The 72089-nt window shown below is 36.5% G+C and overlaps 5 non-coding genes across 5 annotated transcripts; 3 read left to right on the top strand and 2 right to left on the bottom strand.

Moving 5' to 3' along the window:
* The first annotated feature begins 213 nt into the window (after positions 1-213).
* TRNAP-AGG (transfer RNA proline (anticodon AGG)) lies at positions 214-285 on the top strand. The gene has a single exon. It is a non-coding gene; the product is annotated as a tRNA-Pro (tRNA).
* Positions 286-8525: 8240 nt separating this feature from the next.
* TRNAA-UGC (transfer RNA alanine (anticodon UGC)) lies at positions 8526-8598 on the top strand. The gene has a single exon. It is a non-coding gene; the product is annotated as a tRNA-Ala (tRNA).
* A 4505-nt stretch (positions 8599-13103) lies between these two features.
* On the bottom strand, positions 13104-13176 carry TRNAQ-UUG (transfer RNA glutamine (anticodon UUG)). Its single transcript has one exon. It is a non-coding gene; the product is annotated as a tRNA-Gln (tRNA).
* Positions 13177-21577: 8401 nt separating this feature from the next.
* Positions 21578-21650, bottom strand: TRNAF-GAA (transfer RNA phenylalanine (anticodon GAA)). The gene has a single exon. It is a non-coding gene; the product is annotated as a tRNA-Phe (tRNA).
* A 25360-nt stretch (positions 21651-47010) lies between these two features.
* On the top strand, positions 47011-47082 carry TRNAP-UGG (transfer RNA proline (anticodon UGG)). The gene has a single exon. It is a non-coding gene; the product is annotated as a tRNA-Pro (tRNA).
* Positions 47083-72089: the final 25007 nt, after the last annotated feature.

Below are 72089 nucleotides of genomic sequence, written 5' to 3'. Positions count from 1 at the left end.
TGATTAGTTTGATTCATTTGTTGGGTTGTAGTTTATTCAATAACACTTGCATATTAGAACAATTCAACATTACATGCCTTACTTACAAGTAAAATACTAGACCATCAACTTTTTGTTTTATAGTCCAACAACCGCTCAAGAAAATAGATTTCAAACTTGAGAGAAAAAAAATATATTGAGTAGGAGTTAAAAATGTTGCATTTTTTTTAGAAAGGGCATTTGGTCTAGTGGTATGATTCTCGCTTAGGGTGCGAGAGGTCTCGAGTTCAATTCTTGAAATGCCCCTATGTTCATTTCTCAAAAGATGAGCCTTAGAGAAAGATAATGCTCTTATTAATATCATTTACTTGTGTACTCCACGATATATGTCTATAGTCCATAATAAGGGCATTTGGTCTAGTGGTATGATTCTTGCTTTGGGTGTAAGAGGTCTCGAGTTCGATTCTCAGAATGACCCTTCAAAAGATAAAAATGACAATTTTGAAAGGAAAAAAAAATAGTTTGGTCATCAATGGGGCCTAGCCCAAAGGAATGCGTGGCAATGACACAACTTCAACTTATATAAAAATTTCATATATTGAGGCACGGAAAATATATAGACTAGCAACTAAGAATTATAGATTTGCTATAAAGGCATGTGGTCTAAGTGGTATGATTATCCTTTTGGGTGTGAGAGGTCTCAAGTTCGATTCTCAAAATGCCCCCAACAATATTATATCAAAATGAATTATGCAAGATAATATGATTTAAAATGTGGTTTTTAAACATTGAACCAAGAAGATCGTCTCGAGCCGGACTTCGAAAAGAGTATTACACAAATTGGTCATCGAAAAGAGCATTACACAAATTACTTTTCAGTCAAATAGGTCATCTGTTGTCACAATCCTTTCTTTCTAGGAACTTTTCAGTCAAATAGGTCATCTCTTTCTAGGGACTTTTCAGTCAAATAGGTCATCTGTTGTCACAATCCTTTCTTTCTAGGAACTTTTCAGTCAAATAGGTCATCTCTTTCTAGGGACTTTTCAGTCAAATAGGTCATCTGTTGTCACAATCCTTTCTTTCTAGGAACTTTTCAGTCAAATAGGTCATCTCTTTCTAGGGACTTTTCAGTCAAATAGGTCATCTGTTGTCACAATCCTTTCTTTCTAGGAACTTTTCAGTCAAATAGGTCATCTGTTGTCACAATCCTTTCTTTCTAGGAACTTTTCAGTCAAATAGGTCATCTGTTGTCACAATCCTTTCTTTCTAGGAACTTTTCAGTCAAATAGGTCATTTGTTGTCACAATCCTTTCTTTCTAGGAACTTTTCAAGGTCATCTGTTGTCACAATCCTTTCTTTCTAGGAACTTTTCAGTCAAATAGGTCATCTTTTCAGTCAAATAGGTCATTTGTTGTCACAATCCTTTCTTTCTAGGAACTTTTCAGTCAAATAGGTCATCTGTTGTCACAATCCTTTCTTTCTAGGAACTTTTCAGTCAAATAGGTCTTTCTAGGAACTTTTCAGTCAAATAGGTCATCTGTTGTCACAATCCTTTCTTTCTAGGAACTTTTCAGTCAAATAGGTCATCTGTTGTCACAATCCTTTCTTTCTAGGAACTTTTCAGTCAAATAGGTCATCTGTTGTCACAATCCTTTCTTTCTAGGAACTTTTCAGTCAAATAGGTCATCTGTTGTCAAGATCCTTTCTTTCTAGGAACTTTTCAGTCAAATAGGTCATCTGTTGTCACAATCCTTTCTTTCTAGGAACTTTTCAGTCAAATAGGTCATCTGTTGTCACAATCCTTTCTTTCTAGGAACTTTTCAGTCAAATAGGCCATCTGTTGTCACAATCCTTTCTTTCTAGGAACTTTTCAGTCAAATAGGTCATCTGTTGTCACAATCCGAACTTTTCAGTCAAATAGGTCATCTGTTGTCACAATCCTTTCTTTCTAGGAACTTTTCAGTCAAATAGGTCATCTTTTCAGTCAAATAGGTCATTTGTTGTCACAATCCTTTCTTTCTAGGAACTTTTCAGTCAAATAGGTCATCTGTTGTCACAATTCTTTCTTTCTAGGAACTTTTCAGTTAAATAAGTCATCTGTTGTCACAATCCTTTCTTTCTAAGAACTTTTCAGTCAAATAGGTCATCTGTTGTCACAATCCTTTCTTTCTAGGAACTTTTCAGTCAAATAGGTCATCTGTCACAATTCGGTCATTTCTTTCTAGGAACTTTTCAGTCAAATAGGTCATCTGTTGTCACAATTCTTTCTTTCTAGGAACTTTTCAGTCAAATAGGTCATCTGGTCATCTGTTGTCACAATCCTTTCTTTCTAGGAACTTTTCAGTCAAATAGGTCATCTGTTGTCACAATTCTTTCTTTCTAGGAACTTTTCAGTCAAATAGGTCATCTGTTGTCACAATCCTTTGTTCTATTGTATTCTTTCTAGGAACTTTCACAATCTTTCTTTCTAGGAACTTTTCAGTCAAATAGGTCTTCTGTTGTCACAATCCTTTGTTCTATTGTCTGTTATCACAATCCTTTGTTCTATTGTATTCTTTCTAGGAACTTTTCAGTCAAATAGGTCATCTGTTGTCACAATCCTTTCTTTCTAGGAACTTTTCAGTCAAACAGGTCATCTGTTGTCACAATCCTTTCTTTCTAGGAACTTTTCAGTCAAATAGGTCAGCTGTCACAATTCGGTCATCTGTTGTCACAATCCTTTCTTTCTAGGAACTTTTCAGTCAAATAGGTCATCTGTTGTCACAATTCTTTCTTTCTAGGAACTTTTCAGTCAAATAGGTCATCTGGTCATCTGTTGTCACAATCCTTTCTTTCTAGGAACTTTTCAGTCAAATAGGTCATCTGTCACAATTCGGTCATCTGTTGTCACAATCCTTTCTTTCTAGGAACTTTTCAGTCAAATAGGTCATCTGTTGTCACAATCCTTTGTTCTATTGTATTCTTTCTAGGAACTTTCACAATCTTTCTTTCTAGTAACTTTTCAGTCAAATAGGTCATCTGTTGTCACAATCAGTTGTTCTATTGTCTGTTGTCACAATCCTTTGTTCTATTGTATTCTTTCTAGGAACTTTTCAGTCAAATAGGTCATCTGTTGTCACAATCCTTTGTTCTATTGTATTCTTTCTAGTAACTTTTCAGTCAAATAGGTCATCTGTTGTCACAATTCTTTGTTCTATTGTATTCTTTCTAGGAACTTTTCAATCAAATAGGTTATTTGTTGTCACAATCCTTTTAAGGAAGATGCGCCGAAATAACCGATGAAGAAGTTTCAGAGAGCCATAGGTTCAAATCCTGTCACCTTGATGTGTTATTCTCAGGGGCCGAAGTGCAAAGCCCCGTAGTCTATCCGTGGTCAGGAAAGTAGGCATATTGTCCACTGTCGTCACATAGGTCATCTGTCGTCACAATTCTTTTAAGAAAGATGCACCCAAATAACCGATGAAGAAGATTCAAAGAGCCATAGGTTCGAACCCTGTCACCTTGATGTGGTATTCTCAGGGGCCGAAGTGCAAAGCCCCATAGCCTATCCGTGGTCAAGAAGGCAGGCGAACTGCACACACTAAAAAAAAAAAAAAGATCTCATTTTCTATCACACGTAGAATTGTCATTCTTTTGTCTTTTGAAACCCCTTACCTTATCAGTCATCAGGCAGGTTTTTGGTATCATATATCGAGATAATTATTACGAAAAAGCTATTCCACTAGTGTGACTTAGATACCCTTTCTTTGTGGTATCGATCATGCTATTTGAATAGCCTGAAGTCATCATAGCCTCTCCACCGGTTCCGAAGACTCCTTCGGCATCAATGTGCTCCAATGAAAGAGATCAGACCCTTTCCTGAACTAGAACCGGGCACAAAATGCCGAGGAGAAAGTCGAAAGCGAGCTCTTTTCGCGTATACGCAATCTCGAAACCCAATTAGCTCAAGGACTGTCTCCTCAACCCTGGCAAGTATGAGTGCTTGGTAAGAGAGAATGTCGAATGAAAAAGACATTCGATTACGGCAACATTCGCAATTACCAAAGTGCACTAAACCTAGTAGAGATCTTCGACCTAATGATAATGGAACTTCAAGCCCATTTAATCAATCCACTTTGTACCTTATTGTTGACCGAATCGGTGCACGCCAGGCCTAAATTCTCTCTCAGTCACCCGGAGACGAAAGGAAGATCAAATCCGAAGTTTACGAATCGAAGAGAAAGTGGATCTGAGTTCTACACGCTTTCATTTTAAAAAGCTTCGCTTGCCTACGGTACTTTATTTAGGATGTGCAACAATACGGTCATCTCTCAGCCGTGTATAGAGAATTCCTTGATCATTTCCTTGGCAGATAACACAAATAAAATCGCTTCCCTGACCGCCCATCTTATGAGTCCATTCTTGTCTTGTTGGTTTGTTGTACTATTCTATACTTCTCTCGATTGATAGAAAGACGTTGGGAGCTGGGAGGGCCTATCGTGAGGGAACTTTCCTTTTCACGGTAGACAAAGGTAAAGCGGGAGCTGCATATGTCCACTGTGATCAAGGCAGAGCGACTCCATCTTTAAAAGATGTTGGTTTTATCAAAACTGTTAGATTCGCTTTCGTTAAAGAAAAAATAGGAGCTCTTGGTTTGGCCGATGTCGATTCGTATGGCCATGCGGACTCGACTCATGATGAGGATTCTGCTTTTCATACTGCTGCTATGAGCCGAAAGAGCTGGTAAGCTATCTCGCTAAATGAAAGAAAAAAGCACGTACGCGTTGACCTTGTTACAAGGGGCGGGGGCCAGCCAAAGAAGGTTAGTCGGACTAGGTTAAGACCCTGATCCGGTTCAGCTATGTTCTTCCACGCGAGAATGTATGCGTATCAGGATCCTCTTTAGGACCGGTTGCTTCCTCTTTTTGTTTATACGTTTGGAGAAACCTGCTAAGCCCGCCTTTCTTAACAGGTGTGATTCAATCTTTCAGCTCAAACTTTCCTATCGTCCGACGGAAAAGGTAGGAGTACGACTACCTTTTCCTTTTCTTTCTCGAGCCAAGGGATCATTCAGTTTCTACCAAAAAGATCACTATCTATTAGTTGCCGTAATCGAATGTATTTCTCATTTCACGTTAGCTCCTCCAAGAGTTTCCTGGTCCGTAGTAGATGAAACCTTGGACTTCTATCGGACTTATAGCATTGCCTGGTGAGCTCGCCGTTGAGGGTTGGCCTTACAGGAGATCGAGCAGCCTTTCTTTCCCTACCTGGTATGCTTTCCCGCTTATTGTGCAACTAGCCAACTAGCCAAAGAGAGAGGGAGAGGAATCATGTCAATCAATTTGTATGTGCAGTTTGTCCGTCCTGTACTTGCCTGCTTAGCTTTCTTAGCCAACATCTCCGGTTTCTCCCGAACCAAGAGGTCCTGCTTATCCATACCCAAAAGTCACACTTTCAGCCGAAAGACTGATTTTTTTTCATAAAGTCGGTTCATAGATCAAGAAAGAATGAAGCTGCTTACAAGGACAGTCATGCGATACGTCTTTTCATACTCGCCTTTTCTTTAACCCTACTATCAACCTAGTCATTCTCGCTTGTTGCTTTAAGGGGTCTCCCCACTGTAGATTACTTGGATTGGTTCTCGCGTCCTTGTGCCAAAAAGGATGGGCGAGTTTGGTTTGAATGTTCATCGATTGGGTGGATCCATATGCTCCGGGGGGGGGGGGGGGGGTGAGACGAGGTGTAGCGCAGTCTAGTCAGCGCATCTTTTTTAGGTATGTTGTCCGCTAAAGGTTTTAGGAAAGGGGGTACAAATTTTCTACATAGGTCATCTGTGGTCACAATCCTTTTAATTTGTGGTCACAATCCTTTTAATTTGTTGTCACAATCCTTTTAAGGAAGATGCTCCCAAATAATCGGTGAAAATTAGCCTTTAAAGAAGTTTCACAAAGCAAGAAGAGGCAGAACAGAGAATAGGAGTGAGTCGTGCAAGGAAGAAAGAACTAGTAGGTTTAATTTGGGTTCGTTTGAACTAAAAAATGAACCAAAATTTTTCAAACGAACCCAAATTTAAGACTCACTAGCCCAAAGTCCATATGTGGTAAAAAAAAAAAAACCTTCCGTGGCCCAACCCTTATTCGCAGTCCGCATCCAACAATTCCTTTTTCAACCTACACGTATGCTCCAGGCCAAACTCACGTAACTAGTCAGAAGATGTGGCCCACAACTGAACGGAAGACAAGTGTCACAATCGCACTCTTGCAGTAGTGAGACAATGATTATGTGACATTTGTTCTAATCCAATGAACAAGTCAACCATGCAAAATTTAGACTGAACGAACAATAGTAGTGTATGCTCAAATCACGTTTAGAAGAAATATTTTAGAAAACGTGAGCGAGGAAATACATTCAAAACAATTTCAAATAAAGCAATGTTATAAGCTAAAAGTGAAGAAACAACAACTGGTCACGTTCTCCTATAGTACATTTTGGGAGATTTTAGTCCTGATGGGTGTAGATATGATTTTGAGGACTAATCATACACCTCGTATTGGCACAACAATAATAGTAAAGGCCTATCTGAGATGAAAGCAAGTAAAACGTGTTTGGAATGAGCATGCCACCATGAAGCACAAATCGTTTACAGGAATAGCTGAGACATCTAACATGCAGCCAAAGGCAACATGCCTTGGCCAATCATGACCGCGACATCTGCCCTTACACAATTTGTCAATATCTCTATCAACCGGCTCTTCATAAACTCAACGTTGTAGGATGAGGCCGACTTTAGGTCTCGCGACGCGCTTCTAGCTGATCTCAGTATTGAGGAGTCTTTTCCAACCTACTAGGAGCTATTGAAAATCACTTCACGGTTTGTTAACTCTTCAAGTCTTCTCTGTTGGTGTCTTTCCTACTTTCTTCGCTTGAAACAATTTCTTCTTTGCATGACGTCATACGACCTGCTTTTACTTGATATTTTCTTGGTCGGAATAATAACATTTCAAGTTACTTACGTGGACAACAGGGTTAGTCTGTATCCATAGGAGCAATTGGATCCTATATGATGTCTTCCTTATCTTGTGGATAACTTCAACTAGTCCATAGAATTTTCGCACCAATCTTTGGTTCTTGTTGCTTTGAACTCAAAGTTGATCTAACCTTAACTTATCATAACTCTCTATTTGCTTTGAAATTATCGGGGAAAGTACAGGGATCAATACCTTGCATCTCCAATTGAATCGATTACTAAATATATTATTTCTTTTCAATTTTTTCTTATTTAGGACATACTGAGCCGGGATAGTTTTTCATTTTCAGATGACGAGATGTTTAGGACTTTGTGACATAAGAATTGTGGGGATATAGCTTAGATGGTAGAGCACTCGCTTTGCATGTGAGAGTTATGGGGATTGATACCCTGCATCTCTAGATTTTCTTCATTTTCACTATTATTGATGATGGAAAATTTAGGGTTTTATGATGCAAGAATTGTGGGGATGTAGCTTATGATGGGAAATTTAGAGTTTTATGATGCAAGAATTGTGGGGATGTAGCTTAGATGGTAGAGCTGATTTAGCATGCGAGAGGCAAAGGGATATCCCCATCTCCAAAAGAAACTATTTGTTATTAATATTTTACTTCTATTCAACCTTTCCTTATTTATGACATAATTAGCGGAGATATTTTTTCATTTTCACTCGAATTGATGATGGGACATTTAGGGTTTTTTGATATAAGTATTGTGGGAATGTAGCTTATATGGTAGATTGCTTGCTTAGCATGCGAGAGGTATGGGGATGGGATCGATACCCCATATCTCCAAAAGAAACTATTCGTTATTACTATTTTATTTCTATTCAATTTTTCCTTATTTATGACATAATGAATAGCGTTATTTTTTTTTTCCTTATTATTGATGACGAGATGTTTAGGATTTTGTGACATAAGAATTTTGAGGATATAGCTTAGATGGTAGAGTGTTTGCATCAAATGTGAGAAGTACTGGTATCGATACCATGCATCAACAAAGGAAACGATTACTAAATAAATTAGTTCTTTTAAATTTTTCCTTACTTACGACATAATGAGCGGTGATAGTTTTTCATTTTCAATATCATTGATGACGGGAAGTTTAGAGTTTTTTTTATGTAAAATCATGGGAATGTAGCATGCGAGAGATACGGGGATCGATACCTCGCATCTCCAAAAGAAACTATTTGTTATTACTATTTTATTTCTATTCAATATTTCTTTATTTATGACATAATGAGTAGCGATATTTTTTCATTTTCACTATTATTCATGATGAGAAGTTTAGGGTTTTGTGACGTAAAAATTGTGGAGATGTAGCTTAGATGGTAGAGCGCTCGCTTTGCATGCGAGTTGTACGGAGATTGATAACCCGCATCTCCAAAAGAAAGTATTTAATTTGTTATTATATTTTTTCATTTTCACAATTATCGATGCCTCGCATCACCAAACCAAACTATTTGTTAATATTTTGATATTTTTTTATTTTCACTATTATTGATGATGGGATATTTAAGGTTTTATGATGTAAAAATCAAGGGGATGTAGCTCAGATGGTAGAGCGCTCGCTTTGCATGCGAGAGGTACGGGGATCGATACCCTGCATCTCTAGAAATAAGACTATCTATTATTAAAAATATATTATTTCTTTTTCCTTATTCATGACATGTTGGGTAGCAATATTTCTTCATTTTCACTATTATTGATGACGGGAAATTTAGGGTTTTGTGATGTAATGATTGTGGGGATGTAGCTCAGATGGTAGAGCGCTCGCTTAGCATGCGAGAGGTACGGGGAACGATACCCCGCATCTCCAAGAGAGAGAAATTATTTTTTTAAGTATGAGTTAATTTAACATGTTATGTATAAGGTGGGTACGAGAGAAAAAGAAAAGATACTTATATTAAGGATTTATATCATTATGGCTATGCCATTTTTATAGATAAAAGAGAGTAATGTCCGAGAAGCACATATAGAGAGAGGACTCTTTGTAAGTAAAGAAAGCAATCTAGTAGTTATACTGCTACTATGGAGAGGGAATTTGAAGAATTCCAGTAGTTATACTGCTACTATGGAGAGGGAATTTGTTATTGTCATTTATAGCTTCTATCACAATAATATAAAATTTGGGGTCAAAGCCTATATGGGACTGAAAAGACCATTCACCACACGCTTGTAAATTAAATTATATCTACCACCTCTGAAATTTTCCACGGCAAACCTTCCAACAGCTTGCACTTCTTCATTATTGACATCCTTAATTGGAACTAGATTTAAGGCAAATCTTCTCCACGACTCACTTTGGAACACTTTTATAGATAGTTTCAACAAACTTACTTTGCTCGTGAATACTTTGGAGTTCAATATTTATAGTTGGAGAACGCTATTCAAATTGATATGGTCGAATCTTACAACAAAGTCTAATTGAGCCTCCCTCTATTAGGAGATAGCTTCGAATCAAATTCTTTAGTTTGGACAATGGTTGCATTGTTTTAGTCAAACAACCAAGACTAATGTATTACCAATAGTATAAACATTTTGTACGTGTATTTTCTTACATATTAACAATTGTATACAATAATAATTAAATTTATGAGTAGAAGTTTGGATGAAGTTTTATTAAATAGGTAATCATAAATTATATCTAAAAATATATAAGATTTTTTTTTTTCTTTTTATATACATTTAGGAGAACAAAACAAAGATTCAAAAAGATGTCATTCATGCCATGTTTTAATTTTTATTCTTTCTTATTTCTCAAAGATTAAAAAAAAATTAAAAAATTATCCTCTCATATTTACTAGACATAAATAAAAACAATACGAAAACTAGGACACCCATATGACAATGATACATTAATTAAAAACAATACGAAATTAATATTAACTTAATCAACAAAAATTTGTATTTTTTTAAAATTATAATCCAAATTAATAAAAAAATATCATTGAACTTTGCAATTTCTCTATAAAAAATATAATCATAATTATTAAAAATAAAATACCGTTGAATTTTCAAAAAAAAAAAAAAAAAAACTTCAAAACTACTCTTTAACTTTCAAAAGTGTTTAAAAAAAGATAGATGGGGAGAAAATTGAAGGTTATTTTAGGGGAAGGTTTTCAAAATCAGTATAAGATCCTCAAAACATAACAAGAAGTAATATCCTAGCTTAAGGTCGTGATTAAGAACCTACTAGTAGGCTACTTACTAAGTTTTACTCACTCCATGTTTATCATTTTTTTTCAAGTAACTAAGAGTTGGTCGTGGATGAGAGCGGACTTTGGAGTGTGGGCCATGGACTAAGCTATGTTTTTAATCTAGTATTTTTTGTTCTTCTTTTGAGTCTGCTTCTTATTTTGTGTTTGTAACGAGTATGTATATGTAACACCCCAAAAATGAAGGAAATTATCTCCCATAAGAATAAGTCACTCATGAAAGACCCAAAGGATAGAAAGGAAAAAAAATTAAAGGATTAAGCAAGAACAAAGGACTTAGTCAAGTCACTCGTGTACCCTAACAAGTGATTTCAAGGAGTTAAAGGCCTTTTGAAAAGGATTGGAAAGGAAAAAGTAAATCAAAAGGGCAAAAAAGTCATTTTATCAATTATCAAGAATCTTTCCGGATTTGTAATTCCTTATCTAGAAGGAATCTCAAGATCCAAAAAAAGGGAAAAATGATAAAAAAGTGATGAGAAATTTGTAGAAAAATTATGGATTTTTCAAGAAAAATAATAATAAAATATTCGAAAAGTGGAAAATTACCAAAATACTCCTGGAAGAATGGATAATTACAGAAATGCCACTCTAATTAGAATAAGAGCATCTACCGTGACCATCCGAGCAAAATCTTTTGAACTCAAATCTCAATCGTCGGATCTCCTAAAAAATTTGAATGATCTAGAACGATCACGCACGGATCATCACATCCAACGACTAGTTTTCAAAGCCAAGGTCGGTAAGGCTATGATCGGAGTTGATATCTCCAAAAAATTATCCAGAAAGTTCGATCTCTAAATAACGAAATTCTGGAGCTCTCAATGTCGGTTTAAGCTCCTCCTATAAAGTCTTAAGTAGGAGCAACAATACGAAATAAGAATCGAGAAAGGTCGATCCCCCAATCGAAGACAATAAACGTTTAGATTATGGGTCTCCTACTCTCAGATTTCTTCCAAATTCGAGAGCAATCCTCCACCATTTCTCTTCAAACTTATTCCTACCGTTTCTCAACAAGATTACCCACAAGTTCTATGAAGAAATAGAGTGCTGAAAGTGCCTAGAAACCATTCCCGCAATTCGATCAGCCATTGAAGAACTTCAAGAAAAACTTGAAAATCCAATCCGAGGATACATGATGATTCGTCGAGCAAGAATGATTCCAATCAGTTTCTGCACCTCCAAGGAATGCTTCCATAGAAGACCACGAAGAAAAATAACCTCGAGAGCGTGCCAAATTGAAGGAAATAGGTTTCGAAATTAAATTGGGGATAAGAGTCAAAATTCCTATCTACGATCTCTTTTCCTTCCATTAAGGATTCCTCTAGCTTGAGAGGAAGAAGTTGAGTAAACTTGATGAAGGAATCGAGAGCTGAAACGTCGTAGAATAAGCTACCCACGTGATGAAAATCTGGCATTTCGAGTGAGTTGCATACCGAGAACGATTTCTGGAAATTAAGGTCCTACACTCAAAGACGTTCCTCCAAACCAATTCCTTTAGCCTGAAGATAGGATATGGAAGAGGTTCAATGAAGAAATAGGGCCTTGAAACCCCTAGAATTGGCTACCCAATAAGAAATCCTTTGTTTTATCTCAAGCGATAAATCAGATTTTGGATGAACTTTGGTAGCGAATATCTTAGGCTACGATCCACGAGAAGTTATCAAATAAATCCCTCGCCCTTTCTTGTAACATCCATCTTTAAGTTTCACGAAGAAATGAGGAGAGAAACGCTGTAATATGGATGTACAGGCCGAGTTTCAGATGGCGGCGACGCGAAAAATGCGCATCTTCTTCCTATTGAGAGGAAGAAAACGATGATACGGCCAGTTCAACTGAACTGTCCAAGTCAACTCAAAATTTGACTTTTTCTCGAGTTTTCTCAGTAGATCTTATTTTATGAAATGTTGTATGAATCCTTATCCCGAGAGGTTTTATAAGGTAATGAAGTTTGGGAGTTATTAGAAAACTGTAGTTAGCGAAGCCAAGATATGGGAGAAAATGCTCATCACGATCCATATAACTTTACCTCCTAGGATAACTAAAGTGGTATCCCTGAAATAATAGATTCCCCAGATGTACCCTTGGTCTCTAATAGATACTACATGCACAATATCATGCTGGGCTATTCCTAAGAACTTATAAGTTCCAAGCTTGACCCAAGACGTTATGCATAAACCTAGGATCACCAAGAATCCAAGAAAACACCTAGGTTAATGCAAACATCATGCTTAAGAAGTTGCTAGGATCCATGCCTGAAGTAACCATTATCTCACTTCACGAAGTGTACCGCGAGGCCCTTATTCTCTTTAGGTGGGATGCTATGGTATATGTACCATGAGCAGGATTCCATGATGAACTTATTATCTCCCTCACCTAAATGAGATTCCCTGCACCACGATTTGCTAGCAGGATGCCACGATTATGACAACGCCACCTATGCACTCATGGGGAGAAAATTAAGAGTTACTTCGGAAGAGTTTTCATGGTTAAAATACGATGCATGACATGACAACCTCTAAGGTTTAGTTCCTAAAAACGAAACAAGAAGTCATATCCTAGCTCAAGGCTTAGACATGCTCCAAATTACCAACTATTTTCTGTAGGTCTATTTTATATGACATGAAAATAAATTCAATTCAAGTTGGTTGGAGGAAGTTCGGAACCTAAAACTCATGCTAGTTCTTATGGGTTCAAATGATTACGGAGGTCATGTTCATGAAGCCTTGGAAGGCATTGGAAGGCATGAAGCGGAGCAAGTTCGTAATAACTGAAGAAAGTTACACCTTATGCCTCAAGAAAATTTGTGTTTTCGCATCGAATGCTAGGTAACACCCTTTTGTTTTAAAATGTCTTGTGTTGTTGTTCCTTATTCTGTGTTTTCGCATCAAGGTCATTTCATAAAGGTCCTACTAGGAGTTGAATCTAGGTCGTTGGATTCAAAGTCCAAAGTGCTAACCACTGCACCATAGAATCCCTTATAAAAATTTATTTTGGAATGGTTTTCCTATTTTATGCAGATTCCACAATAAGAGAGATCCTATCACGAGTCAAACTCAAGTTATTGGATTCAAAGTTCTAGAGCTGTTTTATCTAACTCGTTGTGATCTTGATCACCTTTAGAGTGGTTGCAGAAGTATCCCTCCAATGTTGATTGAAGCTCTTGGAGAACATGTAATTTTATATATTTCTTATAGTTAATTTATATATTGTTGTATATTACAAACAAATTGAAATAATACTTTACATCCCAGTCTTTCTTTCTTCCGTGCAAAACTTAACATGAAAACTATATTATTTCATTATTCACTCGAGAAACAAGGGGTGAAAACTATATTATTTCAAACCCTCCATTATTGCTTCTACTTTGCGTGAAAATGCTTCCACTAAATCATGTTGCTAACTAGGTTGTTTGATTTGGTTCAATTCTTGGGTCCACTAGATTGAATCGACCTAGCTCAATTAAACTCTTGATAATATAAAAATCATAAGTTTCTTAAATTACCTTAACTTAAAAGTTTAACCCCTAATTTTTTTTAGAATGTTTAGCTTTGTTTCTAGTTGATCTCTAAATGCTTAGAAGTATCTAATAAGACTTCTATTCAAGGAACTTCTCTCTATAAAAGATGTAAGACTTCAGGTTTATTATTAAGGAATTTCAAATGCGTGATTTGATATATCATAGATGACAAAAATATTTATTTGTTTCAAATATCTTATGTTGACCATTCTTTTTTGTCAAGTATTTTGAATATTATCATTGTGAATTACTAATGGCATTAGATTGAATCTCATTAATAACAATATCCCAAAACTCAGGTTAAGATGACATCAAAATTAATACTTTAATTTCATCTTCAAAATTTATTTCCACTTGACTAGATTGACATGTAATCATAATAGTCACTCGTGCACAAATATTTACAACCTTAAAAGGTAGAAATTATAAGGAGTACAAGAGAAGAGTGCTTAAAATAGTTTCAAAATATAGAAAAAAAAAAATAGTAGGAATTGGTCAAAGTCAACATCCATTGATCACTTATGGCACAGCACAACACAGATGAGGGTAACATTTTTTTATTTCTATACTATATTAGGCCCTTTGGTTTATTGACCTTACAAGATGGAGACATGAAGTTTTCTATGTTTGAAATAAATTTGGTTTGATTGTTTTCGGGTTAGCATTGGTACCATCAAAACTTATTTATTTCTTTGAAATGTTCGAGTTTACAATTTACATGTTTTCATTTTTCTACTTTGTCTGCCTGCATTTAGAAATGAAGCAAAATTATTCTGAGGGTTTTAGGCAGATTGTTATAATTCTAATTAGTCTCGTTGTCACCCTTAAAACTACCCTATAGGTATAATTGACCTATTATCTGTTGGCTTTTTTTCCTTAATCTTTTGATGATAACAAACCTACCTTCAATTATTAACCGTTCTCAGTATTTTTGTCCACAGTGTAAGGTTGGGAACAACGATTTCAACGTCTTTTTTGGTTCACTCAAATTAGAGATAAAACGAAGAAGTTCCAGTCAAAACAAATACCCGACGTGATGATGTGGTGGCAAAATTGACACTATGGACCAATCAAATTCAAAACAAGATACCTGACGTGATGATATGGTGAAAAAATTGATGATGTGGTGACAAAATTGACATCATAGATTAGCGGCAAAATTGACATCATAGACCAATCGAAGTATGACATTTATAAATTTGGTAGAGTAACAAGGTGGAGTTTTCAATTACATTTATAAAAGTTTTCCATTACTTTTAAATTATAAAATCATTTCAATTACATTTATAAAAGTTTTCGGTTACCTTTTAAATGGCAAGAAATTATAAAGATTTCATTTACATTTATATATATATATATAATAAAATGAATTTAAAATATTTTTAATATTTATTTAAAATAATATATATATATAAAAATGAAACATGTGTCTATAATTTTTTATGATAAATTTAAAAATAAATAAATATTATTTTTTGTGTTGCACGTTTCGGTTCACGTTTTAGTGGTCCGTATCAATTCCTATTTTTACAACTTGATCACTATTTAAACTCATCACCTCTTAGTATTTTTCACAGCACAACACACAGAACATCTGTTTCCACTATCTAAATTTTTTTAAAAAAGCCTCCATTGTTGCTCCCTACAAAACTTCCAATTCTATTCTTTTTATCTTATTCCTGAGAGAGATGTCTATTATTTAAGAGTGTTGTGGTGTGTTTCTATAAGATTTCAGACAATTGTACTGGTTTGATCCTAAGCCGTTGAAAGGATTGAGTTTGCTCTTGAACTCGTAAAAAGAGCGGTATACCGGTTTGATCCTGAGCCGTGAAAAAGATTGAGTTTGCTCTTGAACTCGTAAAAAGAGCGGTGTACCGGTTTGATCCTGAGCCGTGGAAAGGATTGAGTTTTCTCTTGAACTCTTAAAAAGAGCGGTGTACCGGTTTGATCCTGAGTCGTGGAAAGGATTGAGTTTGCTCTTGCAGTCGTAAAAAGAGCGGTGTAGCGGTTGGGCTCTGATCCGAGGAAAGAGTCAGAAAGTTTTATTCAAAGTTTTATTCAAATTCCCACTATAAAACTATGGTGTTATATTTTCTAACCCTTTTCCAATTTAAGTTCTAAATTATTGTTAAGTTTTATTGCATGGTATCAAGTTTGATTGTTATTAAAAAAAAATTTAATAATTAGATTGTTGAAACCCTATTCACCCCTCTAGGGTTGTCATATCGATCCAACATTATCCTTCCACCAATAGGAGCAAAGGCAACGTTACTATGTGAAAGTTTCATGTCATTTATTCAACAATAAGGATGTTAGCATGCATTTGAAAATGAACCCATATTTAAAAAATTTAGATAAAATAGAAAAGAATTGTTATCTCAAAGACAATGATACTATGTGAAACTAGCCTCAAGATGCTTCCTTAACTCTTAGAGGCGGTAAACCAACGGTTCCTTCACCCAAGACCCATGGCCCAACTCCCAACATGGAAGGGATAATCTAGAGAATCATTCCAAGAACCCTAACGGATGGGTTACAAACTCACATTATCAAGCTCGACAACAAACAATGTCGCCGGCAAACTTAGGAAGACTACATTAAATTACGAATATATCAATGTAGGATTTTTAATTTACCGATTTTTAAAATGTTAAATTATGTGAAATTACTGGCAAAGAAGAATATTTTAGAGAGCTCTTCCTTTTTATTTAAGATTTTGATATTTAAGAAAAGAGAAAATGAATAAAAATAGAAGACATTTTATAGATTTAGGAGGAGTAAGTGAAAACAAAAAGGGAGTCATGACCCATTTTCGGTGGGTTCTCGAGGCACGGATTGCAAGTTAAAACAGGTTGAAAACAAAGTAAAATGTTTTCTCGAAATAAAAAAAGAATTAAAATATAATGAACATATATATTTACATTATATTCGAAATAGAGTTTATAGGTTCATAGTACAAAATAAGGGAAATGTTGAAAAAAATAATTTTAAAACATAAAAAATAGTTGGTGTGGTTTAATTAATTGTAAGTTTTTAACCATGTTCATAGTGGGTGCTTGGATACCACACTCTTTTCTTAATGTACATGGAATCGGTAATTATTCTTATTTCTTTTCCCTTTAGACACTCTGTGGTCGGGAGTAAATGCTCTACCACTGAGCTATGGACCCATTTTGCATGATTTCAACTTTAGTGACTCGTTCTACAGAGTGTCAATCCAAAAGTGTAAAAAGTGTCCGTCCAAAATAAAAGGGCCCAACCAAGTTCAAACGGGTGACCGGTCAAATTCTCTACCACTGAGCCATGGATCCATTTTGTAGGATTTTAACCTTAGTGACCCCGTAGACATAGTGTCGGTCCAAAAAGTGTAACAAATTTCTATCCTAGATAGAAGGGCCCAACTAGGTTCGAATTGGTGACCTCTTGATCTGCAATTAAATGCTCTAACATTGAGCTATGGTCCCATTTTGTATGATCTCAATCTTAGTGACCCCTTCTACAGATTATCGGTCCAAAAGTGACCCTACCGAATCGACTATGGACAAATTTTGTATAAATTAGTGGATTACCTATCGGGAATTAAACACAGGTCGTTAGATTCAAAGTCGAAAGTTCTAACCACTACACCATAGAACCACTCATTAAACTTTATTTTGGCAGCGATTTTGATAAACGTCAACAACGCTGGATTTTGCAAAGCTAGAGGTCGTAGTATGCTTACAGACTTTCACAAGGTGTTTTCAACTTCTTTTATAGGTAATTGAACTTTTGAGTCCATGCAAATGATTGGTTGGATTAGTATGAGTTTAAAAAGACAGAGGAGAGAAGAGAGACTTTGTTAGAAACTCACCCATAGGTAATCTCCCAAGATGTTTTCAACTTCTTTTATAGGTAGAATTTTAAAATCAAACCACAACAAAATTTACTTCTATCTAGCAAAATTATTTTTGTTTGAAACAAGATTATAGATAAATTTAAAATCCAAGAAAACGGATCTGAGTTTGATATTATTTGATTTTGGGTATGGACACAACTAGCTGATTTCTTTTGATTACATTAATGAATGTATGTAGATGTTTAAAGTGTTGATCTTAATGGTTTTAGAAAATATCAACACATCATCAATATAAACTATCGAAATTTTTTGAAAGGATTGAAAATATCATTCATAATCTTCTGAAATTCGGATGGAGCGTTTGTTACCCTAAATGACATGACGTTCCCCTCATATTTTCTAATTGGACATTAAATGCTATTTTATATTTGTCCTTTTAAGAAATTAGAATTTTCCGAAATCCCAATTTCATGTCGAATTTTATGAAAACATTTGACTCTAAATTCTTTTTATCAAATCATTTTTGTTTTGGATTGGATATCTTATTTATTCTAAAACCTTATTCAAAGGTTTGTAGTTAATTACTGGTATCAGAATTTCTGGTTTTTTTTCACCATGTTGTTAACCTAAAATGTCAGAAATGACCACCTGCTCTTTGGAGACCTTATCAGTTTCCTCTACAAAATATCACCTAAAATGTCACAGTATTTAGTGTTTGGTACTTTTTGACTTAACCCTACGGTTCTATTTACGGTGAACTTGTGATTATTTTTGTCAAATTATATATTTAAGATATAATATCTTATTTAAATAATATTAAAATGTGGTAGAATATCATAATATATGTTTAATTAATATGAATATCATTCAAATTTCAAATATATATTTTTATTTAATGTTTATGATACACATCAATTATTTTAATATTTAACATATCAAATACATTAATATGTTTTGATATTATACTTCAAGACTATAGGAACTTTCTCAGAGGACCTGAGAGTTACATCGGCCCACAATGCATCTCATGGACGATGCAAAACTATGGTGGCGCTTGAAGGTGAATTGTATGAAAAACTGGTCATGCACCAAAAAATTATGGGAAGACCATTGATGGAATTGAAGCAATCGACGCTCCCTTGTATGGGTTTCCAATCAAAGACCTAATGTTTGATGTTGACTCTTTTGAAGAAAGAGCCACGTGATCGAACAACAAGAAACGTGGCGGTATCTCTGAGAACTCTATCACACACATAAAAAAAACGTGTCGAAGACATTACACAGAAAATCTGGCTTTCATCGAGGAGACCCGAGTTTGATTCTCGACAATGAAATTTTATTTTCTTATTTCTTTTATTTTATAGTTTCATCTTTTGTCACTAATTATATTTAAACTTTACCTAGGTTTGAGAAGCACTATAATGGATGAGTTCAATAGTATCTTAAATTCAAAAGACTTTTATGAACTTGATTTCAGAGGCACTATAATGGTCAAGTTCAATAGTACCTTAGATTAAAAAGACTTTTATGAACTTTGAACCTTTAATAGTGTTATGTCATAGATATTTGGGTCAATTTCAACAAGTGAGGTTGAGGTCATTCAAATGGTTAATGTGATAATTCGGTCATTTTCAAGGTCTCTTTTGTTGAACTCCATCATGGCTGAGATGATTGAGATGAGCACCAGAGTGAGTTTGACAAGGAGAGTCGTAGAGAACCACACCCTAAGCCAAGCTCATGTTGGGCTTAACAAACTGAAAATCCAAAAACACAAACCCTTAAATGGGAACCAGGATGCAAAGGAATTAAAAAAACTTTATTTTTGACGTTGAACACTACTTGAAGGTTACAGGAACTTGCTCATAGGACCTAAGAGTTACGTTGGCCACAATGCATCTCATGGACGGTAGCGCTCGAAGGTGGATGATATAAAAAATGGGTCATGCACCATAAACTCATGGGAAGACCGTTGATGGAATCGATGCAATCGATGCTCCCCTTGATGGGTTGCCAATTAAATACCTGACGTTTGATGTTGACTCTTTTGAAGAAAAAGCCACACGATCGAACACCTCAAAATGTCATGGTAGCTCTAAGAACTCTATTATACGACCTGAGAGTTGAGGGCTACAGGAACTTTCTCATACGACCTGAGAGTTACATTAGCCACAATGCATCTCATGGACGATGCAAAACTATGGTAGTGCTCGAAGGTGAATGGTATAAAAAATGGGTCATGCACCATAAACTCATGGGAAGATCGTTGATGGAATCGATGCAATCGACGCTCCCCTGGATGGGTTGCCAATCAAAGACCTAACATTTGATATTGATTCTTTTGAAGAAAGAGCCACACAATCGAACAGCTCGAAACGTCGCGGTAGCCCTGAGAACTCTAATACACATAGGGAAGGACGTGTCGAAGAGTTAGACATTAAGCAAAAGATCATGCTAAAACTCATCAGCGATCGGACAAAATATTTCAGGACATCTACACCAAAAATCCATTGTCGTCCAGCAGTCAGGATATCTGGCTTTCACCCAAGAGACCCGGGTTTGATTCCCGGCAATGGAATGTTATTTTCTTATTTCATTTTATTTTACAGTTTCAATCTAGAACATAACACTCATAGGACCTAGGATGCTCAGGAATTAAAAAGCTTTATTTTTTACGTAGAACAATACTTGAAGGTTACTGTTACTTGCTCATAGGACCTAAGAGTTACGTTGGTCGCAATGCATCTCATGGACGATGCAAAACTATGGTGGCGCTCGAAGGTGAATGCTATAAAAAATCGGTCATGCACCATAAACTCATGGGAAGATTATTGATCCAATCGATGCAATCGACAATCCTTTGGATGGGTTGCCAATCAAAGACCTGATGTTTGATGTTTGATGTTTACCGTTTTGAAGAAAGAGCCACACGATCGAACAGCTCGAAACGTCGCGGTAATTCTGAGAACTCTATCACACACATGAAAGGACGTGTCGAAGAGTTAGACATTACCCAAAACATCATAGTAAAACTCTTGAGCGATTGGACAAAAGACTTTAGGACAACTACACCAAAAATTCATTGTTGTCCAACTGTTTGGATATTTGGCTTTCACCTAGGAGATTCTGGTTTGATTCTCTGAAATTGAATATTATTTTCTTATTTCTTTTTATTTTATAGTTTCATCTTTTGTCACCAATTATATTTAAACTTTACCTCATTTTGAGAGGCACTTTAATGGTCAAGTTCAATAGTATCTTAGATTAAAGACTTTTATGAACATCGTACCTATGTTAGTGTTATGTTCTAGATATTTGTTTCAATTTCAACAAGTGGGGTTGAGGTGATTCAAATGGTTAATGCGATAATCCGGCTATTTTCGAGGTCTCTCTTGTTGAACGCCATCATGGTTGAGATGAGCACCCGAGTGAGTTTGACAAGGAGACTCGAATTTAAACTTTACCTATGTTTGAGAGGCACTATAATGGTCAAGTTCAATGGTATTTTAGATTAAAAAGACTTTGTTAGTGTTACTTTGTACCTTTGTTAGTGTTATGTTATAGACATTTGGTCAAGTTCAACAAGTGGCGTTGAGGTGATTCAAATGGTTAATGTCACTTTATTTGATTCAAATTGTTAATGTGATAATCCAGTTGAATAGTTACAGGTGCGGTGAACGTGGAGATTAAACACGTGACCTTCTGAGCTATCCCTGCTAACATTAAAAATAAAAATTCATTATATTTTAAAAAGAAATAATAATCAACTAAACTATAAGGTGCAATGAATGCAGATCGAACCAAGAAGACTTTCCAATATTCAATCTAATGCTCTCCCAACTAAGCCATCCCAGATAACATAAAAAATTAATAATCACAAGTTTTAGATTGAATAGGCAAGTTATGCAACTTAGTCAACCTATGCCAGTTGGATAAAAAACGGTATTTCCACTAATTCATTATATTTTAAACATAAATAATCACTAATTTTGGAAAGAATAGTCAAATTATGCAATGTGAACCAAGTGCGGTGAACGTGGATCGAACACGTGACCTTCAGATCTTCAGTCTGACGCTCTCCCAACTGAGCTATCCCTGCAATCATTAAATATGAAAATTCATCAGTAAAGATATTTTCGCTGATTCATTGAGATTTCAAAAGAAATAATGACTAATTTTTTTATTGAATAGTTAGGTTATGCAAATAGAAACAGGTGCGGTGAACGTGGAGATCGAACACGTGACCTTCAAATCTTAAATCTGACGCTCTCTAAACTGTGCTATACCTGATAACATTAAAAATGAAAGTTTTTAAGTAAAGGTATTTCCGCTAATTAATTTAAATTTTAGAAAGAAATGATTACTAATTTTAGATTGAATAGTCAAATTGTGCAACGTGAACCATGTGTGGTGAACGCGGATCGAACACGAGACCTTCAAATCTTCAATCTAACGCTCTCTCAACTGAACTATCCACACTACTATTAAAAATGAAAATAAATCAGTAAAGGTATTTTCGCTACTTCATTGAAATTTTAAATAGAAATAATCACTAATTTTTAATAAGATATTCAAGTTATCCAACTTGTATAAGGTGCGGTGAACTAGAACACGTTAGGTATTTTCGATAATTCATTGAGATTTCATAAGGGAACAATGACTAATTTTAGATTGAATAGTCGGGTTATGCAACTAGAATCAGTTGCGGTGAACGTGGAGATCAAACACGACCTTCAAATCTTCAGTCTGACGCTCTCCCAACAGAGCTATCCCCGCTAATATTAAAAATGAAAATTCATAAGTAAAGGTATTTCCGCTAATTCATTATGTTTAAAAAAGAAATAATCACTAATTTTAGATTGAATAAGCAAGTTATGTTTTTAGATTGTATAGTCAGGTAATAAACTTGTATTAGGTGCGTTGAACGTGGATAAAACACGTGTGACTTTCAAATCTTCAGTCTAACAATCTCCCAACTAAGCTACTCTTGCTAACATTAAAAATGAATATTCATCAGTAAAGGTATTGGGTAAACTTCTAGAAATTCAACAAAAGGCAATAGTATTAGACCGAGATGCCAGATTTCAATCTCGCTTCTGGAAAATTCAACAAAAGGCATTGGGTGCGCAGTTATAGTATGACATTCCACCCATAAATAGATGGTCGAACAGAAATGCTCAAGCAAATATTGGAAGACATGTTGAGGGTATATGTGATGGATTTTGTAGGAAGCTGGGATAAGTACCTACCCCTTATGAAATTCGCTTATAATAATACTTGCCAAGCCACCATAAAAATGGCCACATACGAGGTTCTTTATGGACGAAGATTTCGATCCCCTATCTTTTCGGAAGAAGGGGGGCAAATGACAACTATTGGGCCAGAGCTGGTGCAAATTACCAACGCCGCAGTCCAGAAGATTAAAGCTAGGATACAGACCGCACAAAGCCGAGAGAAAAGCTATGCAGACCTAAGGCGCAAGGACATGGAATTGTAGGTAGGGGATCATATATTCCTAAAGGTAGCACCCCATGAGAGGGGTGCTCAGGTAGGGTGAAAAGGGGAAGCTAAGACCTAGGTTTATCCCTCCCTTTGAGATATTAGAAAGGATTGGATCTGTGGCCTATAGAATCGGGCAATGCCCAAACTTGTCTGCAGTACATAATATCTTTCATGTATCCATACTACGGAAGTATACCCTAAATCGTTCGCACGTACTGCTTCATGAAACTCTCTTCTTGAGAGATGACCTAACATATAAAGAAGACCCGATTCAAATAATAGACAAGAAAGTCAAATGGTTGAGAAACAAGGAAATCTCTCTCGTTAAGGTCCTATGGAAGAATCATAGAGTAGAAGAATCCACTTGGGAAACAAAAGGCAAATAAGAACCTTGTACCCTGACCTATTTTAGAATAAGCACTTTCGATGACCGAAAGTTTTCAAAGGAGAGGAGAATTTGCAACACTCAAGGTCTCCAATAAGAGACAGTGTATAATCCCTACTAGGTTGTATCTAGAAGAAAAGAACAAGTAAAATTGAAAAAACATTAAGAAAATGGTACCTTTTCTAATTTTTATAAACTTCCCCAATCATTAAGTTTTTTATAGAATAAGAATTACAAGGTGCTTAAAAAAGGAAGGCTCTGATCGGAGAAGACTTTTCTGGCATAAGATTCAGAAAAATAAAGAATGAAATTATAGAAATTCTAGACGTTTCAATGGTAGTGGAAAATCCGTCTATAAATTATGAATTAGGGTAGACTATTAGGGGCAAGAAGCAAGCTTAATCGAGTACCCAATCGAGAGATACAAGTTTTTTGTTTTGGGGTATCGTGTTCATGGGTTTACCTCGAATTCGAGAACTATAGTCCACTATTCATTTCCAAACTTGTTCCTGCACCTTCTAAATAAGTTTACCCATAAGTTTGGTGAAGGAAAGAGGTCCTCAAAGTGCTAGTAGGTTTTCACACGAATTAGTCCACGTTAGGTTACCCTCTAATGTTTCCTAAGCAAAAACCTCAACTCCTAAAGCCTAACCGATGACATTATGTATAAACCTAGGTTCATCAATAATCCATGTACCAAGTGTTGAGTTATGGAGTCTGCTCCCTGTATTTATAGCTTGGTCAATGGCTATATCCGGTAAAGCTATATTTGGTAAAGCGATATATGGTGAAGCTATATCCGGTAAAGCTATATATGGTACATAGCTATATATAGTAGATGGTTAAATCTGGTAAAGCTATATTTAGTAGACTGAACCATATATATATCCCGTCTAGTAAAGCTTTGAAATGTACTTTCTATTCTCTGTACTCTCTTGTTGTACATGTCTGAAGTCATTAATAAAAAATCCTTTTAGCCAGAGTTCTCCTTGCAATTCTCTCTATCCTTTTCTTTGCGAGCATCTAGATCGAGCGTGTGCGTTGTTGTGCGATCCTAACAACTAGTATCAGAGCAAGGCAAAATTCACCACGATTTGTGAAGATGGAAAGTTCAAAGATTGGAATTGAGAAGTTCGATGGATCCGATTTCGGTTTCTGGAAGATGCAGATTGAAGATTATCTGTACCAGAAAGATCTTCACGAACCTCTGTTGGGGGTGAAGCCAGATACCATGACCACGGAACAGTGGAAGCTCAAGGATCGACAAGCCTTAGGGATGATCCGGTTGACGCTATCCAGAAACGTGGCGTTTAACATCATCAAGGAGAAGACAACGTCAGATCTGATGAAGGCGCTGTCAAATATGTATGAAAAACCATCGGCTATGAACAAGGTGTATTTGATGCGTAGATTGTTCAATCTACAGATGTCTGAAGGTGGACGTGTTGCGGATCATATAAATGAATTCAATATGATCATAAGTCAACTGGGTTCGGTGGAAATTAATTTCAAAGATGAAATTAAAGCGTTGATTTTGATGTCATTCTTACCCGAGTCATGGGATACTGTTGTTGCCGCAATCAGCAGTTTCTGAGGATCTGATAAACTGAAGTTTGATGAAATTCGAGATGTAGTTCTCAGCGAAAGTATTCGCAAACGGGAAACTGGAGATTCATCAGGCAATGCTCTCAGTGTTGATCGAAGGGGAAGAAGCAAATCAAAGAGCTCAAACAAACATGGGCGTTCATAATCAAAGAACCGGGGAAAATCTCCAAACAAATCCAACGTAACGTGTTGGAGCTGTGGGGGAAAAGAACACTTTCGGATAGATTGTACAAAGCTAAAGAAGAAGCAGAATCATAAATCTGAAGATCATGATGATTCTATATACACAACAGAAGATGCTGAGGACGTTTTAATCCTTAATGTGGATAGCCCAGCTGAATCCTTGATTTTGGATTCAGGTGCATCGTTCCATTCGTCTCCAAGTAAGGAATTGTTAAAAAATTTCAAATCAGGAAATTTCGGGAAGGTGTATCTTGCCGACAATAAAACCTTGGAGATTGAAGGAAAGGGAGATGTCTCCATACAAACTCCAGCAGGAAATCAATGGACATTACAAGATGTCAGATACATTCCTGGTCTCAAGAAGAACCTGATCTCTCTTGGTCAGTTGGATAGCACAGGCTATGCAGCAGAGTTTGGAAAGAGTTCCTGGAAGATTGTGAAGGGCGCCATGGTTGTTGCGCGTGGCACAAAATCCGGAACCTTATACACTACTGCAGAGTGTATAAACATGACTGCTGCTGAGAGTGCTTCCAATTCAAGTCTATGGCACAATAGACTTGGACATATGAGCGTCAAAGGAATGAAGATGCTGACTGCGAAAGGAGCTTTAGAAGGCTTAAAATCTGTTGATATGGATCTTTGTGAGAGCTGCGTTATGGGCAAACAGAAACGAGTTAGTTTCACAAAGGCTGCCAGAGAACCGAAGAAAGTGCGGTTGGAAATGGTCCATACAGACGTCTGGGGACCATCTCTAGTTTCATCACTTGGTGGATCAAGGTACTACGTCACCTTCATCGATGACTTCAGCAGGAAGGTATGGGTTTACTTTCTGAAACACAAGTCAGATGTGTTTACCACCTTCAAGAAGTGGAAAGCTGAAGTTGAAAATCAGACCGGCTTGAAGATCAAATGCTTGAGGTCTGACAATGGAGGAGAGTACAACAAATCAGAGTTTATAACATTTTGTGCAGCTGAGGGAATTAGATTAATAAGAACAATTCCCGGTAAGGCAGGACAAAATGGTATTGCAGAAAGGATGAACAGAACCTTGAATGAGCGAGCAAGAAGCATGAGGATTCATTATGGATTGCCAAAGACATTCTGGGCTAATGCTATGAACACAGCAGCATATTTGATTAATAGAGGGCCGTCAGTACCCTTGAAGTTCAAATTGCCCGAAGAAGTATGGACAGGAAAAGAACTCAAGTACTCACACTCATGTGTTCATGAGGAGAAAATTGAAGGTTATTTTAGGGGAAGGTTTTCAGGATCAGTATATGATACATAACACGATGACCTCTAAGTTCTAAGATCCTGAAAACATAACAAGAAGTAATATCCTAGCTTAAGGTCGCGATTAAAAACCTTCTAGTGGGCTACTTACTAAGTTTTACTCACTCCATGTTTATCATTTTTTTTCAAGTAACTAAGAGTTGGTCGTGGATGAGTGGACTTTGGAGTGTGGGCTATGGACTAACTTCTATTTTTAATCTAGTATTTTTTGTTCTTCTTTTGAGTCTGCTTCTTATTTTATGTTTGTAACGAATATGTATATGTAACACCCAAAAAATGAAGGAAATTAGCTCCTATAAGAATAAGTCACTCATGAAAGACCCAAAGGATAGAAAGGAAAAAAACTTAAAGGATTAAGTAAGAACAAAGGACTTAGTCAAGTCACTCGTGTACCTTAACAAGTGATTTCAAGGAGTTAAAGGCCTTTGGAAAAGGATTGGAGAGGAAAAAGTAAATGAAAAGGGCAAAAAAGTCATTTTATCAATTATCAAGAATCTTTCCGAATTTGTAATTCCTTATCTAGAAGGAATCTCAAGATTCAAAATAAGCAAAAAATGATCAAAAAGCGATGAGGAATTTGTAGAAAAATTATGGATTTTTCGAGAAAAATAATAATAAAATATTCGGAAAGTGGCAAATTACCAAAATACCCCTAGAAGAATGGATAACTACAGAAATGCCACTCTAATTAGAATCAGAGAATCTACCGTGACCATCTGAGCAAAATCCTTTGAACTCAAATTTCAACCGTCGGATCTCCTCCAAAATTTGATATGATCTAGAACGAACACGCACGGATCATCACATCCAACGACTAGTATTCAAAGCCAAGATCGGTAAGGATATGATTGGAGTTGATATCTCTGAAAAATTATCCAGAAAGTTCGATCTCTAAATAACGAAGATTCTGGAGCTCCCAATGTCGGTTTAAGCTCCTCCTATAAAATCTGAAGTAGGAGCAACAATACGGAATAAGAATCGAGAAAGGTCGATCCCCTAATCAAAGGCAATAAGCATTTAGATTCTGGGTCTCCTACACTCAGATTTCTTCCAAATTCGAGAGCAATCCTCCACCATTTCTCAAAATTTGACATTTTCTCGGGTTTTCTCAATTTTAACCCCATTCCAGACCGATTATCATAGAAAATCTTATGGTTTCAGAAACTAGACACAATAAGGAGTATGTGGAAGGAAATTTGAAGTAATTCAGATACTGGATACTCAAGAATGGACGTCCCAAACGTCGACGACGAGGCAAGTAGCCACCTTGGACTTTTTGTTAAGAAATACTTGTAGAAATTGCTTAGATTTTCATGTGAACCCGAAACCAAGTATGAATTAAGGATATATAAAGAAAAACCCAAAGAATCGTGAGTTAAGAGCCTGAACCGATCAAATAGCTCGAGATTTTAGTAACGGTAAAATTGATGGTGTTAATATAACACATGCGGAAGCAATTTGGATCTTAGGCACTTTTAGAACATCAATTATAGTAAATAACTAGCATGTTCATAAGTATTAAAACATAATGAGTTTAGATACTAACCTTTTGTAGTTCAAACTCCTTTTTCCTCACGAACCGGTTTCGTACCACCACTAGTGTCTTCTCCACTATCCTCCGGCCTTAGAACGGGATTGTGGAATCCAGTGAGTGACTAAACTTGGGAGGAATTTTGTATATATGAAGAGAGTGTTTGTGAGAGGTTTTTTCTCAAGGTTTTTCACCAAGAAGAAGAAGACCTTCCATGTACCATGATCACTCTATTTAAAGAGTCATGTTTGCATGTTAATGCAAATTTGAGTTAACCAAATTTTGACACTCAAAATTCCACTCAAATGTTTGGGATTATGTGGCAAGCATGCATGTTTGAGTTAACCAAATTTTGACACTTAAAATTCCACTCAAACTTGTGGGGTTTATTTGGCATGAAAGTTTGGTTAAACCAAATTTTGACACCTCAAAATTCCACTAACATGTATTTTTCGAAGTCAACATTTTAACTTTCTTCATTTTAATTCAACCATTAATTTGAATAATTAATTTCAAATTAAAGTAACATTAAATGATTAATTAAACTATTTAATTAATATTTAATATTAATTCAAATGCCAATCCCAATCAATTCCGACACATAATTGATTAAGATATTTAAATCTTATTTAAATATCTCATATTCTCTCTTTTTGTTTAATTCGTAAATAAAACAAAAATGCAGTTAAATATATCGTATATATGTAGCGCATATTCCCTAATTTGAATTCGAACACTTCGAACTCCCTCGTCACACTGTTCTATGGTTTAGTCCGATATGAGCTAGCAGAGAGACCTAATGGACCTATAGATCATGGGCTCCAACGATCCAAGATTAACAGGTTAAACTCATTAACCTAGTTAACCAACATTCGTTAACTACTAGGACACTCCACTATAGCCTAGTAGTTGCACTCCCTTCACTATAGATATATTTCTGTCCATTTGATATAACCATGATTAGTAGAGAGACCTAATGGACCTATAGATCATGGGCTCCAAAGTTACTTCTTGTTCCTTATGTCTCACTGATCCTCTAATGAACAATTGGTTTGTGGTCCAACCAGTAAATCGAATCCCTCTCAGGCCAATGAGAGGGTGGGGCCCCTTGTTCAAGACCTGGAGTCAGTGCTTAAGGGAACTACCTCTCTTCTATCCCTAAAAGTGGGTAGGAGCGAATTCCATCTTGCACCCCACGTCCCCAGCTATTCACCCAGTCTTACCCCTGAAATGGGAGGCCTATTGAGTCGGCGAACTAGAGCCACTCTCACCCATGCAAATCTAAGGATAATTCCGAATAAACAGGAGTTCATGGTTAGCTCAGGATTAAAATCGAGTTACCTAGGTTATCGAATGAAAAGAAAATCAGTCTCAACAGTAAACGACATTATAAAGTGAGAGTGGTTTTCTTCATGGTCCGATCTTATGCAATACTCATTGCATAGGACGCCCCCACTCACATGTCTCCACATGTACAATTTAGTGATCACATTGTCTATATCATATACAAAAGTGGGCCGCATCCATAGTGTCCCCAGAATAAGGTACTCAACCTTATCCTTATACTATTGATCATTTTGACTATATACTTGAACTTGATCCACTCTTATGTCTCTACATATAGTTCAAGTAATCATACTATAGCCAGAGTGTTCTTAGTTTATTTGATTTAGATTAATGATCGTAAAATTCACTTTATTCAATAACAATCTTTACTGAATAAACAACAATAATAACTTTATTGAAAATAGAATATCTTTTTGTTTACAAACTATGAGTTTTAGGACATAAAACCCAACAAACTCCCACTTGGACTAAAACTCTAGTGGGGTTTTATAACGTTGAGTAGAGAGAAACACAATAAACTAGGGCATCACATACTCATGCCATTTCTCCCACTTGCCCTAGATTACATAACTCGTAGTCCTAGACTCACTAGGTGCCCTTCAAACACTTTAGCCGTGAGGGGCTTTGTAAATGGATTAGCAATGTTGTGCTCTGAAGCTATCTGTGTGACGATCCCATCTCCTCGTTGCACAATCTCCCTTATGAGATGATATTTGCGCTCAATATGTTTTCCTCGCTTATGACTTCTTGGTTCTTTTGAATTTGCAACTGCTCCACTGTTATCACAATAAAGAGTGACGGGAAGATGCATATTTGGAACGACTTCCAAATCAGTTAAGAACTTCCTAAGCCGTATAGATTCTTTCGCTGCTTCACAAGCAGCAACATACTTAGCCTCCATGGTGGAATCAGTAATGCAACCTTGCTTTATGCTTCTCCATATTATTGCTCCTCCGTTCAGAGTGAAGACAGATCATGATGTCGATTTTCTCGAATCTACATCGGTCTGAAAATCTGAGTCAGTGTACCCTGTAAGGATCAAATCCTTAGCACCGTACATTAGCATCAGATCCTTAGCACCGTACATTAGCATATAGTCCCTCGTTCTCCTAAGATACTTGAGGATATTCTTAACGGCAATCCAATGAGCACGTCCTGGATTGGACTAATATCTGCTGATAATTTCCACAGCATAGCATATGTCGGGTCGGGTACATAGCATGGCATACATCAGACTGCCGACCGCTGATGCATAGGGAATGTGTCTCATATCCTCAACTTCTTAAGGTGTCTTAGGACTTTGTTCCATCGACAAATGAACTCCATGCCTGAAAGGTAATAATCCTTTCTTGGAGTCCTGCATCTTATATCGAATCAACATTTTGTCGATGTACGATGCACGATGCCTGAGACAATGCTAGTGTTTTGTTCTTGCGATTCCGAACAATTTGGATTCCAAGAACAAACTGAGCCTCTCCCAAATCTTTCATTTGGAATTGTGTCGCTAGCCAATGCTTAATGTCAGTCAGAAATCCCACATCATTTCCAATGAGTAGGATATCGTCAACGTACAACACCAGGAAAGCTACTGTAGAGTTGACTATCCTTTTATAAACACGAGGTTCGTCAACATTCTGTTTAAAGCCATAAGATTTGAACACAGTATCAAACTTTATATTCAAGGATCGAGATGCTTGCTTCAACTCATAAATGGATCTGAGTTCTACATGCTTTCATTTTAAAAAGCTTCGCTTGCCTATGGTACTTTATTCAGGATGTGCAACAATACGGTCATCTCTCAGCCGTGTGTAGAGAATTCCTTGATCATTTCCTTGGCGGATAGCACAAATGAAATTGCTTCCCTGACCGCCATTCTTATGAGTCCATTCTTGTCTTGTTGGTTTGTTGTACTATTCTATACCTCTCTCGATTGATAGAAATACGTTCGGGAGCAGGGAGGGCCTATCGTGAGGGAACTTTCCTTTTTACGGTAGGCAAAGGTAAAGCGGGAGTTGCATATGTCCACGGTGATCAAGGCAGAGCGACTGCTTCTTTAAAAGATGTTGGTTTTATCGAAACTGTTAGATCAGCTTTCGTTAAAGAAAAAATAGGAGCTCTTGGTTTGGCCGATGTCGATTCGTATGGCAATGTGGACTCGACTAAAGATGAGGATTTCGCTTTTCATACTGCTACTATGAGCCGAAAGAGCTGGTAAGCTATCTCGCTAAACAAAAGGAAAAAGCACGTACGCGTTGACCTTGTTACAAGGGGCGGGGGCCAGCCAAAGAAGGTCAGTCGGACTAGGTTAGGACCCTTGATCCGGTTCAGCTAGGTTCTTCCATGCAAGAATGTATGCGTATCGGTATCCTCTTTAGGACTGGTTGCTTCCTCTTTTTGTTTATACGTTTGGAGAAACCTACTAAGCCCGCCTTTCTTATCAGGTGTGATTCAATCTTTCAACTTAAACTTTCCTATCGTCCGACGGAAAAGGTAGGAGTACGACTACCTTTTCCTTTTCTTTCCCGAGCCAAGGGATCATTCAGTTTCTACCAAAAAGTTCACTATCTATTAGTTGCCGTAATCGAATGTATTTCTCATTTCACGTTAGCTCCTCCAAGAGTTTCCTGGTCCGTAGTAGACGAAACCTTGGACTTCTATCGGACTTATAGCATTGCCTGGTGAGCTCGCCGTTGAGGGTTGGCCTTACAGGAGATCGAGCAACCTTTCTTTCCCTACCTGGTATGCTTTTTCGCTTATTGTGCAACTAGCCAACTAGCCAAAGAGAGAGGGAGAGGGATCATGTCAATCAATTTGTATGTGCATTTTGTCCGTCCTGTACTTGCCTGCTTAGCTTTCTTAGCCAACATCTCCGGTTTCTCCCAAACCAAGAGGTCCTGCTTATCCATACCCAAAAGTCACACTTTCAGCCGAAAGACTGATTGTTTTCATAAAGTCGGTTCATAGATCAAGAAAGAATGAAGCTGCTTACAGGGACGGTTACGCAATACGTCTTTTCATACTCGCCTTTTCTTTAACCCTACTATCAACCTAGCCATTCTCGCTTGTTGCTTTAAGGGGTCTCCCCACTGTAGATTACTCGGATTGGTTCTCGCGTCCCTGTGCCAAAAAGGATGGGCAAGTTTGGATTGAGTGTTCATCGATTGGGTGGATCATATGCTCCAGGGGGGGGGGGGGTCAGACGAGGTGTAGCGCAGTCTAGTCAGCGCATCTGTTTTGGGTATGTTGTCCGCTAAAGGTTTTAGGAAAGGGGGTACAAATTTTCTACATAGGTCATCTGTGGTCACAGTCCTTTTAAGGAAGATGCTCACAAATAATTGATGAACAATAGCCTTTAAAGAAGTTTGAGAGAGCAAGAATAGGCAGAAAAGAGAATAGGAGTGAGTCGTGCAAGGAAGAAGGAACTAGTAGGTTAAATTTGGGTTCGTTTGAACTAAAAAACGAACAAAAGTTTTTCAAACGAACTCAAATTTAAGACTCACTAGCCCAAAGTCCATATGTGGTAAAAAAAAAAAAAAACCTTCCGTTGCCCAACCATTATTCGTAGTCTGCATCCAACCATTTCTTCTAAATTGAGTCAAAGCTAAAATTAGATAATGAGATCGAAGAGTGAGAAACAAGATTTGGAACTTTATTCTAAATTGAGTCATTTCATAATCGAACTTGATCAAGGCTTGATTGAATGACTAAGATGCAATCTACCACAAGAATTGCATGAAACTTAGAAATGACAAAGATATGCTCAGATTTCTATGAGGGGGATCGTCTCAACTTGAGAGATCAATTTCATTGATCACAAATATGCTTTTACATAATAATTTGTGGGTATTTATAGTCTCCCAACAAAGAAGTTAGTGTTCGTGATTTAATCTCGATCCCTTTAAATCTCCACAGAAAACGAAGTCAATTTGAGCGTTACAAACTTTATGAAATTAAAATAATAAATAAATTTTTCTAACCACTCATGAAATGATGATTGCAACTTCATCCACTACTTCAACCGTGCAAATATTTACTTTTGAATCTCCAAATGGTCTTGACTCAAACGAATCAGCTTGTAACACATGAAATGATAGTTGAACCTAGCCTATCCAATTTTGTAGATGAAGTATGAATGCTTGTTGAATCTTCTTGGCCTTGGGTTGTGTAATAGGTCCAGTTGGAACACCGCAATTCTTATCATCATCCCCTTCTTCAAAAGGATTCGTCCTCGAATCAGAAAAATCATCACCTACGGGAACATCAATTTTATTGTTCCATGCAATAAGATGAGTCATTTTACTAAATATCTTACAGAGCATTTATAGTCAAATAAAGAATTCTTATAGAGCATTTATAGTGAAATAAAGAATTAGGAATCCACGCTATCTTTAGATCTACAGACCCACTCCCACTTCAGCTATCCAGGCTAACATTAAAATAAAAATTCATGAGTAAAATTATTTACCCTAATTCATTGAAATTTTAAACTACAGACCCACTCCCACTCCCAATTCAGCTATTCACGCTAACATTAAAATGAAAATTCTGAAATTCTAAAAAGAAATAATCACTAAATTTAGATTTCACTATTTATTGAGATTTTAAAAAGAAATAGTCACTAATTTTAGATTGAATAGTTTGGTTATACAACTTAGTTAACTTGAATCACGTGGGATGAACGTGGATCAAACACGTGACTCTGAGATCTACAGTGACGCTTTCCCAACTAAGCTACCCAACTAAGCTATCCCGGCAAACATTAAAAATGAAAACTCATTGATATTTTAAAAAGAAATAATCACTAATTTTAAATTGAATAGTCAGGAGTCAAGTTATGTGACGTGAATCAAGTGTGGTAAACGTGGATTCGAACACGTGACCTTCAGATTTTCAGTCTGACGCTCTCAAAACTATGTTTCTTCGCTAATATTTGAAAAAAAAAAATCATAAGTAAAGGTATTTCTGCTAATTCATTATATTTTAAAAATAAATAATAACTAATTCTTTATTGAATAGTCAGCTTATGCAAATGGAAACAGGTGCAGTGAACGTGGAGATTAAACACGTGACCTTCAAATCTTTAGTTTGACACTCTCCCAACTGAGCTATCCCGCTAACATTAAAAGTAAAAATTCATAAGTAAAGCTATTTCCACCTAATTCAAGCTATCCCGGCAAACATTAAAAATGAAAACTCATTGATATTTTAAAAAGAAATAATCACTAATTTTAAATTGAATAGTCAGGAGTCAAGTTATGTGACGTGAATCAGGTGTGGTAAACGTGGATTCGAACACGTGACCTTCAGATTTTCAGTCTGACGCTCTCAAAACTATGTTTCTTCGCTAATATTTGAAAAAAAAAAAATCATAAGTAAAGGTATTTCTGCTAATTCATTATATTTTAAAAATAAATAATAACTAATTCTTTATTGAATAGTCAGCTTATGCAAATGGAAACAGGTGCAGTGAACGTGGAGATTAAACACGTGACCTTCAAATCTTTAGTTTGACACTCTCCCAACTTAGCTATCCCGCTAACATTAAAAGTAAAAATTCATAAGTAAAGCTATTTCCACTAATTCATTATATTTTAAAAACAAATAATAATAAACTAAACCATAAAGTGCAATGAATGCACATCCCTGCTAACATTAAAAGTAAAAATTCATAAGTATAGCTATTTCCACTAATTCATTATATTTTAAAAAGAAATAATAATAAACTAAACTATAAGGTGCAATGAATAATGTAGATCAAACACAAGACCTTCCAATATTCAATCTAATGCTCTCCCAACTAAGCCATCCCAGATAACATAAAAAATGAATAATGGTCAACCTATGCCAGTTGGATCGAACACGTGACCTTCAGATCTTCAATCTGACGCTCTCCCAACTGAGCTAAACCCGCAATCATTTGAAACAAAAATTCATGAGTAAAGATATTTTTGCTGATTCATTGAGATTTTAAAAAGAAATAATGACTAATTTTTTATTGAATAGTCAGGTTATGCAAATAGAAACAAGTGCGGTGAACGTAGAGATCGAACACGGGACATTCAAATCTTAAATCTGACGCTCTCCAAACTAAGCTATCCCCGCTAACATTAAAAATGAAAGTTTTTAAGTAAGGGTATTTCCGCTAATTAATTGAAATTTTAGAAAGAAATTATCACTAATTTTAGATTGAATAGTCAAATTGTGCAACGTGAACCATGTGTGGTGAACGTGGATCGAACACGAGACCTTCAAATCTTCAATCTAACGCTCTCTCAACTGAACTATCCACACTAACGTAAAAAATGAAAATTCATGAGTAAAGGTATTTTCGCTACTTCATTGAAATTTTAAATAAAATAATCACTAATTTTTAATAAGATATTCAAGTTATCCAACTTGTATAAGGTGTGGTGAACTAGAACACGTTAGGTATTTCCGATAATTCATTGAGATTTCATAAAGGAACAATGACTAATTTTAGATTGAATAGTCGGGTTATGCAACTAGAATCAGGTGCGGTGAACATGGAGATCAAACACGTGACCTTCAAATCTTCAGTCTGACGCTCTCCCAACAGAGCTATCCCCGTTAATATTAAAAATGAAAATTCATAAGGTATTTTCGCTAATTCATTATGTTTAAGAAAGAAATAATCACTAATTTTAGATTGAATAAGCAAGTTATGTTTTTACATTGTATAGTCAGGTAATAAACTTGTATTAGGTGCGTTGGATGTGGATAAAACACGTGTGACCTTCAAATCTTCAGTCTAACAATCTCCCAACTTAGCTACTCTTGCTAACATTAAAAATGAATATTCATCAGTAAAGGTATTGGGTACACTTCTGGAAATTCAACAAAAGGCAATAGTATTAAACTGAGATGCCAGATTTAAATCTCGCTTCTGGAAAATTAAACAAAAGGAATTGGGTACGCAGTTATAGTATGACATTCCACCCATAAACAGATGGTCAAACAGAAATGCTCAAGCAAATATTGAAAGACATGTTGAGGGTATATGTGATGGAATTTGTAGGAAGCTCGGATAAGTACCTACCCCTTATGAAATTCGCATATAATAATACTTGCCAAGCCAACATACAAATGGTCACATAAGAGGTTCTTTATGGATGAAGATTTCGATCCCCTATCTTTTCGGAAGAAGGGGGGCAAACGACAACTATTGGGCTAGAGCTGGTGCAAATTACCAACGCTGCAGTCCAGAAGATTAAAGCTAGGATACAAACCGCACAAAGTTGAGAGAAAAGCAATGCAGACCTAAGGCGCAAGGACATGGAATTGTAGGTAGGGGATCATATATACCTAAAGGTAGCACCCCATGAGAGGGGTGCTCAGGTAGGGTAAAAAGGGGAAGCTAAGCCCTAGGTTTATCCCTCCCTTTGAGATATTAGAAAGGATTGGATCTGTGGCCTATAGAATCGGGCAATGCCCAAACATGTCTGCAGTACATAATATCTTTCATGTATCCATACTACGGAAGTATACCCTAGATCGTTCGCATGTACTGGCTCATGAAACTCTCTTCTTGAGAGATGACCTAACGTATAAAGAAGACCCGATTCAAATAATAGACAAGAAAGTCAAATGATTGAGAAACAAGGAAATCTCTCTCGTTAAGGTCCTATGGAAGAATCATAAAGTAGAAGAAGCCACTTGGGAAACAGAAGGCAAATAAGAACCTTGTACCCTGACCTATTTTAGAATAAGCACTTTCGATGACCGAAAGTTTTCAAAGGAGAGGAGAATTTGAAACACTCAAGGTCTCCAATAAGAGACAATGTATAATCCGTACATGGTTGTATCTAGAAGCAAAGAACAAGTAAAATTGAAAAAACATTAAGAAAATAGCACCTTTTCTAATTTTTATAAACTTCCCGAATCATTAAATTTTTTATAGAATAAGAATTACAAGGTGCTTAAAAAAGGAAGGCTCCAATCGGAGAAAACTTTTCTAGCAGAAGATTCAGAAAAATCAAGAATGAAATTATAGAAATTCTAGACGTTTCAATGATAGTGGAAAATCCGTCTATAAATTATGAATTAGGGTAGACTATTAGGGGCAAGAAGCAAGCTTAATCGAGTACCCAATCGAGAGATACAAGTTTTTTATTTTGGGGCATCGTGTTCATGGGTTTACCTCGAATTCGAGAACTATAGTCCACTATTCATTTCCAAACTTGTTCCTGCACCTTCTAAATAAGTTTACCCATAAGTTTGGTGAAGGAAAGAGGTCCTCAAAGTGCTAGTAGGTTTTCACACGAATTAGTCCACGTTAGGTTACCCTCTAATGTTTTCCTAAGCTAAAACCGCAACTCCTAAAGCCTAACCCATGACATTATGTATAAACCTAGGTTCATCAATAATCCATGTACCAAGTACCTAGAACTATGTGAATAACATGCTGAATAAGTTGCTAGGATCCATACCCAGAAGTAACCATTATCTGCATTACGATGTGTACTAAAAGGCCCCTATTCTTCTTTAGGTAGGATGTCCTGCAATATGTATCATGAGCTGGATGTTATGATAGGCCTACCTTTCCCATCAACTAAACGAGATGTCCTGCACAACGATTTACCAGTAGGATTACATGATTATGACGACACCACTCATGTGTTCCTGGGGAGAAAATTGAATATTATTTTAGGGGAAGGTTTTCAGGATCATTATATGATACATGACACGATGACCTCTAAGTTCTAATATCCTGAAAACATAACAAGAAGTAATATCCTAGCTTAAGGTCGCGATTAAGAACTTACTAGTAGGCTACTTACTAAGTTTTACACACTCCATGTTTATCATTTTTTTTCAAGTAACTAAGAGTTGGTCGTGGATGACTGGACTTTGGAGTGTGGGCCATGTACTAACTTCTATTTTTAATCTAGTATTTTTTGTTCTTCTTTTGAGTCTGCTTCTTATTTTGTGTTTGTAAGGAATATGTATATGTAACACCCAAAAAATGAAGAAAATTAGCTCCCATAAGAATAATCCACTTATGAAAGACCCAAAGGATAGAAAGGAAAAAAATCAAAGGATTAAGCAAGAACAAAGGACTTAGTTAAGTCACTCGTGTACCACCCTTTTGAAAAGGATGGGAAAGGAAAAAGTAAATCAAAAGGGCAAAAAAGTCATTTTATCAATTATCAAGAATCTTTCTGGATTTGTAATTCCTTATCTAGAAGGAATATCAAGATTAAAAAAAAGCTAAAAATGATCAAAAAGCGATGAATACAGGGACAGAGACTTTTAGTGCATAAGCACCGGGGAATGCTTAAATGCTTTCAAACAAACTTGCTGGACCTGCTCTTTTCAATATCAATATTCGATGTGCAGAACCAAAGACGATATTCTCTCGGCAGCTTCTCTTTCTTTTCTCTTTCTCCGACTATCGATTCCTTCTTGATCTTGATCTGATCCGAAACTCTCGATGAATGAAAGAGTAGGAAGCCCCTATTAAATAAAAGAGCTAATTCTTTCTTCCGCTAAATTAGGTAGGCGGGAATCAAATGAATTTCATAATGGTGTGAATTTTGGAATTATTATAGTCACAGAACAGGAATGACTATAAGGAGAGAGAAGGAGTATAGAAAGTCAATCAGTGCAGTATAAGCTCAGTATAAGCAGGATGGTAGTAGATCCATAATCAAAAAAGTGTTTGTGAGATTGTTACAGAAGAAATGAAACAAAAGATACGGGAGAGCTAGGACAGTTATTGTATGAGGTCTACCCAATGCTAGATGCAGACAGACAGAGGCGCATAATAGATCGATATGAACTGAGCTGTCCCGTAATCAAACCTGTTGTTGCTGATACTTTCTTCTCGGTTCCTTCTTCCATAACCCGAGCTCGGAGAAGGAAGAGATAAGAGTGCTGCCCTATGGAGAATGTTGTCAGAAATCCATAATAGAGTCCGACCACAACCGACCGAATTGATTATCTTCATGCAGTAGAAAAATTATAATTTTTTGAGAAAAATAATAATAAAATATTTGGAAAGTGGCAAATTACCAAAATACCCCTAGAAGAATGGATAATTACAGAAATGCCACTATAATTAGAATCAGAGCATCTACTGTGACCATCCGAGCAAAATCCTTCGAACTCAAATTTCAACCATCGGATCTCCTCCAAACTTTGCTATGATCTAGAACGAACACGCACGGATCATCACATCCAACGACTAGTATTCAAAGCCATGGTCAGTAAGGATATGATCGGAGTTGATATCTCCGAAAAATTATCCAGAAAGTTTGATCTCTAAATAACAAAGATTCTGGAGCTCTCAATGTCGATTTAAGCTACTTCTATAAAGTCTTAAGTAGGAGCAACAATACGGAATAAGAATCGAGAAAGGTCGATCCCCCAATCGAAGGCAATAAGCGTTTAGATTGTGGGTCTCCTACTCTCAGGTTTCTTCCAAATTCGAGAGCAATCCTCCACCATTTCTCTTCAAACTTCTACATAACGAAGAATCTGGAGCTCTCACTGTCGGTTTAAGCTCCTCCTATAAAGTCTGAGTAGGAGCAACAATACGGAATAAGAATCGAGAAAGGTCGATCCCCCAATCGAAGACAATAAACGTTTAGATTATGGGTCTCCTACTCTCAGATTTCTTCCAAATTCGAGAGCAATCCTCTACCATTTCTCTTTAAACTTATTCCTACCGTTTCTCAACAAGATTACCCACAAGTTCTATGAAAGAATAGAGTGCTGAAAGTGCCTAGAAACCATTCCCCCAATTCAATCAGCCATTGAAGAACTTCAAGAAAAACTTGAAAATCCAATCCGAGGATACATGATGATTCGTCGAGCAAGAATGATTCCAATCAGTTTCCGCACCTACAAGTAATGCTTCCATAGAAGACCATGAAGAAAAATAACCTCGAGAGCGTGTCAATTGAAGGAAATAGGTTTCAAAATTAAATTGGGGATAAGAGTCGAATTCCTATCTACGATCTCTTTTCCTTCAAATTAAGGATTCCTCTAACTTCAGAGGAAGAAGTTGAGTAAACTTGAGGAAGGAATCGAGAGATGAAACATCGTAGAACAAGCTACCCAAGAGATCAAAAATTTTGTGTTTTGAGTGAGTTGCATACCGAGAACGATTTTTGGAAATTAAGGTCTTACACTCAAAGACGTTCCTCCAAACCAATTCCTTTAGCTTGAAGAAAGGATATGGAAGAGGTTCAATGAAGAAATAGGGCCTTGAAACCCCTAGAATCGGCTACCCAATAAGAAATCCTTTGTTTTATCTCCAGCGATAAATCAGATTTTGGATGAACTTTGGAACCGAATATCTTAGGCTACTATCCACGAGAAGGTATCAAATCAAATCCCTAGCCCTTCCTTGTAATACCCATCTTTAAGTTTCACGAAGAAATCGAGGAGAGAAATGCTGTAAATATGGCTGGACAGGCCGAGTTTTAGATGGCGGCGACGCAAAAAATGCACATCTTCTTCCTGTTCAAAGGAAGAAAACGATGATATGGCCAGTTCAAATAAACTGTCCAAGTCAACTCAAAATTTGACCTTTTCTCGGGTTTTCTCAATTTTAACCCCATTCCAGACCGATTCTCATAGAAAATCTTATGGTTTCAGAAACTAGAAACAATAAGGAGTATGTGGAAGGAAATTTGAAGTAAGTCAGATACTAAAAGCTCAAGAATGGACGTCCCAAACGTCGACGACGAGGCAAGTAGCCACCTTGGACTTTTTGTTAAGAAATAAGTAGAAATTGTTTGGATTTTCATATGAACCCTAAACCAAGTATGAATTAAGGATATATGAAAGAAAAACCCAAAGAACCGTGAGTTAAGACCCTGAACCGATCAAATAGCTCGAGATTTAAGTAACGTTAAAATAACCCACTATATGAGCTCCGCTGCATATCAAATTTTAATATTGAGCATATTATATTATGTTGAGGTTAGATATGAAATTTGGTGGTCATTGGATAAGGATAAGTAGGTAAACCAAGAAACGGTGCAAAATGACCATAATGCCCCTAAGGTAATTTACCTTCGGTTCATGACCTAGATGACCTTCAAATGCTATGAAATTCATCGGTAGATCTTATTTTATGAAATGTTATATGAATTCTTATCCCAAGAGGTTATATAAGGTAACGAAGTTTGGGAGTAATTGGAAAACTTTAGTTAGAGAAACCAAGATATGGGAGAAAATGCTCATCACGATCCATATGACCTTTGCCATGAAGCACGATGTACTATGTTTATAAGTTCCGTAGTCAATGTTGCCAATGTTTGCTGCACACAAAAAATGATAGGGATGTTAAATTTTTAAGTCGGTTTTGGAAAATATGGCGGATAAATTGGGTACCAAATTATTGTTTTCAACTTCATGTCATCCTCAGACTCATGAGCAAACTGAGGTAGTTAATAAAATATGAGCAGCATTGCTTAGGGCTATTATTTACAAGAATATTAAGTCATAAATTGGGTAACAAATTATTGTTTTCAACTACATGTCATCTTCAGATTAATGAGCAAACGAGGTGGTTAATAGAACACTAGGAGCATTGCTTAGGGCTATTATTTGTAAGAATATTAAGTCTTGGGACGAATGTTTGCCACTCATTGTTCTCTTTTTGAAGTTGCTTACGGATTTAATCCACTTACGCGTCTTGATTTGCTTTCTATTCATTCTAATATTTTTGTGAGTAAAGCAGTCACAAGTAAGGCAAATGGGATCAAAACATTGCATAAAGAGGGGAAGGAGACAATTGAGAAACAAAATTTCAATGTTGCTACAAGAATTAACAAAGGACGGAATGAAATCATTTTTCGAACTAGTAACTGGGTTTGGATACATTTTCGCAAGGAGTGATTCCAATCTCAAAGGAAGACAAAGTTACATCCAAGAGGGGATGACCCTTATCAAGTCCTTGAAAGAATTAATAACAATGCATATAAAATGACTTAAGGGGATCGAGATTAAATCTCAGCCACTAACTTCTTTTGTGGGAGACTATAAATACCCACAAATTATTATGTAAAAATCAGATTTATGAGGAATGAAATTGATCTCTCAAGTTGAGAAGTTTCCCTTCGAAATTCGAGCATCCCGTGTGAGCCATGCAGTCACGCTTTGACATTGTGTGGTTGAGTGAAATTCTCAACCTTCTACTTATTTTTGGGATTTCTTTTCTCCGTATTCATTGTAATTTATCGTGATACAAACAAGTTTATTCTTGTAGGGAATGTATTAAGCACATGGATTTATTAATTACGGTGAACTTTTGTATAAAACGAAGTAAATACAAATGGAGTAACATGAGACAGAAGTAAACATAGTAATAAAAAGAAACTACATAAACTTAAAGGAAGTTAATCCCATGTGAAGTTAACATGACAATAATAGATCCACTATATTGAGGTTGGATAAATTTCATATATTGAGGTTGGATAAATTTCATATATTGAGGTGCGGAAAACATATACACTATAAGGGTATTTGGTCTAGTGGTATGATTTTTTTTTTACAAATTAGGTGGAATGAACAAACAAAAATAATGAGTTTAAAATTACCAAACAAAATATCAATTTTCAAATGGAATGGAGAATAAGACCATTCGAAAAAAGAAAAGGACAAAAGAAAAATATTAAATACATTTTCAACTAATGCATTTAGTTGAGAGATATTATGGCCAATATAAGAAAAATATAGCATTAACTAATTTTCATGGACACATATGGATCCTTAACATACTAAAATGACTGTTATTATTGGTATCAAACCAATAACAATTCATATCTTGAATTAATTTTTATATCTATCAACATGTTTGCTACTTTTATCTAAAACTTGATCACGAGTTTTTCTTATTTGCATTTTAAAATTATGTATTTCTATTTCTAGAATTGAAACAAAAACATGTGGATAAATTTCAAATATTGAGGCGCATAAAAGATATGGACCAGCAACTAAAAATGATAGATCTACTACAAGGCATTTGGTCTAGTTGTATGTAAAATTATGTATTTCTATGGATATCATTTCTATTTCTAGAATTGAAACAAAAACATGTGGATAAATTTCAAATATTGAGGCGCATAAAAGATATGGACAAGCAACTAAAAATGTATGATTCTCTTCAAATCTTGGAAACTATGAGGATTCCTCTCCTTTCTTGACATAAAGACTTACTTTTTTGGGACTTGGACCATAGACAGTCATCTACTCTTACTCCTACTCCCTTCTCTAAGAATCAACATAGCATAATCATTCCATGAAGGCCGAGGTAGTCTTATAAAAGAAGATGAGGCTACCACTTTCTATTGCAGAATTTCTATGGGAATAGAGAATGAACCATATTCTTGGGAGACAAGATACACAAATTGTTCTATGATATTTTTTCTAGGAACTCTTTGTTATGTTGTCCGCTGAAGGTTTCAGGAAAGGGACACAGATTCTCTATTGCACTGATCTCACAATAGAAGTTTTACCTAGGTCATCTATCGTCACAACTCTTTTAAGGAAGATGCGCCCAAATAACCAGTGAACAATAACATTTAAAGAAGTTTCAGAGAGCGAGAAGAGGATTGTGATAGAAGTTGCCCTAGGTAAAACTTCTTTAAATGTCTTAGCCAATCATGACCTCATAATGAGGAGTCTCTTGGACAACAATAACATATGGACAACAAATGTCTTAGCCAATTGTGACGGTCATGATTGCTCAAGGCGTGTCGCCCAAATAATCGGTAAACAATAACATTGCACAAATAACCGCCTTGGACAACAAATCGTTTACAAGAATGGCTGAGACATGCAACATGCAACCACAGGCAACACGCCTTGGGCAATCATGACTATGACATCTGCCCCCACACAATTTATTGGATGAGGCTGACTTTAGGTCTCTCGATGCGCTTCCAGCTGATCTCATAATGAGGAGTCTCTTCCAACCTACTAGGTGCTGTTGAAATCACTTCTCGGTTTGTTGAGTCTTCATGTCTTCTCTGTTCGTGTCTTTCCTACTTTCTTCGCTTGAAACTTTTTTCTTATTTGTATGACGTCATACCACCTGCTTCTGCTTGATGCCTTTTGGGTCGAAATAATAACGTTTCAAGTTACTAACGTGGACAAAAAGGTTAGTCCGCATCCATAAGAGAAATTGGATTCTATATGATGTCTTCATAATCTTATGGATAACTTTAACTAGTCCATAGTATTTTCACACTAGTTTTTGGTTCTTGTTGCTTTGAACTCGAAGTTTATCTGAACTTAACTTATATGAACTCTTTATTTTTCTTGAAATTATTGTGGTTGACGCTTCCGACTGACCCTTCTCTTCATCCGTCTAGATGATATTTCTGTGTGAACAGGTGTTGCTTCAGTGGTTTGTTTCTGTCTCCCTTCTTCAGTATCTAACCTTGTTTTTGTCTCTTCTGGTGGGGATAAATCCATTATCTGACCTTGTTTTGCGTCGTGGTGTTCATGTAGTGGCAACAAGGTTTCTATTGAGGTTGGCTCACTCGAGCTCCCCTTTTTAATTACAACAGTAGCAGCAAGCGTAGATTCATCATGGCTATGATTCTTTCTCAACTGTAGTATCGACATCATTTTCAACCCTCTTGATTGATGGATGTTTTTCTGATGATCATCGGGTTAGACTCCATTACTACTAGACATTTTGCTAGGGGCATGTAAATGACTTTGTGTTTCAGCAGGACGTTCATTCCTGACACGACGTCGAAGTCATCCATTTAAACTATCACTAAACAATTTGCCTAGTCCAAGGCTCCAGCTTGATTAGAGTTCTCATTGTGACTCCTAAGACAGGTAAAGCTTCCAATTTGACGGCGTTCATCTTTCCTGTATCTTGATGCCAAAGGATGTTAAAATATTTTGCATCTGTCTCCATCATGAGTTGTGGGTGGCTCTAGAGTTGACAATGGTGTTCCTTACTACTTTGTGCTTTACCCAAACCTCGACATACATAATATATATATATTCATTTAACTATAACACATATGGTCCATGAAAGAATTGTAACTCTTATGCTCATTAATATTATAATGGCTACTACCTAAATTATAACCTAAAGTTGATAATTGATGTCCAATTAGCCAACCCTAAATTTGTAATCATTGTGGAGTGATTGAAATTACAATGGAAGTAGTTTAAACTCCTAGTACCTTAAAGGAAGTTGGTCTCTTCTAATAAAACACGAAGTTCTCTTTAATATCATTAATACAATTATGCTAGACATGAAACTACAACTGCGTTCAATTTAACTCCATTTTATTGTCATCTTGAACGACGTGTGAATATATATTCTTGAATTACCTTGATATTTCATATTAGTTAAGCTTTTTGCAAAATCACAATTAGACAACAACAAAGATGAACTTTGGTCTGTTTATTATTTTAAAGAAAATTTCTTTCTCCATCTTATTCCTAATAACTCTGCAACTAAATTCATATTATGTTAAGAAACAAATTTTTTACTCGCAAGAAGTAAAATATGCAACTTTAACTAAAATTTCATCTAAACAAATTTTATTGCCATACAACATAGATGACAATTATAGCCTTCAAACAAAAACTAGAGTAGTTGTGTTGAACGGGATAGAAACTCTAGTGATCATCCATAATATACAACCACTACCTAAATTATGACCTAAAAATTTGAAAACATAAGTTGTAGTTGAAAATTACATAAAACAATCCCCTAAATCAAAGAACTCGTGTCTAATTAGTAAACCCTAAAGATAGTAGCTAACATAGAGTAATTGAAGCTCCACATGATGTAATTTAAAGTTCCAGTTACTTAACTAAAGTTTATCTCGTCTTTAATGAAGCATGAGTTGCACTTAAGTTCATGAAATATTTATAGACTCCAACTCTTAGTACTATTAATGCAATTATATTTCATATGAGTTTGTCATAAATCAAACTATGGTACATTCAATACAACTTCATTTTCTTGTCATACGAAGCAAAATAGAAGAATTAAATCAAACAAACTGACGAACTGAGCCGAATAAATCCAACCCAACCCAAACTGATTAGTTTGATTCATTTGTTGGGTTGTAGTTTATTCGATAACACTTGCATATTAGAACAATTCAACATTACATGCCTTACTTACAAGTAAAATACTAGACCATCAACTTTTTGTTTTATAGTCCAACAACCGCTCAAGAAAATAGATTTCAAACTTGAGAGAAAAAAATATATTGAGTAGGAGTTAAAAATGTTGCATTTTTTTTTAGAAAGGGCATTTGGTCTAGTTGTATGATTCTCGCTTAGGGTGCGAGAGGTCTCGAGTTCAATTCTCGAAATGCCCCTATGTTCATTTCTCAAAAGATGAGCCTTAGAGAAAGAGAATGCTCTTATTAATATCATTTACTTGTGTACTCCACGATATATGTTTATAGTCCATAATAGGGGCATTTGGTCTAGTGGTATGATTCTTACTTTGGGTGCAAGAGGTCTCGAGTTTGATTCTCGGAATGCCCCTCCAAAAGATAAAAATGACAATTTTGAAAGAAAAAAAAACAAAATGAAATAAAAAATAGTCATCAATGGGGCCTAACCCAAAGGAATGCTTATAGTCCATAATAGGGGCATTTGGTCTAGTGGTATGATTCTTGCTTTGGGTGCAAGAGGTCTCGAGTTCGATTCTCGGAATGCCCCTCCAAAAGATAAAAATGACAATTTTGACAGAAAAAAAAAACAAAATGAAATAAAAATAGTATAGTCATCAATGGGGCCTAACCCAAAGGAATGCGTGGCAATGAACAACTTCAACTTATATAAATTTCATATATTGAGGCACGGAAAATATATAGACTAGCAACTAAGAATTATAAATTTGCTATAAAGGCATGTGGTCTAAGTGGTATGATTATCCTTTTGGGTGTGAGAGGTCTCAAGTTCGATTCTCAAAATGCCCCCAACAATATTATATCAAAATGAATTATGCAAGATAATATGATTTAAAATGTGGTTTTTAAACATTGAACCAAGAAGATCGTCTCGAGCCGGACTTCGAAAAGAGCATTACACAAATTGTTCTATTATTGTATTCTTTCTTTCTAGAACTTTTGAGTCAAATAGGTCATCTGTTGTCACAATCCTTCATCTGTTGTCTAGGAACTTTTCAGTCAAATAGGTCATCTATCTGTTGTCACAATTCTTTCTTTTTAGGAACGGAACTTTTCAGTCAAATAGGTCATCTGTTGTCACAATCCTTTCTTTCTAGGAACAGAACTTTTCAGTCAAATAGGTCATCTGTTGTCTAGGAACTTTTCAGTCAAATAGGTCATCTGTTGTCACAATCCTTCATCTGTTGTCTAGGAACTTTTCAGTCAAATAGGTCATCTGTTGTCACAATCCTTCATCTGTTGTCTAGGAACTTTTCAGTCAAATAGGTCATCTGTTGTCACAATCCTTCATCTGTTGTCTAGGAACTTTTCAGTCAAATAGGTCATCTGTTGTCACAATCCTTTCTTTCTAGGAATGGAACTTTTCAGTCAAATAGGTCATCTGTTGTCACAATCCTTTCTTTTTAGGAACGGAACTTTTCAGTCAAATAGGTCATCTGTTGTCACAATCCTTTCTTTCTAGGAACGGAACTTTTCAGTCAAATAGGTCATCTGTTGTCTAGGAATTTTTCAGTCAAATAGGTCATCTGTTGTCTAGGAACTTTTCAGTCAAATAGGCCATCTGTTGTCACAATCCTTTCTTTCTAGGAACTTTTCAGTCAAATAGGTCATCTATTGTCACAATCCTTTCTTTTTAGGAACTTTTCCGTCAAATAGGTCATCTATTGTCACAATCCTTTCTTTCTAGGAACTTTTCAGTCCAATAGGTCATCTGTTGTCACAATCCTTTGTTCTATTGTATTCTTTCTAGGAACTTTTCAGTCAAATAGGTTGTCTGTTGTCACAATCCTTTGTTATATTGTATTCTTTCTAGGAACTTTTCAGTCAAATAGGTCATCTGTTGTTACAATCCTTTATTCTATTGTATTCTTTCTAGGAACTTTTCAATCAAATAGGCATCTGTTGTGTACTCCACGATATATGTTTAAACCCCTTACCTTATCAGTCATCAGGCAGGTTTTTGGTATCATATATCGAGATAATTATTATGAAAAAGCTATTCCACTAGTGTGACTTAGATACCCTTTCTTTGTGGTATCGGTCATGCTATTTGAATAGCCTGAAGTCATCATAGCCTCTCCACCGGTTCCGAAGACTCCTTCGGCATCAATGTGCTCCAATGAAAGAGATCAGACCCTTTCCTGAACTAGAACCGAGCACAAAATGCCTAGGAGAAAGTCGAAAGCGAGCTCTTTTCGCGTATACGCAATCTCAAAACCCAATTAGCTCAAGGACTGTCTCCTCAACCCTGGCAAGTATGAGTGCTTGGTAAGAGAGAATGTCGAATGAAAAAGACATTCGATTACGGCAACATTCGCAATTACCAAACTGCACTAAACCTAGTAGAGATCTTCGACCTAACAATAATGCAACTTAAAGCCCATTTAATCAATCCGCTTTGTACCTTATTGTTGACCGAATCGGATGCACGCCAGGCCTAAATTCTCTCTCAGTCACCTGGAGACGAAAGGAAGATCAGATTCGAAGTTTACGAATCGAAGAAAAAGTGGATCTGAGTTCTACATGCTTTCATTTTCAAAAGCTTCGCTTGCCTGCAGTACTTTATTTAGGATGTGCAACAATACGGTCATCTCTCAGCCGTGTACAAAGAATTCCTTGATCATTTCCTTGGCGGATAACACAAATGAAATCGCTTCCCTGACCACCCATCTTATGAGTCCATTCTTGTCTTGTTGGTTTGTTGTACTATTCTATACCTCTCTCGATTGGTAGAAAGACGTTCGGGAGCTGGGAGGGCCTATCGTGAGGGAACATTCCATTTCACGGTAGACAAAGGTAAAGCGGGAGCTGCATATGTCCACTGTGATCAAGGCAGAGCGACTCCATCTTTAAAAGATGTTGGTTTTATCGAAACTGTTAGATCCGCTTTCGTTAAAGAAAAAATAGGAGCTCTTGGTTTGGCCGATGTCGATTCGTATGGCAATGCGGACTCGACTCATGATGAGGATTCTGCTTTTCATACTGCTGTTATGAGCCGAAAGAGCTGGTAAGCTATCTCGCTAAACGAAAGGAAAAAGCACGTACGCGTTGACCTTGTTACAAGAGGTGGGGGCCAACCAAAGAAGGTCAGTCGGACTAGGTTAGGACCCTTGATCCGGTTCAGCTATGTTCTTCCATGCGAGAATGTATGCGTATCGGTATCCTCTTTAGGACCGGTTGCTTCCTCTTTTTGTTTATACGTTTGGAGAAACCTGCTAAGCCCGCCTTTCTTATCAGGTGTGATTCAATCTTTCAGCTCAAACATTCCTATCGTCCGACGGAAAAGGTAGGAGTACGACTACCTTTTCCTTTTCTTTCCCGAGCCAAGGGATCATTCAGTTTCTACCAAAAAGTTCACTATCTATTAGTTGCCATAATCGAATGTATTTCTCATTTCACGTTTGCTCCTCCAAGAGTTTCCTGGTCCGTAGTAGACGAAACCTTGGACTTCTATCAAACTTATAGCATTTCCTGGTGAGCTCGCTGTTGAGGGTTGGCCTTACAGGAGATCGAGCAGCCTTTCTTTCCCTACCTGGTATGCTTTCCCGCTTATTGTGCAACTAGCCAACTAGCCAAAGAGAGAGGGAGAGGGATCATGTCAATCAATTTGTATGTGCATTTTGTCAGTCCTGTACTTGCCTGCTTAGCTTTCTTAGTCAACATCTCCGGTTTCTCCCGAACCAAGAGGTCCTGCTTATCCATACCCAAAAGTCACACTTTCAGCCGAAAGACTGATTTTTTTCATAAAGTCGGTTCATAGATCAAGAAAGAATAAAGCTGCTTACAGGGACAGTTATGCGATACGTCTTTTCATACTCGCCTTTTCTTTAACCCTACTATCAACCTAGCCATTCTCGCTTGTTGCTTTAAGCGGTCTCCCCACTGTAGATTACTCGGATTGGTTCTCGCATCCCTATGCCAAAAAGGATGGGCGAGTTTGGTTTGAATGTTCATCGATTGGGTGGATCCATATGCTCCGGGGGGGGGGGGGGGGGTCAGACAAGGTGTAGCGCAGTCTAGTCAGCGCATCTGTTTTGGGTATGTTGTCCGCTAAAGGTTTTAGGAAAGGGGGTACAAATTTTCTACATAGGTCATCTGTGGTCACAATTCTTTTAAAGAAGATGCTCCCAAATAATCGATGAACAATAGCCTTTAAAGAAGTTTCAGAGAGCAAGAAGAAGCAGAAAAGAGAATAGGAGTGAGTCGTGCAAGGAAGAAGGAACTAGTAGGTTTAATTTGGGTTCGTTTGAACTAAAAAAAGAACAAAAGTTTTTCAAATGAACTCAAATTTAAGACTCACTAGCCCAAAGTCCATATGTGGTAAAAAAAAAAAAACCTTCCGTTGCCCAACCCTTATTCGCAGTCTGCATCGAACCATTTCTTTTTCAACCTACACGTATGCTCCAGGCCAAACTCACGTAACTAGTCAGAAGATGCGGCCCACAACTAAACGGAAGACAAGTGTCACAATCGCACTCTTGCAGTAGTGAGACAATGATTATGTGACATTTGTTCTAATCCAATGAACAAGTCAACCATGCAAAATTTAGACTAAATGAACAATAGCAGTGTATGCTCGAATCACATTTAGAAGAAATAGTTTAGAAAACTTGAGCGAGGAAATACATTAAAAACAATTTCAAATAAAGCAATGTTATAAACTAAAAGTGAAGAAACAACAACTGGTCACGTTCTCCTATTAGTACATTTTGGGACATTTTAGTCCTGATGGGTGTAGATATGATTTTGAGGACTAATCATACACCCCGTATTGGCACAACAATAATAGTAAAGGCCTATCTAAGATGAAAGCAAGTAAAACGTGTTTGGAATGAGCATGCCACCATGAACCACAAATCGTTTACAGGAATAGCTGAGACATCTAACATGCAGCCACAGGCAACATGCCTCGGCCAATCATGACCGCGACATCTGCCCTTTAGGTCAATATCTCTATCAACCGGCTCTTCATAAACTCAATGTTGTAGGATGAGGCTGACTTTAGGTCTCGCGACGCGCTTCTAGTTGATCTCAGTATTGAGGAGTCTTTTCCAACCTACTAGGAGCTATTGAAAATCACTTCTCGGTTTGTTAACTCTTCAAGTCTTCTCTGTTGGTGTATTTCCTACTTTTTTTCGCTTGAAACAATTTCTTCTTTGCATGACGTCATACCACCTGCTTTTACTTGATGTTTTCTTGGTCCAAATAATAACATTTCAAGTTACTTACGTGGACAACAGGGTTAGTCTGTATCCATAGGAGCAATTGGATCCTATATGATGTCTTCCTAATCTTGTGGATAACTTCGACTAGTCCATAGAATTTTCGCACCAGTCTTTGGTTCTTGTTTCTTTGAACTCAAAGTTGATCTAACCTTAACTTATCATAACTCTCTATTTGCTTTGAAATTATTGTGGTCGACCCTTCTCTTCATCCGTAGAGGTGTTGGCTTGGTGTCTTTGCCAAGCATTTGAGTGATCAGTGACAAGTGCCTTTGGAGGTCAAATAAACCCGACTGTGAACATGCCATTTTTCTATTTGTAGAATTCAACTAGCTCAGGCTGAGCCGCATGACATCTATTTGTGGTACGCGACATAAAACTAATCTTGTGATTTATCTCTCTTGGTGGGGTTAAAACCCAATATCTGACCTTCTTGTTTTGGGTCGTGGTATTCATGTAGTGGCAAAAAAAATTTTGTTGAGGTTGGCACACTTGAGCTCCCCCTTTTCAAATACAACAATGGCAGCAAGTGTAGATTCATCATGCCTAAGATTCTTTCTCAATTGTACTATCGTCATCATTTTCACCCCTCTTAGTTGATGGATGTTTGTCTGAATGATCGTTGGGTTAGACTCCGTTACTACTATGCATTTTGCTAGGGGCATGTAAATGATTTTGTGTTCTAGCAGGATGTCAATCCCTGACTATTTGGGCTCTAGAATGTTGGATATGAAGGCTGACTATTTATAGTAAAAATCTGATAGAGATATATATACTAAATAATTATATATAGTAGGTGGCTACATATAGTGAAGTTATATATAATAAACTGAAATCATATGTATACCCATTAGTCAGTGCTTCCTAAATGTACATTTCTCATTCTCCATATCCTCTCTTTGCATACCTGAAGTCATTAATACAAAACCATTAGTCAATATTTCTTCTTACATATTCTCTATCATGTTTTTTGTGTTCATTTAGATCAAGTGTGTGCGTTGTTGTCTTATTCTAATAACTGGTATCAGAGCGAGGAGAGATTCACCACGATCTGTGAATATAGAAAGTTCAAAGACTGGAATTGAAAAGTTTGATGGATTCGATATCAGTTTCTAGAAGATGCAGATTGAAGATTATCAATACGAGAAAGATATTCAGGAACCCATTTTGGGGGTGATGCTGGATACCATGACCACGGAGGAGTGGAAGCTCAAGGATTGTCACGCCGTAGGGTTAATCTGGTTGACACTGCCAAGGAACCAAAGAAAGTGCGATTGGAAATGGTCCATACAGACGTTTAGAGACCGTCTCCAGTTTCTTCGTTTCTGCTACAAAAATTTCATGGATTAGAGGTCTCGCACTGTGCAACGACAACTCTCTGTTTTCCTAAGGCTAGTCAAATATCTCATGACCACTCTTTTCCTCCTCACCATATCTAGACACTATAACATTGATCCAGTATTGTCTTATATAGTTAACGTTCACTCTTTAACGTCCAAGGACATTTTATAACTACCACGAAAATCATAACATACAATAAATTGATACAAGTTTTACAATATATCATATACTACAAAATAGGGTTAGACTGCTTACTTGGTCACGGAGAGACGTGTCATCGAGCTGAGTCATAGAGATATATGACTCTTTATCCTAAGAAAAAATCTATATAATTTAAAATCTAGCTGCTCTGATACCAATCAGTCACAACCCAAATTTCAAGGGTTCAAAACTCAAATAGAAACTAAAATTGAGAGTGAAAACAAATAAAAATAAAAGTAAATTAATATAAAATAAGAAAATGTTGTAAAATTAAAATGAGATTGAGAAAAAAACACAACATTAAATATAAAATTAAATTAAATTATAAGACGGTGTTGTTCAAATTTATCCAAACAAAAAAAAAAGTGTTTCGGATACAATTAAAAAAAAAAGTACAAAAAAACTCAAACGCAAAGACAGACTAACGCTACATACAACCCCATCTGTGAGTGCACAACCTTTGAAGGCTCCCTCATCTCAACGATAAGTTCTATTACGAACCCATCCAAAATAATCACACCTTGTTTATTTGATAACCCTTGTATATTATAACAATTCAACTTTTCGTTTTATAGCCCTCCAACTACTAAGAGGAAAATATATTTGAGTAGAAGCTAAAAATATTGGGTGTTCACGAAAAGTCATTTGGTTTAGTGGTATGATTCTCACTTGGGGTGCAAGAGGTTTTGAGTTCAATTCTTGAAATGCCCCTATGTCTAAGTCTTTTCTTATCTAAGGACTTCATATTCGAATTTTATACTTGCCATCATGCTCTTAATACTCATAGTCTTTCTTAACATCCCATCCCAAGGCTTTATTCTCCAAGACAAATTCTACATCCGAGGACTTTTATACTCTACATCCGAGGACTTTTATACTTACCATCATGCTCTTAATACCCATCCCACCCAACAAATTCTACATCCGAGGACTTCACGTGTTTCCTGCAATACGACCTGAATACCTAGGCCTAAGGCTTCATACTTCACGTGTTTCCTGCAATACGACCTGAATACCTAGGCCTAAGGCTTCATACTTCACGTGTTTCCTGCAATACGACCTGAATACCTAGGCCTAAGGCTTCATACATACATTTCAAGTGGTATAACAAGGGCATTTGGTCTAGTGGTATGAAAGTTCGATTCTCAAAATGCCCCTTCAAGATTGTAGTGTGAAAGACATTTACCAAGTAAATAAATACATTAAAATAACACAAGTGACACATATGTAAACTATGTTATTAATATTTTATTTCTATTACATCTTTCCTTATTTATGAAACAATGAGCGGAGATATTTTTCATTTTTACTCTATTACATCTTTCCTTATTTATGAAATAATGAGCGGAGATATTTTTCATTTTCACAATTACTGATGACGGGAGGTTTAGGATTTTTTAATGTAAGAATCGTGGGAATGTAGCTCAGATGGTAGAGCGCCGCTTCCGATGCGGAAAGTACGAAGATCGATACCTTGCATCTCCAAATGAATCGATCACTAAAGTTATGAAATAATGAGTGGAGATATTTTTTCATTATCACTAAATATATTATTCCATCTTTCCTTATTTACGAAATAATGAGCGTAGATATTTTTTCATTTTTACAATTATTGTGACGGGAGGTTTAGGGTTTTCTGATGTAAGAATCGTGGGGATGTAGTTCAGACAGTAGAGCGCTCACTTCTGATGTGGAAAGTACGGGGTTGATACCTTGCATCTCCAAATGAATCGATCACTAAATATATGAGGTTTAGGGTTTTCTGATGTAAGAATCGTGGGGATGTAGTTCAGACAGTAGAGCGCTCACTTCTGATGTGGAAAGTACGGGGTTGATACCTTGCATCTCCAAATGAATCGATCACTAAATATATTATTTCTTTTCAATTTTTTCTTATTTACGACATAATGAGCATGGATAGTTTTTCATGTCACTATTATTGATGACGAGACGTTTAGGATTTTGTGACATAAGAATCGTGGGGATGTAGCTCAAATGGTAGACCGCTTGCTTTGCATGCGAGAGTTACGGGGATAGATACCACGCATCTAAAAAAAAAAACTATCTATTGTTAAATATATTATTGAAAATTATTTCTTTTCAATTTTTCCTTATTTGTGACAGGTTGAGTAGTGATATTTCTTCATTTTCACTATTATTGATGATGGAAAATTTAGGGTTTTGTGATGCAACAATTGTGGGGATGTAGCTTCACTTAGCATGCGAGAGGTACGACTTAGAATACGAGAGGTACGAGGATCGATACCTTGCATCTCCAAAAGAAACTATTTATTATTAATATTTTATTTCTATTCAATATTATCTTATTTATGACATAATATGCAGAGCTACTTTTTTATTTTCACAATTATTGATGAAGGGACGTTTAGGGTTTTCTGATGTAAGAATCGTAGGGATGTAGTTCAAATGGTAGAGCGTTCATTTCCCATGTGAAAAGTACAGGGATCAATACCTTGCATCTCCAATTGAATCGATTACTAAATATATTATTTCTTTTCAATTTTTTCTTATTTAGGACATAATGAGGCGGGATAGTTTTTCATTTTCACTATTACTGATGACGAGATGTTTAGGACTTTGTGACATAAGAATTGTGGGGATATAGCTTAGATGGTAGAGCACTCGCTTTGCTTGTGAGAGGTATGGGGATCGATACCCTGCATCTCTAGATTTTCTTCATTTTCACTATTATTGATGATGGGAATTTGAGGGTTTTATGATGCAAGATGTAGCTTAGATGGTAGAGCTCATTTAGCATGAGAGGCAAAGGGATATCCCCATTATTAATATTTTACTTTTATTCAACCTTTCCTTATTTATGACATAATTAGCAGAGATATTTTTTCATTTTCACTAGAATTGTTCACTAGAATTGATGACGGGACATTTAGGGTTTCTGATATAAGTATTGTGGGATCACTAGAATTGATGACGGGACATTTAGGGTTTCTGATATAAGTATTGTGGGAATGTAGCTTAGATGGTAGATTGCTTACTTAGCCTGCGAGAGGTACGGGGATCGGATTGATACCCCATATCTCCAAAAAGAAACTATTCGTTATTACTATTTTATTTCTATTCAATTTTTTCTTTATTTATGACATAATGAATAGCTTTATTTTTTTATTTTCACTATTATTGATGACGAGATGTTTAGGATTTTGTGACATAAGAATCTTGAGGATGTAGCTTACAGTTTACATGTTTTCATTTTTCTACTTTGTCTGCCTACATTTAGAAATGAAGCAAAATTAGTCCGAGGGTTTTAAGCAGATTGTTATAATTCAAATTTTTAACTAAAAAACAAAATTAGTCTCGTTGTCACGCTTAAAACTACACTATAGGTATAATCGACCTATTATTCTTCCACCAATAGGAGTAAAAAGCAACGTTACTATGTAAAACTAGTTTCATGGACGATGCATCTCATGGACGATGCAAAACTATGGTGGCGCTTGAAGGTGAATTGTATAAAAAACTGGTCATGCACCAAAAGATTATGGGAAGACCATTGATGGAATTGAAGCACTCAACGCTCCCCTGTATGGGTTTCCAATCAAAGACCTAATGTTTGATGTTGACTCTTTTGAAGAAAGAGCCACTTATCGAACAACAAGAAACGTGGCGGTATCTCTGAGAACTCTATCACACACATAAAAAAAACGTGTCCAAGAGTTAGACATTACACAGAAGATCTGGCTTTCATCGAGGAGACCCGAGTTTAATTCTCGACAATGAAATTTTATCTTCTTATTTCTTTTATTTTATAGTTTCATTTTTTGTCACCAATTATATTTAAACTTTACCTAGAGAAGCACTATAATGGATGAGTTCAATAATATCTTAAATTCTAAAGACTTTTATGAAGTTGGTTTGAGAGGCAGTATAATGGTCAAGTTCAATAGTATCTTAGATTAAAAAGACTTTTATGAACTTTGAACCTTTAATAGTGTTATGTCATAGATATTTGATTCGATTTCAACAAGTGAGGTTGAGGTCATTCAAATGGTTAATGTGACAAGGTCATTTTCAAGGTCTCTTTTGTTGAACGCCATCATGGCTGAGATGACTGAGATGAGCACCAGAGTGAGTTTGACAAGGAGAGTCGTAGAGAACCACACCCCAAGCCAAGCTCATGTTGGGCTTAACAAACTGAAAATCCAAATACACAAACCCTTAAATGGGAACCACGATGGTAAGGAATTAAAAAAACTTTATTTTTGACGTTGAACAATACTTGAAGGTTACAGGAACTTGCTCATAGGACCTAAGATTTACGTTGGCCACAATGCATCTCATGGAGGGTGGCGCTCGAAGGTGGATGATATAAAAAATGGGTCATGCACCATAAACTCATTGGAAGACCGTTGATGGAATCGATGCAATCGACTCTCCCCTTGATGGGTTGCCAATTAAAGACTTGACGTTTGATGTTGACTCTTTTGAAGAAATAGTCACACGATCGAATACCTCGAAATGTCATGGCAGCTCTAAGAACTCTATCATACGACCTGAGAGTTGAGTGCTACAGGAACTTTCTCATACGACCTGAGAGTTACGTTAGCCGCAATGCATCTCATGGACGATGCAAAACTATGGTAGTGCTCGAAGGTGAATGGTATAAAAAATGGGTCATGCACCATAAACTCATGGGAAGATCGTTGATGGAATTGATGCAATCAACGCTCCCCTGGATGGGTTGCCAATCAAAGACCTAACATTTGATATTGACTCTTTTGAAGAAAGAGCCACACAATCGAACAGCTCGAAACGTCGCGGTAGCCCTGAGAACTCTAACACACACAGGGAAGGACGTGTCGAAGAGTTACTCAATAAGCAAAAGATCGTGCTAAAACTCTTCAGCGATCTGACAAAAGACTTCAGGACATCTACACCAAAAATCCATTGTCGTCTAGCGGTCAAGATATCTGGCTTTCACCCAGGAGATTCAAGTTCGATTATGGGCAATGGAATAGAGTTATGTTATAGATATTTTGTTCAATTCAAATGGCTAATGCGATAATCCAGTCGTTTTCGAGGTCTCTCTTGTTGAACGACATCATGGTTGAGATGAGCACTCGAGTGAGTTTGACAAGTTGGGCTGTAGCGAACCACACCTCAAGCCAAGTTCATGTGGGCTTAACAAACTTAAAATCCAAGAACACAACCCCTTAAATGGAATTTGGGATGCTAAGGAATTAAAAAGCTTTATTTTTGACGTAGAACAATGCTTGAAGGTTACAGGAACTTGCTCATAGGACCTAAGAGTTACGTTGGTCGCAATGCATCTCATGGACGATGCAAAACTATGGTGGCACTCAAAGGTTAATTGTTTAAAAAATGGGAAATGCAACATAAACTCATGGCGCTCGAAGGTGAATGGAATCGATGCAATCGATGCTCCTCTGGATGGGTTGACAATCAAAGACCTGTTGTTTGATGTTGACCCTTTTGAAGAAAGAGCCACACGATCGAACAGCTCGAAACGTCGCGGTAATTCTGAGAACTCTATCACACACATGAAAGAACATGTCGAAGAGTTAGACATTACCCAAAACATCATAGTAAAACTCTTGAGCGATTAGACAAAAGACTTTAGGACAACTACACAAAAAATTCATTGTTGTCCAACGGTTTGGATATTTGGCTTTCACCTAGGAGATTCTGGTTTGATTCTCTGAAATTGAATATTATTTTCTTATTTCTTTTTATTTTATAGTTTCATCTTTTGTCACCAATTATATTTAAACTTTACCTCATTTTGAGAGGCACTTTAATGGTCAAGTTCAAAAGTATCGTAGATTAAAGACTTTTATGAACATCGTACCTATGTTAGTGTTATGTTATAGATATTTGTTTCAATTTCAACAAGTGGGGTTGAGGTGATTCAAATTGTTAATGCGATAATCCGGCTATTTTCGAGGTCTCTCTTGTTGAACGCCATCATGGTTGAGATGAGCACCCGAGTGAGTTTGACAAGGAGACTTGAATTTAAACTTTACCTACGTTTGAGAGGCACTATAATGGTCAAGTTCAATGGTATTTTAGATTAAAAAGACTTTTATGAACTTTGTACCTTTGTTAGTGTTACTTTGTACCTTTGTTAGTGTTATGTTATAGACATTTGGTCAAGTTCAACAAGTGGGGTTGAGGTGATTCAAATGGTTAATGTCACTTTATTTGATTTAAATTGTTAATGTGATAATCCAGTTGAATAGTTACAGGTTATTTCCAAGGTCTCTCTTATTGAATGCCAACAGGGTTGAAATGATTGAGATGAGCACCGGATTGAGTTTGACAAAATTGAAATAAAATCAAATAAAATCACTAAAAAAAATCGATAAAATTGAAAAAATTTGAAAAAAAACTAGCCTTATGACACTTCCTTCAACTAGAAGGGCGGTAAATCAAGGATTCCTTCGCCCAAGACCCATGATCCAACTCCCAACATGGAAATGATAAGCTATAGAATCATTCCAGAACCTCAATGGATGGGTTACAAACTCACATTACCAATCTCGACAACTGGACATGTCATCGGCGTTAGAAGAACGACCGCATCAGAGCAAGTCATTGGGATAGAAGATCCCGTTGAAGGATGATAGACCAATCGTAATCTTCAGCCCAATGAGCCAAGCTTTTGTAGAAGCAAGAACCCTTGTTCTAAATTGAGTCAAAGCTAAAATTAGATAATGAGATCGAAGATTGAGAAACAAGATTTGGAACTTTATTCTAAATTGAGTCATTTCACAATCGAACTTGATCAAGGCTTGATTGGATGACTAAGATGCAATCTACCACAAGAATTGCATGAAACTTAGAAATGACAAAGATATGCTCAGATTTCTATGAGGGGGATCGTCTCAACTTGAGAGATCAATTTCATTGATCACAAATATGCTTTTACATAATAATTTGTGGGTATTTACAGTCTCCAAACAAAGAAGTTAGTGTTCGTGATTTAATCTCGATCCCTTTAAATCTCCATAGAAAACGAAGTTAATTTGAGCATTACAAACTTTATGAAATTAAAATAATAAATAAAGTTTTCTAACCACTCATGAAATGATGATTGCAACTTCATCCACTACTTCAACCGTGCAAATATTTACTTTTGAATCTTCAAATGGTCTTGACTCAAACGAATCAGTTTGTAACACATGAAATGATGGTTGAACCTAGCCTATCCAATTTTGTAGATGAAGTATGAATGCTTGTTGAATCTTCTTGGCCTTGGGTTGTCTAATAGGTCCAGTTGGAATACCGTGATTCTTATCATCATCCCCTTCTTCAAAAGGATTCGTCCTCGAATAAGAAAAATCATCACCTACGGGAACATCAATTTTATTGTTCCATGCAATAAGATGAGTCATTTTACTAAATATCTTAGAGAGCATTTATAGTCAAATAAAGAATTCTTATAGAGCATTTATAGTGAAATAAAGAATTAGGAATCCACGCCATCTTTAGATCTACAGACCCACTCCCACTTGAGCTATCCAGGCTAACATTAAAATAAAAATTCATGAGTAAAATTATTTACGCTAATTCATTGAAATTTTAAACTACAGACCCACTCCCACTCCCAATTCAGCTATTGACGCTAACATTAAAATGAAAATTCGGAAATTATAAAAAGAAATAATCACTAAATTTAGATTTCACTATTTATTGAGATTTTAAAAAGAAATAGTCACTAATTTTAGATTGAATAGTCGGGTTATACAACTTAGTTAACTTGAATCACGTGGTTGCTAAAGGTTTTAAACAGCAGTATGGCGTCGATTATGATGATACCTTTAGTCCAGTTGTTAAGCCCACTACCATTCAGCTCTTATTATCTCTTGCTATTTCTCGTGGTTGGGCTATTCGGCAGATTGATATTCAAAATGCTTTTCTTCATGGCCTTCTTAATGAAGATGTTTATATGAAGCAGCCCCCTGGATTTGTGGATTCTCAACACCCTGGTTATCTCTGCAAGCTGGATAAGTCGCTTTATGGCCTTAAACAAGCTCCGCGTGCCTGGTTTTCTCGCCTTAGCTCCAAACTATTACAGCTGGATTTTACACCTTCAAAGGCTGATGTCTCTCTTTTTATTTTTAACAAAACGGGCATTCAGATGTATATTCTCATCTACGTTGATGATATTATTATCATCAGCTCATCTTCTACGGCTACTGAGAAACTTCTTATACAGCTTCAGGATGATTTTGCCGTCAAGGATCTTGGTATTTTGAGTTATTTTCTTGGGATTGAGGTCCGCCATACTTCTAGTGGACTTATTCTGACACAACATAAATACATTCGAGATTTATTAGCCAGAACCAATATGCTCACCTCCAAAGGTGTGCCCACACCTATGCTTCCCAGTGAGAAGTTGTTATTGAATGGTGGTGAAAAGCTCTCACCTGAGGATACTACTCGCTATCGAAGTGTCGTTGGTGCTCTCCAATATTTGTCTCTGACACGTCCTGATATATCCTTCTGTGTCAACAGAGTGTGTCAGTTCATGTCCTCTCCGACTTCTATACATTGGGCGGCAGTCAAACGAATTCTCCGTTATCTACATGACACTATTGATATGGGTTTGTGTCTTACAAAGTCCAGCACTGATTTGTTGAGTGCCTTTTCAGATGCTGATTGGGCTGGGAATCCTGATGATCGTCGAAGCACTGGAGGCTATGTGATCTTCTTTGGTGGCAATCTTATCTCTTGGAGTTCGAGGAAACAATCGACAGTTTCTCGTTCTAGTACGGAAGCCGAATATAAGGCGGTTGCTGATGCCACTGCCGAATTAATTTGGATCCAAGTTCTCTTGCGTGAGCTCGGGATCTCGCAAGCGCGAGCGCCTAGCCTATGGTGTGACAACATTGGTGCCACCTACCTATCCGCCAATCCAATCTTTCATCGACGGACGAAGCATGTTGAGGTTGATTATCACTTCGTTCGTGAACGAGTATCGACTCGTCAGCTTGATGTTCGACTCATATCTTCCAAGGATCAGCTCGCCGATATCATGACAAAGCCACTGCCAGCTCCTTCTTTTAGCTATTTTAGGCGCAATCTGAACTTAGTAGTACATCGTCCAGATTGAGGGGGGTGTTAAACCTAAAATAGATCATAACTGTATATACTAAAATAGTCTAAGATTTACTAGTTTATGATTTGAAGGGTTTGTTACCAAATCTATGATTTTATGGTTTGTTACCAAATCATACATTTGGAATGTAATCTTCATTATACGCATCTATAAATACATGAGGTCGTGACCCATATAGGTCATCGTGCCATTCAATCTAACAGGGTGAACGTGGATCAAACACGTGACTCTGAGATCTACAGTGACGCTTAGGGTTTGTTACCAAATCTATGATTTTATGGTTTGTTACCAAATCATACATTTGGAATGTAATCTTCATTATACGCATCTATAAATACATGAGGTCGTGACCCATATAGGTCATCGTGCCATTCAATCTAACAGGGTGAACGTGGATCAAACACGTGACTCTGAGATCTACAGTGACGCTTTCCCAACTAAGCTATCCCGACAAACATTAAAAATGAAAACTCATTGATATTTTAAAAAGAAATAATCACTAATTTTAAATTGAATAGTCAGGAGTCAAGTTATGTGACGTGAATCAGGTGTGGTGAACGTGGATTCGAACACGTGACCTTCAGATTTTCAGTCTGACGCTCTCAAAACTGTGTTATCTTCGCCAATATTTGAAAAAAAAATCATAAGTAAAGGTATTTCTGCTAATTCATTATATTTTAAAAATAAATAATAACTAATTCTTTATTGAATAGTCAGCTTATGCAAATGGAAACAGGTGCAGTGAACGTGGAGATTAAACACGTGACCTTCAAATCTTTAGTTTGACACTCTCCCAACTGAGCTATCCCTGCTAACATTAAAAGTAAAAATTCATAAGTAAAGTTATTTCCACTAATTCATTATATTTTAAAAAGAAATAATAATAAACTAAACTATAAGGTGCAATGAATAATGCAGATCAAACACAAGACCTTCCAATATTCAATCTAATGCTCTCCCAACTAAGCCATCCCAGATAACATAAAAAATGAATAATGGTCAACCTATGCCAGTTTGATCGAACACGTGACCTTTAGATCTTCAATTTGACGCTCTCCCAACTGAGCTAAACCCACAATCATTAGATATAAAAATTCATGAGTAAAGATATTTTTGCTGATTCATTGAGATTTTAAAAAGAAATAATGACTAATTTTTTATTGAATAGTCAGGTTATGCAAATAACATGCTGAATAAGTTGCTAGGATTCATACCCAGAAGTAACCATTATCTGCATTACGATGTGTACTAAAAGGCCCCTATTCTTCTTTAGGTAGGATGTCCTGCAATATGTATCATGAGCTGGAGGTTATGATAGGCCTACCTTTCCCATCAGCTAAACGAGATGTCCTGCACAACGATTTACCAGTAGGATTACATGATTATGACGACACCACTCATGTGTTCCTGGGGAGAAAATTGAAGATTATTTTAGGGGAAGATTTTCAGGATCATTATATGATACATGACACGATGACCTCTAAGTTCTAAGATCCTGAAAACATAACAAGAAGTAATATCCTAGCTTAAGGTCGCGATTAAGAACTTACTAGTAGGCTACTGACTAAGTTTTACACACTCCATGTTTATCATTTTTTTTCAAGTAACTAAGAGTTGGTCGTGGATGACTAGACTTTGGAGTGTGGGCCATGTACTAACTTCTATTTTTAATCTAGTATTTTTTGTTCTTCTTTTGAGTCTGCTTCTTATTTTGTTTTTGTAACGAATATGTATATGTAACACCCAAAAATGAAGAAAATTAGCTCCCATAAGAATAAGCCACTCATGAAAGACCCAAAGGATAGAAAGGAAAAAATTAAAGGATTAAGCAAGAACAAAGGACTTAGTTAAGTCACTCGTGTACCACCCTTTTGAAAAGGATTGGAAAGGAAAAAGTAAATCAAAAGGGCAAAAAAGTCAGTTTAGAAAGGTTGTCTTAACATCCATTTGCCAAATTTCATAATCATAAAATGTGGCAATAGACAAGAGTATTCTAATCGATTTAAGCCTAGCAACAGGAGAGAAGGTTTCTTCATAGTCAACCCCCTCTCTTTGGGTATAACCCTTTGCTACTAGTCGAGCTTTAAAGGTCTGTACCTTACCGGTTTGGTCTCGTTTTCTCTTATAGATCCATTTGCAACCAATAGGTTTTACCCCATCTGGTTGATCTATAAGTTCCCAGACTGAATTGAAGTACATTGACTCCATTTCAAGATTCATGGCTTTAATCCACAGATCTCTATCTTCATCATTCATTGCCTGTTTATAGGTCAATGGATCCTCAACGCCATCATCAGGTATGATGACTTGAGTTTCTGCTAAACCCAAGTAACGATCGGGTTGAGTTATAACCCTCCCACTACGTCAAGGCATTCTCAACTCTTGAGAAGGATGTGATTGACCAGAAGTGTCAGCTCCATCAACAACTCTAGTTGAAGGACCAGCTTGATCAACAACTCTTGTTCTTTTATCAGTAGCTTCTTTAGAAATCTCACTTAATACTAGTTTGCTACGAGGTTGATGATTTCTTACGTGGTCTTCCTCTAAGAATGTAGCGTTTGTTGATACAAACACTCTATTTTCTTGAGGGTCATAAAACAAACCACTTTTCGTCTCTTTGGGGTATCCTACAAATAGACATAATTTTGAACGACGCTCTAATTTCTTGGGGTTTTGCAACAACACATGTGCTGGACATCCCCAAATTCTGAAGTGACGTAAACTACTTTTACGCCCTTTCCATAACTCATAAGGTGTTTCTGAAACACTCTTAGTAGGAACCATGTTCAAAATGTATGTAGCAGTCTCCACTGCATATCCCCAAAACGGATCGGGTAATTGAGCGAAACTCATCATAGACCGAACCATGTCTAATAGAGTTCTATTTCTCCTTTCTGATACACCATTTTGTTGAGGCATACCAGGGGCTGAGAGTTGAGACCTTATTCCATGTTCTATCATATAGTCCTGAAATCTTAAGTCCATGTACTCTCCTTCTCGATCTGATCGAAGTGTTTTAATAGTTTTACCTAATAGATTCTCAACCTCAGTCTTATACTCTCTAAATTTTTCAAGAGCTTCGAACTTGTGATGCATTAGGTAAAGATAGTCTCATACCTTGAATAATCATCAATAAAACTGATGAAATATTCATACCCTCCTCGTGCTTTGACATTCATTGGACCACAGAGATCTGTATGCACGAGTTCTAAGGTTTTTTTGGCTCTATAACCTTTTTCGGAAAATGATCGTTTAGTCATTTTACCCTCAAGACAAGACTCACATGGAGGTAAAGAGTTGTCTTCTAACTCATTTAGAAGTCCTCTTTTAACCAATCTCTCAATCCTATTGAGATTAATGTGGCCTAGTCTTAAGTGCCAAAGATAGGTATTAGGAGAAATCTTTTGTCGTTTATTTTGAGTTTCAGCTGTTTTAAACATCTCGGTATTTAAAATAGCTTTTGTTTCGCTCGGTTTTAACATATATAAGTTGTTTTCTAGTTTTGCAGAACAAATATGAATACCTCTTTTGCAAATGAACACTTCATTGATTTCAAAAGATACTTTATACAATTATTCTAATAAACAAGAGATAGATATTAGATTTCTTTTCATTTCAGGAACAAAAAGTACATTATCTAATATAATGAATCTATCTCCAAAAAACAACTTTAAATTTCCTACTGATCTTGCTGAGACAACCTCTCCTGTTCCAACCCAGAGTGTTATCTCGTCGTCCGCAAGCATTCTTCAGGAGCTAGTTTCCTGGTAAAAAGAACAAATATGATTAGTCGCCCCTGAATCTAGTATCCAAGTTGAGTTGTCATACTCTACTAAACATATGTCTACAACGAGTAAATCATATTTACCTTGTTGTGTCTTTTCGGCTTTCTTCTCTGCAAGGTATTTTGGGCAGTTTCTTTTCCAGTGCCCGTTTTCGTTGCAATGGAAACATTTTCCTTTATCTGCTTTTTGAACCTTGTGTTTGCGGTCAGTAGGAATCTTATTTTTCCCTTTACCCTTCTTCTTCATCAAAACACTTTTAGAAGTTGAAGGTCCAGACTTATTTTTGGAGGACGATCCTCGTAGTAATTTCTTGGAGATACCAACATTTGCTTCTCCTGTTTGTCCCTTGTTCGTTAAGAGGGACTGGTAAGTCTGTAGCTCATTGAGAAGAGCAGTCAAGTTATATTCTATTTTATTCATTACCACATTGGTGCGGAACTGAAAGAAGCTCTTCGGAAGAGACATCATGATAAAACTTACTTGACTCTTCTCATCAATGACAGCTTCATTTTCTTCTGCCACATTGAAATGGACCATCATGTCCAGGACATGTTCTCTAACTGAGGTCCCTTCTTTCGTACGGCAGTTGTAAATGTATTTTATGGCTTCATGTCTAAGGGAGAAGGACGGTTGTCCAAACATCCCTTTTAGAGATTCCATAATCTCTTTAGCAGTACCCATAACATCGTGTTTCTTAGCCAAAACATCATATATGCTGGCTAGAATGTACACTCGGGCTTTTGTCATTTGCCTATATCCATCTGCCATATGCATCCCGAACTGTTCGGTTTGCATTTGAGCTGGGGTTTGGAGGACACTCCTCAGTTAAAACAAACTTTAAATCATCAATGACCACTATTGTGTTTAGGTTTGATTTCAAGTTGTGTAATTGTCGCCGTTTAATTTCTTAGAAGCGAGTAATCATACTATTGAGTTTGTCATGCTGTGATATAAAGAAAATTCTATTAGTGATTTGACTTAATCCTATTTAATCCAATTAGTTTTAGCAAATGTAATAATGTACCCAAATCATTATTAATTTGCAACGATACTTTAGTGAGTTAGAGCAACTGCTACCGAGGGGCAGTCAATCACTCATTCATTAAACCAAGACATTCTTGACTTAAACACTAATCCCAGAATAACTCTTGTTCCTATAGCATTCTTAGTTATCGCTGTTTTGGTCAAGAATATACCAACTCTTAGTATTTCTTCGTAAGTGTGACCCGCCATTTTCAGACCTCATAGATCGATCCCAACAATGCTATCGAATGAAAAAGCCAAAGTTGGGAACGGACCTAAGAAATCCTATCCATTTCTGGAGTTTGCGTTGTTTCGACTCCCATGTTACGACCATCCGAATGGGTAGTTGCTCTAGGGCAACATGCAGGTGGAACATGGGAATCTCACGGTGCAACCTAGTGGTGGAGACCATAGGACGTATTTGATATACTTCCTTCTCCCACTTACTATAAATACTTTCTCTATTCACCTTGTTATTGACTCATGCAAATACCTTCCGAATGGAGGACGCTCCCAGGGCGACACGAGGCCGAGCATGAATCTCACTGTGTGAATTTTACAGAGAGCGTAAAAAGAAAACGATGTATCTTATACACCTTTTTCCTCCCACTAAGTATTTTAGATGGTTGGGTATACTCATTACTTAAGTATATTCTGGCTAATTAAATATAACTTAAGTCTAGGTGATTTTTCTAAATTTTACATCACTTAAGCATGCTCATAAAACTGGGCTAACTAAGCTCAAGTACTGGTCCGATCTCCAGGTAGTAGGTGTTCCGTAGACCGTCAACTTAAGTACCTCCAGCCTTAGACAAGATCGTGCCAGGTGAGCTTTCTCGTAACCGCAATTTTGTAAGACATCGACCTATTTTAACTATTAAAATTGATCGTGCTCAGTTCTTAACCCTAAGTGAACATGCACTTATCTTTATTATAGATTTTAATGTCTATCTCGTTTTATGACGTTGAAAATAACCTATAACATGCATCCAACATGCTTTATATAACAATTATATAATCATCCATTCCATGCAATAATATAACAATTTATATCTATCACTCATGGAACCCTAAACATGCATACTATACATTATAACACTTATAATATACTTGGAATGCATGAAACATGCTTAGCCTATGGTGGGATTTTAAATCTATATGACATACTTTATGCATATAAATTTTATATTTAATTAAAACATACATTCATAATGCATAATTAATTAAACACACTAAAGTGGGTTGGTTTTGGCATTTTAAAGCAAGCAATTAACTAAATTATTTCATTAATAATTAAAAATAACTTGAGCCATTCCCGAGGATCACGAACTGGGCGAACCAACCCTTAAAAACGTTAAATCGGACCCCAACGGCAAAAAAAACACCCGAACCGCCTCTTCCATCTTCTTCGGTTCAGCTTGATATCTCTTCCATTTTTTATCAATTACAACCTAAAATGGATTCTAATGACTCCATAAAAATTACAAACCTTTCTTCATTCATTAAAGCCCATACACATTAGGCTTATTACAATAATTGTATCAAATGGAAGCATAAAAAAATGCCAAAACCAAAACTAAAACCATCCACTTTAGCAACCACAAATTTCATTCATGAAATGGTACCCACCATGATCAAATTAATGTAAATAAAGTGCCTAAAACTTGCTCTGATACCAATTGATAGTGTTAATATAACACATGCGGAAGCAATTTGGATCTTAGGCACTTTTAGAACATCAATTATAGTAAATAACTAGCATGTTCATAAGTATTAAAACTTAATGAGTTTAGATACTAACCTTTTGTAGTTCAAACTCCTTTTTCCTCACGAACAGGTTTCGAACCACCACTAGTGTCTTCTCCACTATCCTTCGGCCTTAGAACGGGATTGTGGAATCCGGTGAGTGACTAAACTTGGAAGGGATTTTGTATATATGAAGAGAGTGTTTGTGAGAGGTTTTTTCTCAAGGTTTTCACCGAGAAGAAGAAGACCTTCCATGTACCATGATCACTCTATTTAAAGAGTCATGTTTGCATGTTAATGCAAATTTGAGTTCACCAAATTTTGACACTCATAATTCTACTCAAATGTTTGGGATTATGTGGCAAGCATGCATGTCTAAGTGGTATGATTATCGTTTTGGGTGTGAGACGTCTCAAGTTCGATTCTCAAAATGCCCCCAACTATATTATATCAAAATGAATTATGCCAGATAATATGATTTAAAATGTGGTTTTTAAACATTGAACCAAGAATATGAGAATAGAGAATGAAACATATTCTAGGAAGAATAAAGATCGTCTCGAGCCGCTCTTCAAAAAGAGCATTACACAAATTGTTCTATTGTATTCTTTCTAGGAACTTTTCAGTCAAATAGGTCATCTGTTGTCACAATCCTTTTAAGGAAGATGCGCCGAAATAACTGATGAAGAAGTTTCAGAGAGCCATAGGTTCGAATCCTGTCACCTTGATGTGTTATTCTCAGGGGCCCAAGTGCAAAGCCCCGTAGTCTATCCGTAGTTTCAGAGAGCCATAGGTTCGAATCTGTTGATGTGTTGTTAATATAACACATGCGGAAGCAATTTGGACTTTAGGCACTTTTAGAACATCAATTATAGTAAATAACTAGCATGTTCATAAGTATTAAAACTTAATGAGTTTAGATACTAACTTTTTGTAGTTCAAACTCCTTTTTCCTCACGAACCGGTTTCAAACCACCACTAGTGATTTCAACACTATCCTCCGGCCTTAGAACGAGATTGTGGAATCCGGTGAGTGACTAAACTTAGGAAGGATTTTGTATATGTGAAGAGAGTGTTTGTGAAGAAGAAGCCCTTCCATGTACCATGATCACTTTATTTAAAGAGTTATGTTTCCATGTTCATGCAAATTTGAGATCACCAAATTTTGACATTTAAAATTCCACTCAAATGTTTGGGATCATGTGGCAAGCATGCATGTTTGAGTTAACAAAATTTTAACACTCAAAATTCTACTCAAACTTGTGGGGTTTATTTGGAAAGCATGCAAGTTTGGTTAAACCAAATTTTGACACCTCAAAATTCCACTAACATGGATTTTTCCATTAAATGAAGTCAACATTTTGACTTTCTTCATTTTAATTCAACAATTCATTTGAATAATGAATTTCAAATTAAAGTAACATTAAATGATTAATTAAACTATTTAATTAATATTTAATATTAATTCAAATGTCAATCCCAATCAATTCTGACACATAATTGATTAAGATATTTAAATCTTATTTAAATATCTCAGATTCTATTTTTTTGTTTAATTTGTAAATAAAACAAAAATGTGGTTAAATATATCATATATATGTAGCGCAATTCCCTAATTTGAATTCGAACACTTCGAACTCACTCGTCACACTGTTCTATGGTTTAGTCCGATATGAGCTAGCATAGGGATCTAATGGACCTATAGATCATGGGCTTCAATGATCTAAGATTAACCGGTTAAACTCATTAACCTTGTTAACCAACATTCGTTAACTACTAGGACACTCCACTATAGCCTAGTAGTTGCACTCCTCCACTATAGATATATTTCTGTCCATTTGATATAACCATGATTAGTAAGTCGATCCTTCACAGGTTGTTCGTCACTAGACCTGGGTCAATTTACCGTTCTACCCCTAAAGTTACTTCTTGTTCCTTATGTCTCACTGATTCTCTAATGAACAATTGGTTTGTGGTCCAACCAGTAAACCGAATCCCTCTCAGGCCAATGAGAGGGTGGGGCCCCTTGTTCAAGACTTGGAGTCCGTGCTTAAGGGAACTACCTCTCTTCTATCCCTAAAAGTGGGTAGGAGTGAATTCCATCTTGCACCCCACGTCCCCAGCCATTCACCCAGTCTTACCCCTGAAATGGGAGGCCTATTGAGTCGGCGAACTAGAGCCACTCTCGCCCATGCAAATCTAAGGATAATTCTGAATAAACAGGAGTTCATGGTTAGCTTAGGATTAAAACCGAGTTACCTAGGTTATCGAATGAAAAGAAAATCAGTCTCAACAGTAAACGACATTATAAAGTGAGAGTGGTTTTCTTCATGGTCCGATCTTATGCAATACTCATTGCATAGGACGCCCCCACTCACATGTCTCCACATGTACAATTTAGTGAACACATTGTTTATATCATATACAAAAGTGGGCCGCATCCATAGTGTCCCCAGAATAAGGTACTCAGCCTTATCCTTATACTATAGATCATTTTGACTATATATACTTGAACTTGATCCACTCTTATGTCTCTACATATAGTTCAAGTAATCATACTATAGCCAGAGTGTTCTTATTTTATTGGATTTAGATTAATGATCGTAAAGTTCACTTTATTCAATAACAATCTTTACTGAATAAACAATAATAATAACTTCATTGAAAATAGAACATGTTTTTGTTTACAAACTATGAGTTTTAGGACATATAACCCAACAAAGTCAGGCAAGTTGTCAACTGTCGTCAAATAGGTCATCTGTCGTCACAATTCTTTTAAGAAAGATGCGCCCAAATAACCGATGAAGAAGTTTCAGAGAGCCATAGGTTCGAATCCTGTCACTTTGACGTGGTATTCTCAGGGGCCGAAGTGCAAAGCCCCATAGCCTATCCTTGGTCAGGAAGGCAAGAAGATTCAGAGAGCCATAGGTTCGAATCCTGTCACCTTGATGTGGTATTCTCAGTGGCCAAAGTGCAAAGCCCCATAGCCTATCCGTGGTCAGGAAGGCAGGCAAACCGCGCACACTGAAAAAAAAAAAGAAGATCTCCTTTTCTAACACACGTAGAATTGTCATTCTTTTGTCTTTTGAAACCCCTT

This window comes from Cucurbita pepo, unplaced genomic scaffold, assembly GCF_057944985.1.
Source record: "Cucurbita pepo subsp. pepo isolate OVF unplaced genomic scaffold, ASM5794498v1 scafford_2, whole genome shotgun sequence".
Taxonomy (NCBI): domain Eukaryota; kingdom Viridiplantae; phylum Streptophyta; class Magnoliopsida; order Cucurbitales; family Cucurbitaceae; genus Cucurbita; species Cucurbita pepo.
This window is presented reverse-complemented; position numbering and strand designations above follow the sequence as displayed.